Source organism: Prunus avium, chromosome 1, assembly GCF_965620075.1.
Source record: "Prunus avium chromosome 1, drPruAviu1.hap1.1, whole genome shotgun sequence".
Classification (NCBI taxonomy): domain Eukaryota; kingdom Viridiplantae; phylum Streptophyta; class Magnoliopsida; order Rosales; family Rosaceae; genus Prunus; species Prunus avium.
The window spans coordinates 18,820,316-18,892,404 of NC_142284.1; the positions used below are offsets into that span (position 1 = coordinate 18,820,316).

The 72,089-nt window shown below is 36.4% G+C and overlaps 2 protein-coding genes, 4 long non-coding RNA genes and 1 pseudogene across 7 annotated transcripts in view; 5 read left to right on the top strand and 2 right to left on the bottom strand.

Annotated features, from left to right (window-relative positions):
• The first annotated feature begins 8,250 nt into the window (after positions 1 to 8,250).
• Positions 8,251 to 15,737, top strand: LOC110749530 (two-pore potassium channel 4-like). Its single transcript, XM_021949641.2, has 2 exons — positions 8,251 to 10,364; positions 14,711 to 15,737. Exon 2 carries the CDS (start codon positions 14,716 to 14,718, stop codon positions 15,655 to 15,657), a length of 942 nt encoding a protein of 313 aa, XP_021805333.1. The 5' UTR covers positions 8,251 to 10,364; positions 14,711 to 14,715; the 3' UTR covers positions 15,658 to 15,737.
• A 3,045-nt stretch (positions 15,738 to 18,782) lies between these two features.
• LOC148297487 (uncharacterized) lies at positions 18,783 to 21,093 on the bottom strand. Its single transcript, XR_015836330.1, has 3 exons — positions 20,829 to 21,093; positions 19,973 to 20,053; positions 18,783 to 19,053 (listed from the first exon to the last, which is right to left on the bottom strand). It is a non-coding gene; the product is annotated as an uncharacterized LOC148297487 (long non-coding RNA).
• A 6,667-nt stretch (positions 21,094 to 27,760) lies between these two features.
• Positions 27,761 to 29,903, top strand: LOC110772275 (uncharacterized). Its single transcript, XR_002529045.2, has 2 exons — positions 27,761 to 28,535; positions 29,610 to 29,903. It is a non-coding gene; the product is annotated as an uncharacterized LOC110772275 (long non-coding RNA).
• Positions 29,904 to 32,886: 2,983 nt separating this feature from the next.
• Positions 32,887 to 34,754, top strand: LOC110772276 (uncharacterized). 2 transcript variants are annotated; one of them, XR_002529047.2, is made up of 5 exons: positions 32,887 to 33,165; positions 33,301 to 33,407; positions 33,527 to 33,583; positions 33,830 to 33,992; positions 34,358 to 34,754. It is a non-coding gene; the product is annotated as an uncharacterized LOC110772276 (long non-coding RNA). The 2 variants fall into 2 exon arrangements; XR_002529046.2 differs by having other exon boundaries at positions 32,894 to 33,165; positions 33,830 to 34,754.
• A 15,611-nt stretch (positions 34,755 to 50,365) lies between these two features.
• Positions 50,366 to 51,015, top strand: LOC148297488 (uncharacterized; annotated as a pseudogene).
• Positions 51,016 to 52,188: 1,173 nt separating this feature from the next.
• LOC110772279 (putative plastid-lipid-associated protein 8, chloroplastic) lies at positions 52,189 to 55,134 on the top strand. The gene is made up of 6 exons (XM_088247275.1): positions 52,189 to 52,195; positions 52,442 to 52,503; positions 53,229 to 53,243; positions 54,053 to 54,176; positions 54,566 to 54,637; positions 54,833 to 55,134. Exons 1-6 carry the CDS (start codon positions 52,189 to 52,191, stop codon positions 54,913 to 54,915), a joined length of 363 nt encoding a protein of 120 aa, XP_088103401.1. The 3' UTR covers positions 54,916 to 55,134.
• Positions 55,135 to 66,322: 11,188 nt separating this feature from the next.
• LOC148297489 (uncharacterized) overlaps positions 66,323 to 72,089 on the bottom strand; it is a 6,352-nt gene continuing 585 nt past the window's right edge. The window contains exon 2 of the long non-coding RNA XR_015833077.1: positions 66,323 to 71,857. This is a non-coding gene — a long non-coding RNA (uncharacterized LOC148297489). The remainder of the gene's footprint in view (positions 71,858 to 72,089) is intronic.

Below are 72,089 nucleotides of genomic sequence, written 5' to 3' on the forward strand. Positions count from 1 at the left end.
ATTCAGATCATCACGTGATAGCAGGGTCCCATACTTCATTTAATGAAGTAGTGCCTGTTTATTGCAGCAAACCCACTGGCCATGAATAAACATTTAATGCACCAGAGAAGGTGGGAAGTGACTGGAGTCAGGTTTTGGCGACAGAAAACAGAGTGATTAGATGTGGACATTCTCACAAGAATTCTTGCAGCTTGAGAGATTAGGTCACCAGCTATCATAACAATAAATGCGTCTCCACGGCCAGAAGCTCAGAACCCACGATCAGGGCGGCGGCCGAGATTCACCGGGATTTATGGGGTCACAACACCATACTTCACGATCCCAAATGTCGATTGGACTACCCACTTGCTCTAATCAGGCTCCACCATGCAGATTTTCAGCCTCGATTACTCCTCCAAGGACTCATGCTATAAATACAAGGCTCAAGACTACATTCAAATGGTTCAAACACCAAACCAAAGCCTCCCACAGAGCAACTTATATTTTCCTGTAATGCACTTTCAATATCTTTACTTGCTTTCCTAGGAGTAGTGTTAGACTGTAAGGAAAATCCATTCATCAATATATCATACGACCCTTGATTTTCAAGGCGCCGGAGCATCATCCTTGTTGTTCGCTCATTCATCCCATATATCATACGACCGTCGCTCCCTGAGCAGCGCGCCGAAGCACCGTCCAAAACCCACCAACACCATCACTAAACGGCCTTGTAGCTCAGGCAGTGAACCTGACAGCAGAGAACCGTTCCTCTCTCGGCTACAATCACTTGATTAGAAGTTGAGTCCAAAATAGGCGCATCACTCAAACACTCTATCCACATCAACCATCTCGACGCACGGTAGACCGTGCTGGCACGCCCGCGCACAACCGCACCGCACCCAAAAGCAGGAAGCCGCGTGTCAACGCGTATCCCCTCGGCCCGGAAACCCAGGCCTTGAGATCCGCGCGGCAGACAGGGATATTCAAATAGAACAGACTGTATTTCAACCGGAGAAGCTGGCAAAAGCAAGATTCCCAAATGAATCCTCTTTCCACCAAGGTTCATAATCGAATAATCAGTTAGAGCTCTCACAAGTATAGAATCAGGCCGGATTCCTTCCATCAGATGATCAAGAGAACTTGACTGAATAATACAGGGAAGAACAGGTGGATTACGAACCATCTGTAGATGATTAGCTGGAACCTTCACAATTGTAGGATCAAACTAGATTCCTTGAAACAGATGATCAAGAGAATTGGACTGAAGAGTACAAAGAGGAACATGTAGAATACGAAGGAGAACTAGATGAAGGGACTCATACTTTCGATGCAGAATTGGAGAACTTGCTGTAGGGTAATTTTGACATCAATATGGTGTTTGTCTTGTCAAAAAAGTTTAGAGTAGCGAAAAGACAAGAAAGCACCATGGTTGATAGAGGTGCAGCAATCAATCTACTACCTTACAGACTCTTGGTTAAGCTAGGCAAAACAGAGAAAGATCTAATCCCAATGCATCTTACAGTCACCAATTTCGCTGGAGGCATCACTAAGACCCATGGGATACAAGATGTGGATGCTATAGTGGGAACCACGAAGCTGAAGATTGCTTTCTTTGTGGTAGACACCACTTCTACCACTTACAATGCACTAATTGGGAGGGACCGGACCCACCAGAGCCTATGTGTTCCTTCCACTCTACACCAACAGTTGGCCCTCTGGCATGAAGAAGGTTTTATGAAGATAGTAGAGGCCGATCCATGGCCATTTTTACCATCTGCCTTATGTTTCGAAGCCAGGTATTATATCATGATGCTCTTGGTCCTTTTACTTTCTTTGGAGTCAATTAGAATGGCCACCCCCATGGTGTCATGACCCAGAGACTCATTGAAGAAGGTCTAGCCGGTTCTCTAGAGGACTGGAATAGATCTTTTGTCCTAAACCTCCAAACCTCTAATGTCTAGCTCAAATTAACAAGAAAATGATCGAGCTACAACAATCCGATCTATTACGAATAGATTTTTGATATATTGGGCAGAAAAGAAATTTTTAATGCAGAATCCAGCCTTTAACATGGCAGAATTCATGCATTAAATTGCGGAGGAGCAGGAAGAAAGTTTGCAGGAAGAAGAATTGGAATTTGCACCAACGACGCTGGATGACTCTTTGCCATAAGTGGAAGACCTTTTACAAGAAATAAATTTGGGAACAGAAGATGATCCCAAGCCTACTTTCATTAGTGCATTGCTAGAAGAGCCACTGAAGGCTGAAATCATTGCACTTCTGCACAATTTTAGGGATTGCTTCACATGACATTATCACGAAATGCATGGACTAGATAGAAAATTGGTGGAACACAAGTTGCCAATAAAAGAAGGTATTTACCAGTCAAGCAGGACATGAGAAGAATGTCCATGGAGAAAGAATTGAAGGTCAAAGAGGAGATTGAAAGATTGATAAAAGTAGGTTTCATTAGGCCAGCCATTATTATGATTGTGTTAGAAATATGCACTTAAAGCCAACTAATTATGTAATAGTTAGAGTTAAGGACATCTTTGATAAAAGACATATTATGTTATCAATGGGCAAAAAATGTTATTTTATACATTAAATCATCCTATATTATCTTTCAATATGTAGAACAACCATAGTCTAAGGAATACACAAGTGGATATGAGAGCTTGCATACATGGAGACTTCTCATCATCCCTAAATCCTGAATATGTTCCTAGTCATAGGAATATTGATTGGGCGTCAATATTCTGCAAAGACCAGTACACACATAATCGTCTCTATATGTAGGGAATGGCAAGGTCTCAAATCATTAAGTGTGGAGACACATTGATATGTGTGTAGGTGCCTGAGGCATCACATATGTATTGTGGCTATGTTGTTAATCTTTAAAGGCACTATACGGTGATGCTGAATTAGGCATAGCTTAAAGGTGCTCATCAGGATTCTCAATAGAGTCATGAAAGCAAATGAATGTACAACAAGGAATCTCTACTCTCAGTAAAGGAGAGAGAATACTCTAAGATATGATTGGTTAAATCTCTGCGCAGAGTAGTGGATAAGACTTGAAAGAAGAAGTCTTCAAATCTTACCAGGATAATCATATAAAAGGAATGATTCACATTAGGATATTGACAATCGAATTCCATGATCTAATAATGTGAATAAGGAGGATTGACATAAGAGAAGGATTCAATTGCATGGTCATTCCAATTTGAATAGGTTATTTCATAACGTCTCATTTAGCTCGGATAACCGTGACTTGCTGCTAGGCGACAACTATGTTTTGTGGATGTTCTTAAAAGTTTCAATTAACCTTTATTAACAGGAAGAATTTAATTGTAGAATTTAATTTGTATATTTTCTCTGAGAAGTTGAGTCAACCCACTGCCTTACTAAAGGGAACCTACGCATCTGCACACCCAAAGAATGTGATTAGAGGTACGAATGAGGAGACAAGAGTTAATGGTTAATAATCAAATGTCAAAGTCAACGATCAAAAGTCAACTATTGACCAGAGCAATTGACCAAAGCCAAATAGTTCAACCAGGTCAATTAAGTAAGACTATAATTATAATTTAATAGTGAAATTATAATTAAAAGATTCATTATGGAATTAATATTGACATATAGAAATATTGAATTGGGCTTTTAAATATGATTTAAAAGGAAATGGACAAAATAGCCCAAAAGGCTATTCGGCCCAAGGAATAAGTGGCATAAGATGACATGACCCATGGACCAAATGGAGCTCCGAATACCCACCCAATTGCCTTTTGTGTTGTCCTATATAAGCTAAGTGTTGGAGAAAACCTAGTTAGGATTTTTAGTTTCCTACTTTGGTTGATGAGTAATCATCTTTGTATCTCATCTTCCATAAACCAAAAATTGGTCCAATCAAGAAGGAGACTAGCATCCATACTTCTTGATTGCCTTCTCTTCATCTCTATGAGCATTTGGTGTGGTGAGGTAGAGGACTCTAATCTTGGAGCCTTAAGGTGAATGAGTCCAAATCAAGAGAAACAAAATGCCTTTCCAACAAAGGTGTTCATTCTTGAGAAATCAAGAAAGGTCATCAAGGGTAAAAGATCTATTCCCTTTTTCTTTTTCCTATTTATGTTCAAAGAGACTAGGCTAAGATACTTGGTTTAAAATGAAAAAGATTTAGCTCAACTAGTATAAACAAAATGAGTCCGCCATTAGATGCATGTTTCCTTCAGCACCTCCACTGATCATGTTAACCTACTGATTCGCTGGTTGTTCTGGGATGGGCCACTCTCTCAAATACTGATCCAGCTTGCTTCACTATTGAGGCGTTCTACAATTTTTCTAAAGGTGTTGCACGATTTGGTATCATGGCCATTGTACCGATGGTACTGACAAAAAAACTTGTGTCCTTGCTCTTCTGGCGAGGGAGCTTGTGATTGTTCGATTTCGGGATCATTTGGTTCTCGCTCATGAGAATGTGCTTGTAAGTAGTATTAAGCAGGTTGAAGACTTCCGCATTCCAATTTTGCCATGGGATCTTGAAGTTGTTTGGGTCGCCTTGGTCTTCGCTATGCTTGTTCCCGTCCTGCCGATACTGGAAACCTTCCGTCAGCTTAAAGCCTGCCGTGAAAGAGTCGGACTCAAGGAGTGCCAAATGGCAGGGCGTGGGATTAGGTTTTAGGGCAGGTGGGAAGCGATCGTAGGCTGTGGCTTGGGTTGATCTGAAGGTGTCGTTCGACTAAATGATGCCGAAGGTCCGCCCTTGGATTTGAGATATTCTGCCTTAGTGTGAATGACGGCTTGTTTCATTAGTTCGTCATAGGTCTCCCAGTTGTATCTGCCGCGCAAATCTCACGGCCTGGAGTTCCGGGCCGAGGGGATGTGCGTTGACACGCGGTTTCCTGCTTTTGGGTGCGGTGCGGTTGTGCGCGGGCGTGCCAGCACGGTCTACCGTGCGTCGAGATGTTTGATGAGTGTTGGATGGATAGATGGTGCGCCTGTTGAGCGTGCATTACAGGAAAAATACTGAAACCTAACACTACTCCTAGGAAAGCAAGTAAAGATATTGAAAGTGCATTACAGGAAAAAATAAGTTGCTCCGTGGGAGGCTTTGTTTTGGTGTTGAACCCTTTGAATGTAGCTCGAGCCTTGTATTTATAGGGAGAGTCCCTGGAGGGGTAATCGAGGCTGAAAAACTGCGTGGTGGAGCTTGATTAGAGCAAGTGGGCAGTCCAATCGACATTTGGGATCGTGAAGTATGGTGGTGTGACCCCCGAAATCCTGGTGAATCTCGGCCGCCGCTCTCGATCGTGGGTTCTGAACTTCTGGCCGTGGAGACGCATTTATGGCCTGGATAGCTGGTGAACCAATATCTCAAGCTGTCAGAATTCTTTGTGAGAATGTCCACGTCTAATCACTCTGATCTGCATCACCAGATCCTGACTTCAATCACTTCCCACCTTCCCTCGTGCATTAAATGCTTCTTTGTGGCCAGTGGGTTTGCTGCATTTGAACAGGCACTACTTCATTAAATGAAGCCTGGGACCCTGTTGTCACGTGATGATTTGCTTTTAATGCCTCTGGCCGTGAAATTGCCAGGCCTCGGCCTCGGCCTGCACTTAAGGCCGAGATGATCATGCCTTAGCATTTCTTCTTTTGTCTTTAGAAAGGCGAAGTACCCTGGCGAAACGCCGCGTTTTAGTTTTACAAACAAGTGTCAGGGCCGAGAGAATGGGTTCCTTCGGCCAGCTTATGGCCGTGATTTATCAAGCACAAACATTGCCCCCACATCCCTGGATGCTTCGGCCTCGGCATGGGTAGGGGCCGAATGGATTCCAAGGGATGGACCCTTTGCATTCCTTTCTGAAGTGATTGACAACTGGGGCATTAAATGCGCACGTCAGTCGGCGCATTTAATGCTTTGAAGCACGTCGTGTCGGCCATCATTGCCCAGGGCGTCGCTTCATTTTGTCAGAGGAAACGCCGGCCCCTTGGCTTTCTACACGTCATTGCGCCTGTTGAGCGTGCTGACAGAACGTTACGTCTCTCGAGAGAGACACACCCTTTCGTTTCGAATTCTAGCGCCAATATAAAAACCCAGTCTTTCTTGCTTTCTCCTTACGCTTTCAGAATTCTCAGACGCCCAAGCTTTGTCAAAAACCCTTTTCTCCAACCTTCAAAAAACCCACAAAAAATCTCCGAATCTCCAAGGTTACGAGAGAGCTCCTTCTGAACTCGCGATTTTCCAGACCCTACAGACTTTATTCCTTTTTTTCCCAAGCTTTTCCTCCAGTGTTCTTCGCGTTCAACTACCTTTTTTCGCATTTTCCCCTTAAACACTCATCTTAAGCCTGCTCTAATGGCCTCCAGTACCCCCGCGTCTGTTGAAGTTCGGTCCTAAACCTTCCAAACTGAATTCGAGGCTATTTGCCGAGATATTCAGGGCTCGATCCTCCCTAATATCATTACGCCCTGGGCTGATGACGATGGCGCCCCTACTGATTCCTGCGTTCTCGGCCCCTTCATTAATGGCGGAATGCCAGAGAAGCTTGTGGCCCATCTGAAGAACAACCTAGTGGATCTCTCGGCCTTCGACGGGGGAGACTTCCAGGACTGGAATGTCCTCAGGCCGCAACAACAGTGGCCAACCGTGACCCCAGACTGGGAAAAATGGCTGCCGAGGATGAAGCATTTCTTCGGTCAACAGTGGAAGGATCAAGGCATCTACCACTTGATCAAGCTATTCGATCGGCCGACTAAACGTCTCCTGAATCCTGCGAGAATCGGCAGCTCGGGCGACCTTGTGTTACCGGGACCTGCAAGGACGTGTCACAAACTGAGACACGAGGAATTGACGCATAATGTTAGACACACCCAAGTGGAAGAGGAATGTTTGTGTTACAATGCTTTAAACTGGTGTGAAAACTTATGCAAACGTATGAATTATATAAAAATAAATGAACATGTTTGGTTTTTGTATAAGTATAACAAGTGCAAAATATAAAGGGAAAGAACTACATGTGGCTTGATCCCTGGTTAAGGATACGTAGGCATCCTAGAATTCTAGGTGCAACCGCGAGGATAAGTGATGGAAAGGTAGTCCAATTAAGTTATTTGAAATCTAATACTATTCTTAGAATGTGCTAAGAATCAGAATTGAGTTTGTTAACATAATGATTTATTTGAACTATTAAGGCCTGAGGCCAGAATGATATGATGCTTGATTTTCTTGAACATAATTTTATGCATGCTGGCAGTTGGATTATATATATATATGCTTGTTTTACAGGTGGAAATTTTGGGAAATGAGCAATTTACAGGGGGGAACTCTGTCGAATTTTCGACAAAAGTCATACATGAATTTCTTTGGAGTTTGTTTGAAAGGGCAATTCGGTCAATTGTGTCTAGCACCCGCCAGGTGTCGGACACGCACAGGGTTCGACTCAGATTCCAAAGTAGAATTTGGGTCGGGTCCTGTCATACAAGCCTCGAAATTTCAGTCCATTAATTTCCACACGCTCCTAGCAACATCAACAACAACATATAAAAGGTTGGAAATAATCCTACGATTCAATCATCTCCAATCAAACAATCCATAATAGGTGAAACTCCGATTGTTAGACAAGCTATCGAATCTCTCAAATATGAGCATACCGTCATGCTAAGTACATATAGGACATCACATGGCGGCAAAAATAGGTCACCCCTAGGTGCCACACGAGCTGCCATGTGCCGCCACAACCGACGATGGCTTGGGTGTTTTGAGTAATTTCCAAAAACGGAAAAATTGACATGACCCCATGTAGCTCATGAAGTGAGGTTGAGGTTTGATAGAAACCGGCGCCACAATCATTGGAAAAGATGATGGAACCAACAAAAATTGCCCGACTTTTGAGCATTGTTGCGTTGCCTTGGGTGGTTGGACTTGTGGTTTTTGGATGAGGTAGGACAGGTTGGAGATGAACAATTTTTGACCTATCCGATCATCTGAGTTGACTAGACGGAGGCGCAAAAGCAACTGGAAGTTAGACCGCCATTAAACCGGGCATGCGCAAGAAAGAAAGTACGAGGAAAACAAAAAGAGAAAAAATAGGAAAAATAGGTTTGCAAATGAAGCCCATAAAAACGCAAAACAAGACTCATCAGTCCAAGCCCAAAAGTGAACTGAATTGAAGTTGAAAAAGCCCAATTAGTCATTTACTTGTGCTGCCAGCTGTTTTCACACGAACAAACGCACAAACTAAACCTAACCTGCCAGCCGCATAAAAAGCCTCTTATCTTCATCTTTCTATCACAAGAAAGGGTTTGATATGTGATATCCGCTCCTTTTCTTTATTTCTTACCTCTAATCTCTCTTTTTCTGAGAGCAGTTGAAGTTAAATTTTTTGGAGATTGAAGATGAACAGCCGCCGCGATCTGCAGGTGTGGAGAGACGCTGCTTCCGGAATTGTTGTTTTACGACCGGGATCGGGAGAGATTGTGCGGTGTGCTTGTGTGAATCTCTCTCTGTCTATCTTCTTGATGTTTTCGTGGGGAGCAGAGATGTCAAAATTTTGGAGATTGAAGATAAACAGACGCCGCGATCTGCAGGTGTGGAGAGACGCTGCTTCCTGAATTGTTATTTTACGACCGGTATCGGGAGAGATTGTGTAGTTTGTTGGTTAGAATCTCTCTCTGTCTATCTTCTTGATGTTTTCTAGGGAGCAGAGATGTCGAATTTTTGAAGGTGTGGAGAGACGCTGCTTCCGGAATTGTTATTTATCGACTGGGATCGGGAGCGATTGTGCGGTTTGTTGGTTTGAATCTCCGTGTCTATCTTATTTTTGGAGATTAAACAGCCGCCGCGATCTGCTGGTGTGGAGAGACGCAGCTTCCGGAATTGTTATTTTATGACCGGGATAAAAAAAGATTGTGAATCTCTCTGCCTATCTTGATGTTTTCGAGGGGAGCAGAGATGTCGAATTTTTGAAGGTGTGGGGAGATGCTGCTTCCGGAATTGATCTGCAGGATCGAGAGAGATTGTGCAGTTTCTTGGTTTGAATCTCTCTCTGTGATGTCGAATTTTTGGAGGTGTGGAGAGACGCTGCTTCTGGAATTCTTATCTTTCGAGAGTGATTGTGCGGTTTGTTGGTTTGAATCTCTCTCTGTCTATCTGATGTCGTTTGTTTGGAGGTGTGGAAAGACGCTGCTTCCGGAATTCTTATTTTACTGGATCGAGAGTGATTGTGCGGTTTGTTGGTTTGAATCTCTCTCTGTCTATCTTCTTATCTGTTTTCGAGGCCAGAGATGGCGAATTTTTGGAGATTGAAGATAAACAGCCGTCGCGATCTGCATGCGTGTAGAGATACTGCTTCCGGAATTGTTATTTTACCGAGAGAGAGAGATTGTGCGGTTTGTTGGTTTGAATCTCTCTCTGTCTTGTCTTCTAGAATTTTTGGATATTTGAGTTTGAAGATGAACAGCCGCCCCTGTGTCAAGAGACGCAAGGGCCGCCTAATTCATGAATAATGATTTCTGCCACCACCACAACTGCCGCATCACCACATCACCACATCTGCGCCTCAACTACCGCCACAAAAGCCACCGCCACCCACCACCACCACTTGAGGATGAAACTTTGAGCTCTTACTGCACATAGTCACCCAAATGCAGGCACCCACCTCAATCTCTCCGCTGTAAAAACTCCCAATACCCACATTGTGAAAAAAACACCAAACCCATCCAAACCAATCCCTCAACCGTAAATAAGGCCCAAAACCTACCCAAAAACCTATAGCCACATTCTACGAAAACACTAAACCTCACCCAACAACTCATACCCGCATTCTACAAAAACACTAAACCCACCCAACAACCCATACCCACATTCTACCAAAACACTAAATTCACCCAGAAAACCCAATGCCCAAAACCCGAATTTACCTAAAATGCCCAATGTCACACTATTCACCTGGTTTGTTTTGTGCTCAATAAAATCTAATGTATATTTTTTTTAATACCAACTATTTTTCGTAATTTATCATGATTTTTTTGGGGTGTCATTTGGTATTGCTGTGATTGAAAAAAAGTTTTGAACTAATTTTTTTCTATATTTTTTTGCCTACAATTGTGTTTGGTGCCAATGCCTTGATTATCAAAAGGTTTTTGAAAAATGAATTACGGTTCATTTAATGAACTTACTCACTACTTTTCCCAAATCAAAATGACACCCCTTACCCTTCATAAAAGAACATTACTCGTTGCATTACTCGTTGGGTCTGCTCACACTGTTCGGCATCTATCTCCTCATTGGCACTCTTCGGCGGCTATCTCCTCATTGCCACTCTTTGGCAGCTATCTCCTCCTTGCCACACTTTGGCAGCTATCTCTTCAACCCATTCTGTTAATCTGTAAGTTTAGGATTTAGCCCTGTAATTTTTTTTAAATGAACTATCTGCCTTTTTGCGTTCTAATACCCACATCAGTAGATTTGATGAATTATCTGCATCGTTTGTCATTGGGTTCTGTTCTTTTTCAAGTTTATGGTTGTCCTAACTTTGTCAGTTGGTTCCAAAAATGAATCTTGTTTCTGGGTTTATCAGTTTCTTGAGGATTTTGACCAATCTGCCTACATTCTTGAAAATGTTGAACTTTTGAAATCGACCCATCACAGTACTTTACCTATATTCCGACTCTGTTTTTTTCTCTTAAAGTTTATGGTTTTTCAATTGGTTTAAAAAATTATCTAATTGCTGGGTTAATCAGTTTCTTGAGGATTTGTATTTCCTTTCGTAATCTTGTTGTAAAATTGGTTTAAATTTGAGAAATTGGCTGCTTTTTTTTGCTTTATTATAGCTAGAAGAACATAAAATTTGGTGAATTATCTGCATCATTTGTTATTGGGGCTTTGTCCTTTATGAAGTTTGTGGTTGGTTTAGCTTTGTCATTCTGTTTGGGGATTTGTTCTTTTTCAAGTTTTAACTTTAAATTTGCCATTTGGTACCAAAATTGAATCTTGTTCCCTGGGTTTATCAGTTTCCTGAGGATTTTTGTTAATCTGTATTATTTGGTTTAAAAAATTAATGTTGTTGCTGTGTCTATCAGTATCTATAGGATTTTTGCAATCTGTCTGCATCATTGGTTTTGTGTTTCCTAACATTGTTTTGTTATAAAATCTGTATAAAATTAATGAATTACCTGCATTTTTGCTTTCTAATATCCTCCCGTTATCGAATTTTTCTCGTCTCTTTGTGTTTACAATTTCAATAATGCTAGGAACTATGATGAACTATCTGCCTTTTTGCGTTCTAATACCCACAACAGTAGATTTGATGAATTATCTGCATCGTCTGTCATTGGGCTCTGTTCTTTTTCAAGTTTATGTTTGTTTTAACTTTGTCATTTGGTTCCAAATATGAATCTTGTTTCTGGGTTTATGAGTTTCTTGATGATTTTTGTCAATCTGCCTGCATTCTTGACAATGTGGAAATTTGGAAATTGACCCATCACAGTACTTTACCAATATTCTGACTCTGTTTTTTTTTTCTTTTCAAATTTATGGTTTTGTCTTTGGTTTCAAAAATTAATCTTGTTGCTGGGTTAATCAGTTTCTTGAGGATTTGTATTTCCTAATCTTGTTGTAAAATGGGTTTAAATTTGAGAAAAGGGCTGCGGTTTTTGCGTTCTTATAGCTAGAACACTAAATTTGGTGAATTATCTGCAGCATTTGTTATTGGCGCTTTGTTCTTTATGACGTTTATGTTCATTTTAGCTTTGTCATTCTGTTTGGGGGGGATCTGTTCTTTTTCAAGTTTTTACTTTAAATTTTTCATTTGGTAACAAAATCGAATCTTGTTGCCTGGGTTTGTCAGTTTCTTTAAGATTTTTGTCAATCTGTCTACATTATTTGGTTTCAAAAGTTATTCTTGTTGCTGGGTCTATCAGTTTCTCTAGGATTTTTGTCAATCTGCCTGCATCATTGATTTGTGTTTCCTAATATTGTATTGTTATAAAATTGATGAAGTGCCTGCATTTTTGCGTTCTAATGTCCTCCTGTTATCTAATTTTCTCGTCTCTATGTGTTTACAATTTCAATCATGCTAGGAACTATGATGAACTATCGGCCTTTTTGCGTTCTAATACCCACAACAGTAGATTTGATGAATTTTCTGCATCGTTTGTCATTGGGCTCTGTTCTTTTTCCAAGTTTTTGTTTGTTTTAACTTTGTCATTTGGTTCCAAAAATGAATTTTGTTTCTGGATGTATGAGTTTCTCGAGGATTTTTGTCAATCTGCCTGCATTCTTGAAAATGTGGAAATGTGGAAATTTGCCAATATTCCAACTCTTTTTTTTTCCTTCAAATTTATGGTTTTGCATTTGGTTTCAAAAATTAATCTTCTTGCTGGGTTAATCAGTTTCTTGAGGGTTTGTATTTCCTAATCTTCTTGTAAATGGTTTTAAATTTGAGAAATTGGCTGCGGTTTTTGCGTTCTTATAGCTAGAACAATAAATTTGGTGAATTATCTGCAGCATTTGTTATTGATTCTTTGTTCTTTATGAAGTTTATGGTCGTTTTAGCTTTGTCATTCTGTTTGGGGATCTATTATTTTTCAAGTTTTAACTTTAAATTTGTCATTTGCTACCAAAGTTGAATCTTGTTGCCTGGTTTTATCAGTTTCCTGAGGATTTTTGTCAATCTGCCTGCATTCTTGACAATGTGGAAATTTGGAAATCGACCCATCACAGTATTTTACCAATATTCCGACTCTGTTTTTTTTTTCTTTTCGAGTTTATGGTTTTTCATTTGGTTTCAAAAATTAATCTTGTTGCTGGGTTAATCAGTTTCTTGAGGATTTGTAGAAGAACAATAAATTTGGTGAAATATCTGCATCATTTGTCATCGGGGCTTTGTCCTTTATGAAGTTTGTGGTTGGTTTAGCTTTGTCATTCTGTTTGGGGATTTGTTCTTTTTCAAGTTTTAACTTTAAATTTGTCATTTGGTACCAAAATTGAATCTTGTTGCCTGGGTTTATCAATTTCCTGAGGATTTTTGTCAATCTGTATTATTTGGTTTAAAAAATTAATGTTGTTGCTGGGTCTATCAGTATCTATAAGATTTTTGCAATCTGTCTGCATCATTGGTTTGTGTTTCCTAACATTGTTTTGTTATAATATCAGTATAAAATTAATGAATTACCTGCATTTTTGCTTTCTAATATCCTCCCGTTATCGAATTTTTCTCGTCTCTTTGTGTTTACAATTTCAATGATGCTAGGAACTATGATGAACTATCGGCCTTTTTGCGTTCTAATACCCACAACAGTGATTTGATGAATTGTCTGCTTTGTCTGTCATTGGGCTCTTTTCTTTTTCAAGTTTATGTTTGTTTTAACTTTGTCATTTGGTTCCAAATATGAATCTTGTTTCTGGGTTTATGAGTTTCTTGATGATTTTTGTCAATCTGCCTGCATTCTTGACAATGTGGAAATTTGGAAATTGACCCATCACAGTACTTTACCAATATTCTGACTCTTTTTTTATCTTTTCAAGTTTATGGTTTTGTCATTTGGTTTCAAAAATTAATCTTGTTGCTGGGTTAATCAGTTTCTTGAGGATTTGTATTTCCTAATCTTGTAAAATGGGTTTAAATTTGAGAAAAGGGCTGCGGTTTTTGCGTTCTTATAGCTAGAACACTAAATTTGGTGAATTATCTGCAGCATTTGTTATTGGGGCTTTGTTCTTTATGACGTTTATGTTCATTTTAGCTTTGTTATTCTGTTTGGGGGGTATCTGTTCTTTTTCAAGTTTTTACTTTAAATTTGTCATTTGGTAACAAAATCGAATCTTGTTGCCTGGGTTTATCAGTTTCTTTAAGATTTTTGTCAATCTGTCTGCATTATTTGGTTTCAAAAGTTAATCTTGTTGCTGGGTCTATCAGTTTCTCTAGGATTTTTGTCAATCTGCCTGCATCATTGATTTGTGTTTCCTAATATTGTATTGTTATAAAATTGATGAAGTGCCTGCATTTTTGCGTTCTAATATCCTCCTGTTATCTAATTTTCTTGTCTCTATGTGTTTACAATTTCAATCATGCTAGGAACTATGATGAACTATCTGCATCGTTTGTCATTGGGCTCTATTCTTTTTCAAGTTTATGTTTGTTTTAACTTTGTCATTTGGTTCCAAAAATGAATTTTGTTTCTGGATGTGTGAGTTTCTCGAGGATTTTTGTCAATCTGCCTGCATTCTTGAAAATGTGGAAATGTGGAAATTTGCCAATATTCCAACTCTTTTTTTTCCCTTCATGTAAATGGTTTTAAATTTGAGAAATTGGCTGTGGCTAGAACAATAAATTTGGTGAATTATCTGCAGCATTTGTTATTGGTGCTTTGTTCTTTATGAAGTTTATGGTCGTTTTAGCTTTTGACATTCTGTTTGGGGATCTGTTCTTTTTCAAGTTTTAACTTTAAATTTGTCATTTGCTTCCAAAGTTGAATCTTGTTGCCTGGTTTTATCAGTTTCTTGAGGTTTTTTGTCAATCTGTCTGCAGTATTTGGTTTCAAAAATTAATCTTTGCTAGGTCTTAACAGTTCTCTAGGATTTTTGTCAAATCTGTTTGCATCATTGGTTTGTGTTTCCTATTATTGTTTTGTTATAAAATCTGTATAAAATTGATGAATTACCTGCATATTTGCATAATATCCTCTGGTTATCTAATTTTTCTTGTCTCTGTGTTTACAATTTCTATAATGCTAGGAACTATGGAAATCAGAGAAGACATTGGTGATCAAAGCAGTGGAGGTGGAAGTGGAGTCAACCTTCACATGCCCCTGTTGGACCCCTCAACACTTGGAAGCGGAGTTGGAGGTGACCTGCCTCACTCACCACCTGCACCTGATCACATACAACCTGCACCTAATCACATACAAACTGCACTTGAGCACTTACGAGTTGCACTTGAGCACATAGAAGCTGCACATGAGCACATACAAGGTGCAGTTCTTCTTCAACAAGATGTAGCACAAGATGCAACTCTTCTTCCACAAGATATTCCAGGGCCTGCACCTCCAACTCGTCTTCAAGTGGTCATTAGGATCAGCATGTGGCCATTGATGCTTGGTATGATTTTTGGTTTATTAAGTTGTTTCCTGCATAGCTTCGTAGACAAAAATGAAAAAAGAAGTTTATCACCATTTGCCTTTTCACTTTCCCTCACGGCACAAACAATGTCAACTGTGGGATACGGGGACATTGTACCCGATAGTGTTTGGGGTAAAGTTCTGACGTTATTGTTGAGTTTTTTTCTTAGTGGAGTATGGTGCTACGTGGGGGATTTATTTTTGATGACATTATGTGATTGTTTTATTAAATTAGTGGAACTTATGCTAGTTGATCGGTGCATTAGTGAGCATAAGTTTAACAGTTTTGTTGGCTGGTTAGAATTGCTTGCGCCACTATTTGCACCTATTTTATGTGTAGTTATAGGTATGTTAGAGTTTCACAGACTCACAGAATTTAACTATTTGGATTGTTTGTATTTGTCTGTGGTTACTATAACAACACTTGGGTACGGGGATATCGTCATTAAGTCGGAGGATGCTGTAATTTTTGCTAGTTTTTGGATATGGTTGTCGACGATGATATACGCAAAGTGTACGTACTACATAAGTTATAGACTTGCAAGACGTTTGGGAATAGTTTGAGACTTGAGACCACTCATGTATATTGGTTTGAAATACCATTCTTTTCTAATTTTGTGTATTAAGTTTTATTTTGAAGTACTTATGATTCCATTTCTCCTACATATTTGTCATTGCTAATAATGTTATACTGAAGATTGGGAAAAAAAAAATGTTATATTGAAGGATGCTGAAAATTAGATTTTATTAAACCTATTTAGTGGCTAGTTATTCGACAACAGATACGGATCACGGATTGTTCCTGGTCAACCCTGGCTTATGAAACATAGAAGAGATGAAAGTCCAAACATTAACAGTGACAGATGAGGGAAGCCTTAGTAGGTTTCATCCTATTTCATGAATTTGAATTTGTTGGTCAACCCTGGCTTATGAAACATAGAAGAGATGAAAGTAAAGCCTTAGTAGGTTTCATCCTATTTCATGAATTTGAATTTGTCGTAGTTTTGCTTTGGGAGTTGGGTTAATATTGTTCTGTTGATGATTGGACAAAAACAAACTCAGCAAAGATGCTCAAACTAATTGAAATTTTCAAGGAAAGTGGATTGTTCTTGGTCAAGCCTCGCTTATCAACCATACATAATAAATTATTCAATTGAAAAAACAAAACCAAAACAAAAGAAAACAGCAAACCCAGAATATTCTCCCCTCCCCTCGCTCGTCAACCGTACACCACCTAGCCCCCAGCCGCCTCCCCACCCACCACCATCGCTGCCGCAACCACGGAACCATTGAATCAACTAAACCCATTGAACCAAACTATTAAAAACTAAAACCATTAGCACCTTGAATTGAGTTCAACGAGGTATAGTCCTTGTGAAATGCCTTGTGAACCTTCTCATCGTCTTCATCTCCATCAGTATAATAAGACTGACCAAACTCTAAATAGAACTGAGCATAACTTCTCTTTTTTAAATTGCACCTTTTGGATTCCAAAAGTACCCCTAATTATGTTGAATTTAGAAAGATTATGTACATTTCTCTTCATGAAATCTGGTTGTAACTGATGTAGGTATTAATTTGGAAAGATTTCATATTTCAAGTATCTATAGGTGGATTTAACGAAAACAATATATTTGTTATTTTCCTTTTAAGAATTATACGTGAATTAAGGAATAATCTACTTACCTTTTATGAATTATGGTGTTCTTTGATTGTTTGAGCATATCTTGTTATCTTGAAAATATAATATACTTAATATTTAAATTTTTACTAGCCTCTCCACACGCGCTTCCGCGCTTGCGAGAGGCTTTTTTAAAAAAATTTAAATTTATTTTAGAATTAAAAAAGATAATGGATGGTTGTGTTCCATAAAAATAGGATCCATTATCTGATTTTTCTTTTAATTTTAAATTTTTTTTAATATGAAAAGGTGTGAATTTACCATATTATCCTCATTTAATTAATAATTTCAATTTTTAATGTTTGCATTAACCAATAGCATTTTCTGGTATTTTGAATGTTTCACCATTTTATGCCTTTTGCTTTATATATATAGATGAATAAAAGAATTACTTATTATCTTATGTGTAAAAGAATATACCTATTATTTTTAATGTACCATATACCTATTAATTTTATCTATAAAATAATAAAATAATAGGTATACTTTTTAATTTTTTTTTAAATAATAATGTACCTATTATGTGATTGATTTAAATATAAAATTTAGTTATTTTCCTTTTCTTTTATAAATGATAATATACCTATTAATTATTTCAATGTACCTATTATGTGCGTACTTATTATTTTTTTTCCTATGAAGCGTATATTATACATATTTGATAGCGACTCCCAGTCACATTGTACCTAGCCTGCAAATCCCCCTCTCTATGCGACCTTCGGAATCGGAAACCTGTGGAATAAAAAATAGAAAGTAAAGAAACCATTATTGTTTTGGCCCCAAAAAAAAATTCTTAGATAATCTCTCCAAGATTCCTATTCCATGTACAACTAGGAGATTAGAGAAACTGATTCTCTATAAATAGGAGTTCAATGAGAAACTGATTCTCAAATCTCTCAAATATTTCTTCCTACTGATATTAATAATCAAATGGAAGAAGCTGCTAAGCGCCTCCTCTCCAAAAAGAGAGAGGAGTTCCCCGAATGTTGTAGACTTCACAACTTCTGCCCCATCCTCTTACTGGTGAGCGTTTTCTCGTGTATGTCGATACTTTTCTACTTAATGGCGTTGTAGCACTGCTTGCTAGACGTCAGGTCCCCCGAGTTTCGGCTTGACTCGGTAGTTGTGTCCCCGTGCCTACTCACCCCAAGTCTTGCTATTGCTACTACTGCTGGTGGCTCCTCCAACAACAACTGGTACTTAACCGCCACATGGGACCCCAACCACATACTGGGCGTGTCTTATGACAACTTTCGGGCGGGACTCTTGTACGGAGACGAGGAGAAGAAGGACAAACTCATTCTCGCAATGACACCATTGCCTCTTCCACCTTTAACCAAGATGAGCCAGACCACCATCAACTTCAGCCTGGCAATGGTGAGGTCATATGTGGGCGAGGACATGGCAAATGAATTACTAATGGGAAGCGGCAGCGGCGGTTGTTATGGGGCGGCGAGATTGGGGGTGAAGCTGTTTGGTGAGCTTACGTTTATGGTGCCGCTGCAAGGCAGTTTTAGTAGAGATCTTTGGAGCCAACAACCTGTCAGAACTACGCGAAAACTCTGCAGCCTTTTCCCCCCGCATTATAACGGCACATGTTAGGGAGGGGAATGCGAAAGTTTCCCTTCACAAACTCCGTGTAGATGTTGATGTTAAACACCTAATTAATTAATTGTTCAGTTGTTCATGTTTTTGGAGTTAGTTAATTTCAGGCACTCTGTTTATGGATTTTTCTAAATTAATCTGATGATTTATTTTGATCTATCTTGTAGCTACTCTGATTGACAAATTGACAAGTTGATTATTGGCTCTTAATTTTGTTGTCAAAGTTAAGTTCCCATGAAGTTGATTAACCATGAAGGTGCACTGGTTTGTGTCTTGTAAAGGAACAAATTCATGGAGTTGATGAATGTCACGCCCCGAATTTCCAACAATAATTAATCTGCGAATTTAAACAGAACAACCAACAATCCGGGACGCGAAGCTCGGAACCTTCAACAAAAGTACCTAGAAATTTAAACTTTTCTTTCTTGATACAACACCATTGTTCCGAACCACAATGTCAATAATGACTCAACTCTTCTGAGTCAAATATTACATTACAAACTCACATAATAAATGAACAATCATTATATTACAAAATCTGCTCCTCAGAGTTCATTTCACACAGCGGAAGTCTAACACTCACCAACACTCTCACACCACACTTTGCACTCTGTGGAACCACTAACGAGCCTCCTGCTCCTCACCTTAATTGTCCTGCTCATGATCTCTACCACCTGCAGGATTTTCCCATACACCATTGAATAGTGCATCAGGTTCACCACAGAACAACCCGGTAAGCTTTCTAAAGCTTGTATGAGTCAACCACGTCCACAGTATAATATGTCAATCACACATAATATACAGACACATGCACTTTCATTAGCATACCACAATCCTTGTATAGCCAAGGTAATCATAATCATCAATATCATCACAATCACAATTCTTTTATTTTATTTAAAGAACTGTTTCGATCACCACCTGTGACCACACCAAAACTCTTTATTTCAAAGTAGTTTTCACACGTCATTTATTTGACAGATAGAAGAGAGAATACTATGAACCTCTAATCTATAACACTACAAAACTCCAAAGTAGTGTTCACTCATGATTACACTCCAGTCATGAGTACTAGATGGCGCCAGACTAGAGCTCTAACTGTTATTGGGTCTTGCTCCCTAGGGTAATTTATCCCTCATTATTTGCCACGAGAATGCCCACCTGACAAACTCAGAAGGGATTCAAGGTATTCTCACCTAAATCCATCAACACCAAAACACCAACACCAAAATAATATAAAATGTCATTTCACATTAAACATTGTTTTATAGCCAAATACACCAATCACAGCAATATATATTTATTATATACATTTATGTGGTTATTCATGAATGAATTTCCACCATACATCCACAACATATGTTATATGGTTAAACACCAAAGTCTCTAATAAAAAGTATTAATTCAAAACAAAATAGGTTTCACTTACCTCATGGACAATTGATGAACAAGTTCATGTGTTTTAAACCAATTAAAACATTTTATAAAGTCACAACCAACATGTTAATTATAGCCATTAACATTATCCAAGGTCACCTTATAATAAATATAATAATTCGTGACTTTACTCACGATTAGGATGGTTTTACTCACCTCTCGTCCAAGCTGCGTCTTCAACAACTTAACGAATCCTCAATCTCAAACCTCAACGAGCAACTCAATCTCCAACCGTACCTAAGCAATGTACAAAGCTCAACTTAGCACAAACCTCCAAAATCCAAGATTTCGCATCTAATGACGAGATTGCCCTTTGGACCAACCGGGAATCCAAAGTGATCAAATCTCATCCAACCAACTACAAAACTGTGACGTACGTGTTGTCGACGTCAAATCATGACCAATGACACCCATTGTCCAAAAGGTCACTATTTGGGTCCCGTGGGTCCCACATGTCTAACCGACACTCCAAAAATCCGCCTTGGGCCCACAACCTCGGATTCCAAATCCGATCGCACCAATGGACTTTAAATAGTCCCGATATCTCCCTGCGACAATTTGGGCCCAATCCAACGGTCGGATTATTCTACATTACACGATCGAATGACGATCGCTCACCTTAACTTGAAATTTAATAACTTAAGATCGGGACGTCCGATCATCAATCCGTCTGAACCCACAGACTCCTAACAACACCAGCTACAACATAATTAAAATTGGACACGATCCAACGGTCCGATCATCTCAAATCAATGGTCCACATTTGTGAGGCTCCGATCGTCGATTAAACGACGGAATCTCAACAATTTAAACATACTATCATGTTCAGTAACTCCAGGACTACATTCTGTCTCTAAAGCCCTAACTAAGAATCGCCACCCTGCGCCACCACGCGCCGCCACCGCCGGTGGTGGTTCGGGGTACTATTCCGGCGACGGACCACCCTAAAATCGCCGGTCAAGACCTATGCCAAAATGTTCGTAATACTGAGTAGAACAACTTTAATTCTTACCTCGAGGTCCAATTCGAAGTGTAAGTGGCTCAAACCGCCGGTTGAAGTTGCTGATTTCACTATTGACGAACCAACTTCGCGGCGTCGGCCTGCCTTCACCACACCTCCGATGGCTCCGATTCTTCTTGGGTTATGTTCACAAGATAGCAGGCTTCCTATCTGGGTTGGTGGTGTCGATCACCTCCACCGTACTCCGCCGAAAAAGCCGCCGGAAATCGCCTCTCCGACGAGCTCTCAAACCTCCGGGGACCAAAATGAGAATTCTGATTTGCACAGTAACCCTCCATAATTTATAAACCAAAAATCTGTCACTGTTCAAGTTTGCAAATAAGTCCCTGAAACTTCAAACGAGCATAACTTCTTCGTTTCAACTCCGATTCATGAACCGTTTGCGCCTACGCGTTCGTGAGATCAATCTCGATTTTCCAAACCAAAAATCATAATTTTTTCGCTTCAATTTCTTGTACTTCCTTTGTAAAATCATAAACTTAATCATAAGGGTATTTTGTCCCAATTTGAGATTAAGTCACTTAATTCCAATATTTCCACACCAAACCAAAATCATACAATATCCAAAATAGTCACACGACTTAATAATATTTTCCACAAAAATAATAAAACCAAATATTATTTTTGAGGGTATTACAATGAACTCTTGTCTATTGTTGTTTTTTTTACTCCATACCACCACTAAATTGTTCATGAGTGCTAAGAATAAGAATATGATTTGAATATTTAGATTTGAGAGGATATTATTTGAGGGTTTGATTTTGGGTTTGAGTTTGAATTTGAAGATATGATTTGAGGGCCTAGAGTCACTTAGGATTAGAGAGTATTATACAAAAGACCTCAATGTTATTAAGAGTGGAGCCATTCATTATATGGTACTTTCTATTTTGTTGAATTTTAATTTAGTAAAAACTGTGTGGTTTCTTTGATACTCAGATTTTACAATCCAAAAAAAAAACCCGAGTTTTGCGGAATTGGCTCCAGCAATAGCAATATAGGATTTGTGATCATCACAGAAACAAAAAATGAACCAACAAAAACCTACTTTGAGTCCTCAAATTTATATTGTATCATTGTAATTCTTTTATATAAAAAAATCATATATGATATATACTTATCAGACAGAGAGATTGCAATTGTTTCGTTTGAGAATAAGGATAATGTGCATGTACGTTGGGGATTGCTGTACAAATATGAAGTCTATTTCTTATGGCATCCATATGTGTCAATATGACCTCTTTTGTACATGAGAAAGTGGAGGAAAAGAAAAGGCCAATGAAAATTCATAAGAAAAATTAGAATACGATTCATATTAAAACATTCAAGTTTACCAATACACTTAATTAGAGTATTCGCTCTCAAATTCTTAGTGAACTCATAATCATAGTACATGTTCCTCAGGAATACTTCATCCTATAAAAGCACTTAAAAAACACTCCACCGTCGGCAATAATTTATATTCTTTGCATTATGAGCATTCATATATTAGTTTTGCAATCTTTGGTGTGGAATATATTACTTCTGCCATTTCCATGCAAATTTAGATTGTCCTGTACGTAATGCAAAAGAATTTAGTACAAAAAATTACTTAATTTTATAATTTGATAAGAATGAATTTAAGGTTTATACCTGCTGTTTTATGACATTACCCTGTAGTCCCAAAGTTTGATCTTGAACTACACTATTTATGTTATGTAGACCTCTCCATGTTGGAAAATAATTGTGACTCTATATGAAGAGAAAAAAAGGTAAATTTATGTTTTGGGTTAATAGAAAGATAAAATTGCCTTCTTGTGTGCACGTGCATCAGTTTCAACATTATGGTACCTTAAAATGCTAAGTAGATATCAACTCATATCATCTTATTCTTAGGTGCAAATGTGCTGTGGGGAATGCTGTGTCCATGTATTATTGGAAGAAAAAGTGAAAAGAAAACTACTTTCTGAATTCTTAGGACTAAATGGCGCTCTCTCTCTCTCTCTCTCTCTCTCTCTCACATAGCTTGCTATTTGAATATCAAGCAAAGCTTTGGCACAGTCCCGCTCACCTAAGGACCTGAAAATGAGGTCCTGTGAGGACCAAATTTATTTTAACCACAAGATTATATTTAGTTAGATCCAACCGTTTAAAATATTTTTCAACTTAAAAGGTTACCTTTTTTTAGGCTTAAATGTCAAAATAGTCCCTCTGTGTGAATGTTAGCAAATGTGATTATTTCCGTCAAAATTTTGTTGACACTGGAAAAAAAAAATTAAAATAATTTAAAAACTGTAATTAATTATTAAATATCCAAATTCAATCTAAAAATGGAATTAATAAAAAAAATTGCCTCCCCAAATTTTAGGCTCATACCTCAACCATCTCCTAAACCCATAGCCACTCTCACTACACCCAATTTAATCCCAAAAAGTACACATTATGTGCTTGCGGTGGAGAAGGAAGATGATTGCAACAAGAAAATACGATTAACTCAATAACTTTCTTTGCTACAGAATGCAAGAACATGGCTTTTAATAATTAAGTTTTTTATTATTATTTGAATTTGAATATTTATAATCAATTTAAATATTTTTTTTTCTTCAGTTTCAACATAATTTTGATGAAAAGGACCACATTTGCTAAAATATACAGGGACTAAATTGGTCAAATTGATAACATGAGGACTAAATTGGCCAATGAGTTAAAACACAAGAACCATTTCAACATTTAAGCTTTTTTTTATATTGGGAACTTTGTTTTCTTTCCAACTCCTTCGTCAATTCGACTCTCCCTCTTAGCATGGCGTTCCAAAAACTAACACCAAGATGTAGTGGATTTGACTAGAATAAGAGCTATATAAAGGGATTTGTGTATTGGGTTTGCTTTTTTTTTTTTTTTCAAGTATTGCAGACATAGTTGAAGTTTGGTGGACATTGAGTTTGTTCTTAGTCAAATTCTGTGTGGGTTTAGACCTGCAAATTATTCAAATACTTCACCGAGCCACTAAACTCAGTTTTTTGTTAGGGGTTTAGTTTATGGTAGGGGTGGGTGCGGTCCAGTCCTGTCCGGTTTCCACCTCACACTGGAACTGAAATTGATACTATTTAACCAGTGCAGTTTGGTTTGGTTTTGGTGAAAAAAAATTATGAAACCGGGTAGTCTGGTTTAAATCGATTCCGGTGTGGTTTTCAATTTTTTCGGTTTCAGACCAGATAATTTTTTTTTTTTTTTCTATTTTTTTTTTTTAAATTCAAACTTAAATTTTATTTTTTGGGCTTAAAAATTCACAAATGATTCAATTTCATGAAAAGAGAGATGATTGGGCCTAAAAAAGAAAGGTACTTTGAAGTTGAGCTTGGGGAAATATTAGTTATGGGATTAAAAATTTAGCATTGAACTTAAATAATTTTCAAAAATATATATAAAAAAAATATGCAGCTAGTTCGATCCGATTCGATTTTGGTAGGGATTCCTGTTTTTGCTGATTCTGCTGGACTAAGCAGTTCATTATGAGAAATAATAATACTATGTTGTGCTCTATCTGGGTAAATACTATCCTCAAAACATTCTGGGGGTATGCTGGGGAAATCTAATTTTACGCTCTTCCAAAGAGGAAGATAAAAACTTATGACTTCTTTTAATTTTGAGGAAAATGAATCTAAATGATCACTATTTTCCATATAAAGTTGACCTAAATAACCATGCTTTGCTAAAAATGCTGGAGTAACTGTGATAGTTTTTTGTTTATGCTCTAAATGCAGTTCTCTATATTCAACCATGTTAATACTAGCTAAGTAAATAGTATAATGAGAACAGCTTTTGGTAATAATTTTTATACCAGGATGTGGATTAGTTTTTAAATTGAAAAGAAAAGCTTGAATGTATAATTGAAGAGATGTATTTTGCTCATATTCTATCTAATCATATGACTCTAAACATCTTGTGGTAAAAATCTATAACTCTCTCTAGCTAGAGTTTGAAGAAAATATGAATTTTTAGTTTTTTGCTCAAGGGAAAATTCTCTATTATGCTCAAGTAAGTTGGGCTCATTAGCCTCTTTTTCTTGTAAAACCATACTTAAATTAATGATTCTAAATTTTTTTACTATTGTATCATACTCCTTCTTTTGCTCTTCATGTTTTTCCTGCAAAAAAGAAAATTGTTGTTTTGCTCTTTTATAGTCATAATTCTATGCTAAAAACTCTTGCTCAAGGGCTCTAATAAGTTTTTTATTCCCTTTTCTCATGCTTTCAGTATTAGTTCTAATGTTCCAAAAGTTGTCTAAAAGAACTCTTTGTTTATCTGCTAATGATGCTTGAGTACGATATTTTAAAGCTGGATTTCTAACTTCTTGTATTGAAATTCCATTATAAAAATAAGTATTTACTATTGATCGTGCTTGGCTATTTATGCTTAATGGATTACCATATTGTGATGGTGTACCACTATTTTTGCTGCTAGAAGATGATGGTCCAAAATATAGCATACCTGTTAATGAATAATACTGGATAAGATGTTTGCTAAAGTATTATCCGTACCTTTAATATGCTCAAATATCGGTCTAAATCCATTTCCTGTAATAGAATCAACAAAATTGACCCATCTTCGGGCTACTTGTTTATTAGTAGTAATTTTATTATAGTGTGAAACAATATTCTGACAATCTGTTCTAATAGTAAATATCTCATTATGTAAAAATAATGAAAATTCTTCAAGGGAGTTAATGACTCCTAAAATTTCTAAGTCAGTAGCTGGAAGTTTAGCCTGTATATCATTACATTTTCCTGATGCATATCTACAAAAAATTTCTTCATAATTTGGTTCTTCCTTATGTTTCTTCTGATATAATATTCCTGCCCATCCTATTGATGATGCGTCTGTCTCAACTATTTTGTAATTATTTTCTAATGGTAATGCTAAAGATTTAAGTTGAGTTATATCTTGTTTAATGCTTTGAACTAATTTAATGTCTTCACTATTAAAATATTTCTGACATGTTTTACTAGTTTTACTATGTAATGCTGCAATTTTTCTTCCTAGATCAGGGATAAAAATTCTAGCATAATTTAATAAACCTAAAAATGCTTGTAATTGCTTTTTATCTTCTAGTTTATCTAGAAATTGTAATACTTTTTTAGCTATGTGCTCTTGTAATTGTATAGTTCCTGACTTAATATACATACCTAAGAATTCTATATCTTGTTTTTCAAGTTCTACTTTATTTCTACTGATGATTATACCATTATTTATAAATTCTTTCTAAATATTTTCTATGTTCATTTTTGTTTTTACTATGAACAAGTATATCATCTACATATACGCTACAAGTATATCATCTAGCTCATGTAAAACTGTTTTCTAATTTTTCTTTTTGCTTTTATTTGGCTACATTCTAATCGTAATATATCATATACATGTTGTATTCTTGCTCCTATAGATACATCTAGTTTCCTAGGGTGTTTTTGCCATTCATTCCAAATTCTTTCTCCTATTGGTCCTTTAATTTTTGTCATATAAGTATCTAATAAATTAAGATCATCAATTCTGCCTGTTCTACCTAAATACTTGAAAAAGTCTGAAGTATATTCACTAATATATTGTAAATCACATATTTGTAATTGTTCTAAATTTCTTATGGCTCTAATTTGTTCTTGTTCATTTCTATCACCTAATCTATTATGATATGAAAATTCATATTTAATTAATTTAACAAATGCATCTATATTAAACATTTCTTTTGCTATTTGATGTTCTCTTGGATTTTTAGTTTTCCATGCTTGAAAATAATCAAAAACCATTCCATCTAGAGTATGCTCAAAGTAATCTAACATATCTTTATTATTGCTAAAATCTAACATTAATGCTGCATGTACACATCCTTTTTCCCATCTTTCTATGGTTTTTTTCCCAATCTTGCTACATGATCTAAGTTTAATATATTTCCTGCTAAACTGATTTGTTCAATTCCTTTATAAGGGATTCTATTTTTTCTTAGTCCGTATGTTTCTTGTTGAAAAGCACTCCTACCGGTTTCTTCATTATTTTCTCTACATGGTTCATTAGTTTGCCTAAGATTTTGCTGGTCTGTTCTACTTCCAGGAGCTACAGATGGTCCAATTGAACTATATTGGTCTTCTACTGGCATGCATTCTACTTCAACTAACATATTTTGATATTCTTTTTCTCCTAAAATATATTCTAATCCTATATTTAAAATTAAATCTTTCATTTCTTTATCTGATAATCTATGTAATCCTAAATCATAAGTCTTATATTTTTCTATATAATCTTCTTCATCTAAATTATCTATGTCATTTATGAGTTTATCAACTATATTATCAAAATTATGCTCAATCATATTTATTTCTAAATTATCAAATGCCATATGTATTTCTTCTTCTACTTCACTTTCTAAGTCTTCTACATCATTTATTTGTTTATAATTAGTAAATCTTACTATTGCTTCACCTATATAATATTCAAAAATTTGTGCTTTATCAGGTTGTCTATTTTTTGCTACTTGTAAATTGGGTAAAATCCATTATGTTCCTTCTAAAAAGCTATTATCTACTAGTTTTGCCTCTATCATATTAACATGTTTACTACCAAAAGTTTGTACTAAATTTTGAAATTCTACATTAAATTTGTAATTATAGTTATCTGAAAATTTTCCTACATACATAAGACTAATACTTAAATTTTTGTATTCACCTTTCATATTATAATTTTTCATTCTTATGCTAATTTTAATATGTCACTACTACAAAATTGTAAAACAACGACACCAAATAGACGACGGTGAAGTTTAAAACCATCGTTGTATTTTAAAAAACGACGGTTTTACAAAACTGTCGTAGTATGCCATCTTATACACCACTAAAATCAATTTGTGTAGTCTCGATTTTTAAAACACGACACTTGTAAATTACAAACGTCGTCTTTTAAAACACGCTAGCTCTTTTTTCTTCTTTGTGAAAACACGCTAGCTCCTTAAGAGAGTTCGCTCTAGACCTAAAAAATTTAGATTTCCCCCAAGCTAGAAAACATTCACTCCTGAACTCTCGTGGCGCCCTCTCAACTCTCAAATCTTCCTAATCTTCCTCATCTCTCTCCCTTCCTGAACTCTTGCCCTCGACCAGACCTCCAAGAGAGACTCCTCCGTCGAAATCGATAACCCAACTTCGTCGTCACATATCTCTCTTCCCTTGGTAGCCTTTCGTTGCTGGTACAAGACCTAGCGGTTTCGATTTGAAATCCTGAAACGACGGCGTTATATAAGCGACTACAGAGAAAAGTCACAGCACAAGGTAACAGTGGTTGTTTCAAACCTGGCGGCTGCCGCTGTAGTTTGAAGCATCAAGCTTTTCAATCTACCTTGCAATTCAAATGTCGTCGGCATCGTAGTGGCAGTGGGAGACCTCCATTGTCGGCGCCGTCGTTGGGTTTGCCACCAATGCGGCGATGCATCCCCTGGTTGCTGTATGAGATTTCAATTCCACGATGGTCGAGTCTCCAATCTTCCAACTTACACGAACACGGCTCATGCCATTTATGCAATTTCATTTGTTTTTTTTTATTCCGATTTCACTTCTGGGTCTTAGATTTATTTTGATTTACGAATTTTTGAAGTTTTCGTTTATTTTCCTATTAATGACTTAGTTTTTCTGTGCAATAAAGTTTCACATTGGCTTGGATTGTTTTGAAGCGACTTGGGAACAGGTTGGTTGAAAATTAAATTCATTACTTCTATGTGTTTTTCTCTTTCTGTGGATTTTGGGGCTTTGGGGATTTTACTTTTGGGTTTTTATTTCATCCGTGTTGTTCTATTCCTTGGTTTTTATTTCTAGTTGTGATTTTTGTTCTCTAGCCCATGTGTGATCTATAATTTCCTGATGCTATGTGTAGGCCTGCTTAAAACAGATAAAAAAAAAAAATTGTAAGTATAGGTGGGTGTGGGTAGTGGAGGATTTTGAAACTTTCAATTCTTAGACCCCCTGAAGTAGAGTTTTCTTCCCCCTTCCTTAATATTTATTTTTTTAATAATGAATATAGCATTGGTGCACAACATTTGGGACTGGAAGAAGACAAATACAACAATAAAATACTATGTGATTATTCTAAGAGTTGGTTTTGTTTTCACTCTCAATGCCATTCCTGCATTTTATTTTGTTTTTTTAACTCTAGAAAACAAACACATGAAACTTGAATTTTTTTTTTATGTCTATGCCCCTGAATTTGGCTGACTTTCTTTTTCCCCTATTTGTTTTTTATGTGCAGCTCTTTTGAACTATAAGTTGAGTCAGAGTATTTCTTTTACTTGATCAAATAAGTCTCTCTAGGAATTGCCAAAAAAAAGAAATGTAATGGCTCTAAGCTTTAGGATTTTCTATTGAAAGCCTATGATATTTGTTGTATTATAAGTCTGGAATGTATTGAACTTTGTGTTCTAATATAAGTATGTCACTGAATCTCTGTTTTTCTGCACAAAGTTCATTTCAGTTAATTTGAGTCCCAGAAAATTGAGTTCTCATAGCATTCAAATTTGTTCATTACATTCAATTGATTTCTTGGTCTTTTGGGAGGAAGTAAGAGAGATTTGAATCCTGTTTGTTCATTACTCAAACAATTTCTAATTAGAAACATGTGCTATGTATTGATCCTAATCTTGTTTTCCTGTAGGATCTTGAAAAAAAAATTAACAGGTTATTTGATTAATTTTTTTTCACAAGGTAATATCATTTTATTCACTTTAAGTATTTTTGTTATTGGGTGCCTTTTTTTTTTATGGAGCAGGGAAGGCATTGCAAGAGAGGGAAAAAGCTGCCGAACAAAGAATGAGATTTTGGGAAAGATACATGAGAAGGGGCATTGGACTATAGCGATTGAAGAGAGGAAGAAAGGCTTTGTTATATGTTGGGCACAGAATAAGAAAGGAAAGAGAAAGGGTTAATATTAGGAACCATGTAATTCAGGTATCATCTATGGATGTGGTAGAATTTGTGAGCAATCACATGTAGTTCCATTGTTTCTAATTCTATGTAATAAAATTGAATCTTCAACTTTTATGAAAGAAATAATTTTTGAGTATATATATTCATTCATAAAGCGTTATAATTGATTTTCTAGTTAAAATCTTTGTATAGAATAATTGGAAACAAAAAACTAAAATGTAACAGCTTGGGAACTTATTAGACGACATATTTAAAGAAAATAAAACAATGGTTTTAGTGGAAAAATCGTAGTTTGTACATATAATCAATGACCGTTTTTAACACAATACCGTTGTCTTTATATACAATCAATGGCGCTTTTTAATAAAAACCGTCGTCTTTACCCATAAATAACGACGGTTTTTATAAACCGCAGACTTTACCCATAAACAACAACGGTTTTTAACAAAAAAATGTTGTCTTTACATTAGAACAACGACGCTTTTACTAAAAACCGTCGTCTTTACATCTAATAGACGACAGTTCTTTCAAAAAAACCGTCGTCTTTACATCTAATAAACGACAGTTTTGAGTAAAAGCGTCATCTTTAGAAATAATAAACGACGGGGATTTACCGTCGTGGTTTTATGCATCAAAAGATGTCGGTAGATTTCACGACGGTTGAAAAACCGGATACACGACGGTGGATTACCGTCGTCTATTGCGATTTTTGTAGTAGTGTGTTTACTAAATTCTCTAATATTCATGACATAATTAGGAATACATCCTATAACTGCTAGGTTTGTGCTAAGATCTACTTCTGCTGTAGTTGTGGCTGCTTGCTGATGGTTATCTCATCTGTCATCATATATGTATACTAATGCTTTAGTTCCTACTTGTGCTCTTGTGAGTCCAGCTATTCCTATCATAATTGTTCCTACATGAATTTGTTGATAGTGTGACTTTTTAAGATGTTCTATTGTTGTATTACTAAGTAAATTAAGAGTTACATCTTTATCTATTCAACTCACTTCATGTTGACTAATGCTACTTACAATACTATGTTTATTTTCAAATCTTCCTAATTGATATAAATTATATGGCTTATTATCACAAAACATCCCTGACGTTTGCAAAATTATCACATTGCATCCCTAACGTTTTTTTGTATCATTAATGGTCCCTAACGTTAATACAGGTACTCTTAAATAGTCCCTCTGTCAAAAAAACCGTTAAATCCAAGGGTATAATCGTCAAATCAATCCAAAACTATAATTTTTTTTCCTTCTCTTCTCTTTCTTTTCTTTTCTTCTTCTTTCTTCTTTCTTCTTTCTTCTTTCTCTCCGCCTGGCCCCGCTCACTCTTCTTCTTTCTTTCTTTTATAGAAAGAGGCTTATTGTGAATTTGTGATGCAGAAGACCACAACTGGCTCTGTTCTTGTTATTGCTTTCACTTTTAGTCAAAAGATCCATTTTCACCAACCAAAACCCAAAAAATAAAAACCCTTTTGTGTGAATCTGTTGGCTTTTTCTTTTTTGTTGGGGGTGTTGTCGATAAACCCAAAGCAGGCAGGCATTATGAACGAGGCCAAATAACTCACGCAGATTTCAGAACCTTTGTCTTGGGTTTCTCAGTCATTTTCAGCTTCAACCATTTGGCATATAAACCCCATTGAAGGGCAGGAGCTCTCAACAGCACCTCAAATTGTGACATTTTTATTTATTGTAAAATCCAAATCACATCTCTGGATCTCTCTCCCTCTCTCTCTCTCTCTCTCTCTCTCTCTCTCTCTCTCTGTCTCCTCTAGCCACCCAAACCAAACCACCACCCCGACCTCCATAACCACCACCGTGGGATCTTATACCCCTGCCCCTCTATGTACTTTCTCTGCAACTCTCTCCCTGCCCCATTCCACAGCCCACCAACCCAACATTCTAGCCACCCAAATCACCACCCCGAGAGAAGGAAAGAGGAAGAAAAAAGAGAAAAAAGAAAAAAAAAAAGAGAAAGAAGGGAAGAAGAAAAATGAGGAACAAAGAAGGAAAGAAGAAAAAAAAAAGGGAGAGAAAGAAGAAACAGCGAAGGAAAAGAAGAAGAAAAGAGGAGGAAAGAGAGGAGAAAAAAAAAAAGAGAAACAGAGAGAGAGAGAGAGAAGGGAAGGAAAAAAAAATTATAATTTTGGATTGATTTGACGATTATACCCCTAGATTTAACGGTTTTTTTGACAGAGGGACTATTTAAGAGTACATGTATTAACGTTAGGGACCATTAATGATACAAAAAAACGTTAGGGATGCAGTGTGATAATTTCGCAAACGTCAGGGACGTTTTGTGATAATAAGCCAAATTATATTTATTTTTCTGAGATTTTTCAAAACCTTTTCTAAGAAATTCTTCTGCTTCTTGTTCACTAGGGTATATATCTTCTGTTCTAACTATTTCTTTTCCTTTTCTTCTAAAGAGTTCCATTTACTATTATCAAAGGGATTTATTCTACTTTTTCTTTTATAAGGATTATTTCCTGAGGTTAAATTTTCTAGTTTATCGACTAAGTCTTTGGGTAGTGTTGAAGTAGTATTGTGCACTACTTGATTAATTTTTGTTATTTGTTCTTCTAATTGATCTATTTTTTCAGTTAGATTTAAAATTAGTTGGATAATTAAATTATTTTGTCTTATAGGGATATTACTACTTACTATAGATGTTGTAAATTCTGTAAGACCTACTGGTTCCTTATCTAGTTCACCAACTTTTGCTAATGCTTTGATATATTTATTATTAATTTTAGAATATGTCATTAAACTAAAAGTCTATCTATTTTATTATGTAACTTTTCTACTTGTTCAGTTAATGTTTTTTGTACTAATTGTATTTTTTTCACTTCTAGTTTTAATTGCTCAATGATTTCTAATTATTGGAGTTCTATTTGTTTTGGCTTGATATCTATAAGATCTATAAGGTCTTTGATTTCTTTCTTACTACCACTACTACAATTATGGGAAACCACAACTGGAATTAGAAGACGGTAAAACTAAAAAGCATTGTATTTTGAAAAACCACGAAACCGTCGTGCTTTAAAAGCGTAGATAAAAATTACGACCGTTCCTTTTCTAAGACTGTCGTGTTTTAAAACGTGCTGGACAAAAATTTCCCATAAGTTCTAAATTTTCACGGGGGCAGCTCTCTCTCGCGACATTTTTAGAAAACTCTCTCTCTCTCTCTCTCTCAACTCCCTTTCTCATCTCTGAAACACCATCTCCATCGCGCCATCTTGGTCTCCGAGCTTGCCATCCAGGTCACATATCTCGCCGTCCAAGTGACTGAGGTCGCCATATCCCTTGCGTCTAGGTGATTGAGGTTGCCAAAATTATCGCCATGGGTAAAGCCAGAGTAGCTGCTAGCAAACGAAGTGATACGAAGTGAGTTTCTACTTGTCTTGATGAGAATACGCTCCGATTTTGTTGATTATTTCGTAGATTTGTTATATGTTTCGATCCTTTGATTTCTGTTGTGCTTATGGATTTTGAAATTTTGCTTGTGATTGAATTTTTTAGGTTGAAGAGTAAGAGTGTTGTTCTGGAGCGAGCAAGAAGCCGGCGAAGAAAGCTGGAAAGGATCCAAACAAGCCGAAGAGACCTGCTAGTGCCTTCTTTGTTTTCATGTACGGTCAACTCTTTTTCTCTCTCTTGGTTTAAGTTTGAGATCTGACTTTATCTTCGTTTTACTTTTCTTAATCTTAATTTCCTGATTTTTTTTCACTTTGATTTGTGATAAATATAGGGAGGACTTTAGAGAAAGTACAAGAAGGAGCATCCAAACAACAAATCCGTTGTCGCTGTAAGTTCATCTTAACCTCTCAGATCTACTCACACTTTCCTATGTTTAGGGCCTTCAATTTCACTGGTAGGTATTTAAGTGTTTCGTTTGAGTAGGAAAGAGGAGAACTTGATTTAGCCCCAATGCCCCTGTTTTCAGTTTCAAATAAATTCACTCTCTTATCGGCTGCGTAATGTTTAAATCTTAGCATTGGCAATTATTCTCCCCAGAGTTATTAGTTACCAAATAGCATTTTGTTTGTATCAGGAAATTGTTGATATGGCAATTGTTGCTCTATTTCAAATTGGCTTGATAACAGTAGTGGGTTATACTCCCAAGTTGATAACAATATGTGGTCTTCAGTCTCATAGCCTCAAGCCATATGTTTGTTGTGTTCAGTAAAAGCAGGAGCATGACAATTCTCAAGGAGGTATGTCCTTATCCTTCTCTTCTACGATACATAATGAGGGATTACGTTTTGTTGGTGTTCTCTGTCCCTTATTGTGCTCGGGAATTGATGATAAATTTTTTGAGTATCTGCCTTACTTCTCAAATGGTTGGCTATGTCTTCCATAGGCTTTGAGGTTGGTTTCATTTCAAATTCTATTTATAATCCAGATTGAGATTTATACCATGTTTCGGTTACAACGTGAATAGTTTGGGGTACTTGGGATCATAATATTATAAGATTTAGTAATCTAGATTGGTACAAGTCTGATTTTTGAGTGGTCAGCAAGGAATTGCGTGGGCTTTTTTCTCTCACTATTTTGTTCTCTTTATGCTGTGATTAAGAAGAAATATGGTCAGGATGCAACTAATGCTGGTGACGAAGGTGGATTTGCACCTAATATTCAGGTTAACAATAGTTTGATGAAACCTAATCATTTAACTGAAGTTGCTATTATTCCTTGTTATTCCTTTCACATCTCTCTACTGATATCAATTGAAGATCCATTTGACCAAGATGACTAAGAACACTACTCCAAGAGGACAACTGAATGTGGAGAGCAAGTACAAATTGTGGGAGATACAACAACCATAGGTTAATACTTTGGATATGGTATTTTGTAATTATAGGTTAATGCTATGGATATGGTATTTTGTATGGATATAGTAGGAATCAAGATTGGTAAACCGTGTAATTACTATTGAATCTTCAAGTTTTATGAAAGAAACAAATTTTTAGCATATATATGTATGGTGTGGGTGTTTTGGACCTAAATTTATTGTTCAGAATGCATTATGGTTGTTTTTCTAGTTAAAATCGTTGTAGAGAACTGTTGGAAAAAAGAAAAAAAAAAAAAAAGGAAGCTAAAATGTAAAATCACTACGTCATTTTTACAAATAATAAACGACAATTTTTAATAAAACCGTCGTCTTTAGAGTTAATAGATGTCGGTTTCTTTCAAAACCGACCTCTTTGGATATAATAGATTACGGTTTTTTAAGATAACCCGTCGTGTTTACACTTAATAGACGATGGTGTTTCTAAAAGAACCGTCGTCTTTAATATTAATAGATGACAATTTTTCTAAAAGAACCCTCGTCTTTGGACATAATAGATAACGGTTTTTTCAGATAACCCATCATGTTTTCACTTAATAGACGATGGTTTTTCTAAAAGAACCCTCGTCTATAAGGTCTTTGATTTCTTTCTTACTAGGAAATCTTTGAATATTCTTATTATTATCTTCTAATTGAGATGTTATATAGTCTAAGTTTTGTCTAATTGTTTTTAAGGAATTTTTCTGAATATTCTAATAACTATTGAATTATTCTATTATGTTTATTGTGTTCAAATTTTACACTTTCTGCTTGACTAATTAAAAGATAAATAATACTATTTTCTAAGGGATTATTACTGCTATGTAAAAGGTGTTTGTGTTCTTTTTGTGTAAAGTACCAAACTAATGTATTATTATCTAAAGTTAATTTTTTCTTTTGTTGTTCACTAATTTCTAAATTAAGGTACTCTATCATATAAATTTATCTAAGTCCATCTTTTTCTTTTAAGATGCCTAAATGCTCTTGAAATGCTTCTATGGATTCTTTACAGACTTCCAAATGATATTGGTTTCTGGTAATTAAATTTTTTTTAACATATTATAAAACATTGGTTTTTATCAATTGTGTTGATTGACTTCTGTCCTCAAGGTACTTTACTATCATAATCATATTATTAAGGTGCTAAACTAAAGCTCTGATACCATTATTGAAGCGGGGGTCTCAGTCAAGGTTTTCTAAATGCCAAAATAACAACCAGACCCCATGCCTAGAACATGGAACTAGAGCATGAAACTACAAAGACGCCAACTTAAATGGCTATGCAGAACTCAGAGGTTCCCTGACAGACATCCAGTTATTGTTATGGCAAATATAAAACATGACCAAGTGCGCAAACAAAGTATTGATCGTCAGTTTAGCAAGACAATAACATAATTATAAAAGTGTTTCCCTGTTTTGGACAAGAAGTCTGCTAAGAAAACCAAGAATAAAAGAGAAAAAGACTTACTTAATTGCTTTTGTTGCTGGAACTGTTATAACCGAGTATTAATAGCGGTCGGCGGTATTAACGGTGGTCGGAGTTAGAAAGTGTATTAAGAAGATAAGAGAAAGTATATGAACAAATGAAGTTTTATTGACTGAAGGAGGAAGTACTGAGATTTTTTCTTGTCTAGTATTGTTGTGTGTACTTCTCTCTTTGGAGTTACAAACCTATATACCACTACTACAAAAAACACTTTGCGCGACGAAATAATTTTGTTGCGCAAAGTACAATTTCGTCGCGCAAAGTTTGCGCGACGAAATTTTGGTCGTGCAAGTTCTGTCGCGCAAAGATCGTAAAGAAACGTTTTGCGCGACGAAATTTTTTTTTTATCTCGCAAAGATACTTTGCGCGACGAATACTAACGTCGCTCAAAGATACTTTGCGCGACGAATTATAACTACTTTGCGCGACGAATACTATCAACTTTGCGCGATGAATATTAATTACTTTGCGCGATGAATAATATTATTTTGCGCGACGAAAGTTAATGTCGCGCAAATCTTTGCGCGACGAAATATTCAATTTTTTAAAATTTTTGTTTTTTTTTAATTTTTAATTAAAATAAACTAGTTTAATAGTTTGCTCGACGAAATATTTTGTCACCCAAGGTTTTTGACATTTTTTTTTTATTATTTCTCTTATATCAATTTCATTATATTAATTTTTCAAATTTTTACTTTTTAAATTTCATTTAATTGTATGATTTTATTTTTTTTAATTACTTTAATTTAAATTGAAATATTCAAAATAAAATTACATATGAAAAATAGTGGTCAAATTATCCAATATATATAATATTCAAAATGTACACATAAATTAACAAAGTACAATAATAAAATCTACAAGCCTATTGTGGTGATAGTGGCGGAGGATATGTTTCGATAGCGTCCAAATCCTCAACTTTAGCCGTCAAAGTCTCGACGATTCCCTACAAAAAAAAAAAACAAATATTGTCAAATAACAACAAAATAACAAAAAATTAGAATAAACACAAAACTAACTCCAAAAACACATATTAATGAAAAAAAATTTAAAGTTTGGAGAGAATATACCTTTTGGCAAGATTTTGAGTGAGTGAGAATGAGAGGGAGAAGTGAGTCTGAGAGAATAGAGAAGATAGTGAGAGAGAGATGAAAGAGTGAGTGAGAGTGAGAGATGATGAAAAGAGAGATAAGAGAGTGAGTGAGAGTGATAGATAGTGAAGAGAGAGATGAGAGATTAAGTGAGAGGAGTGAGTGTGAGAGAAAGGGTAGGATTTGGGGAGAAGGAAAGAGAGAGGAGAGGTAAGAGTAGAAGACATTGAGAAAATGGTGGAGGTGTTATTTTGGTTTTAAAAACCGTATCACTTTGCGCGACGAAACAATATATTGGTCGCGCAAAGTCTCGAAAATTTTTTTTAAAAAAAATTCCAATTTTTGGTGCGCGGCCAAATTTTTAGGGTTTTGCGCGACGAAATTTTGGTCGCTCAAAGTTTTGCGCGACCACAATATTCCCGCTTCCCATTTTTGGTACACGCCCAAATTTTTCGGGTATACTTTGTGCGACGAACTATATATTGGTCCCGCAAAGTCGTAATTTTTTTTTTTTAAAATTCCCATTTTTGGTACCCGCCAAATTTTTAGAGTATACTTTGCGCGACGAACTACTATATATTGGTTGCGCAAAGCTGGAAAAAAAAAATTTTAAAATTCGCATTTTTGGTACCCGCCCAAATTTTTCGGGTATACTTTGCGCAACGAACGACTATATATTTGTCCCACAAAACTTTGCGCGACGAACTATATATTCGTCCCGCAAAGTCGTAATTTTTTTTTTTTAAATTCCCATTTTTGGTACCCGCCGAAATTTTTAGAGTATACTTTGCGCGACGAATTATTATATTGGTTGCGCAAAGTCTTAAAAAAATTTAAAGCTACTAATAAATATATATACTATTCAATTTCTTAAGTGTTATACGTACAAAATAAACAATTTTAAAGCTACCCAACGATCCAACCATCAAACTTGTTTGTTTATGATTCGAGATCATATATGCCAAAATTCAGAAAAAATAAACATTAAGAGATCAAGTAATGGGACAAAACATTTCGACGGTTATAAAAGAAAAATCAAGATTTAACGGTTATTTCAACTCAGATTTTGATGATTTTTTACAGCTACACTCCTTGACCCTATATGAATACAATGACTGCATTCGATCATCAATTGAAAATATTTACACTAGTGGATACCACAAAATCTTATGTTATATTTAATGAAAGTATAAATAAACTCTTAATTGTTAGTGAATATATTGTTTTGATGGCATACACATTCTACGAAACTAGTTTCAACGATCCAACCATCAAACTTGTTTGTTTACACATCGAGATCATATACGCCAAAAATCAGGAAAAAAAAATTTCAGACATCAAGTAATGGGACAAAACATTTTGACGGTTATAAACGAAAAATCAAGATTTAACGGTTATTTCAACTCTGATTTTGATGATTTTTTTACAGCTACACTCCTTGACCTTATATGAATACAATGACTGCATTCGATCGTCAATTTAAAATATTTACACTAGTGGATACCACAAAATCTTATGTTATATTTAATAAAAGTATAAATAAACTCTTAATTGTTAGTGAATATATTGTTTTGATGGCATATGCATTCTACGAAACTAGTTTCAATGATCCAACCGTCAAACTTGTTTTTTTACACTTCGAGATCATATACGCCAAAAATCGGAAAAAATAAACATTCAGAGATTAAGTAATATGACAAAACTTTTCGACGGTTATAAATGAAAAATCACGATTTAACGGTTATTTCAACTCTGATTTTGATGATTTTTTACAGCTACACTCCTTGACCCTATATGAATACAATGACTCCATTTGATCGTCAATTTAAAATATTTACACTAGTGGATACCACAAAATCTTATGTTGTATTTAATGAAAGTATAAATAAACTCTTAATTGTTAGTGAATATATTGTTTTGATGGCATACGCATTCTACGAAACTAGTTTCAAAGATCCAACCATCAAACTTGTTTGTTTATACTTCGAGATCATATGCGCCAAAAATCGGAAGAAATAAACATTCAGAGATCAAGTAATAGGACAAAACTTTTCGACGGTTATAAACGAAAAATCACGATTTAACGGTTATTTCAATTTCGATTTTGATGATTTTTTACAGCTACACTCCTTGACCCTATATGAATACAATGAACAAATTTGATCGTCAATTTAAAATATAATACATTTAAAATATTATATTTTTCTAACAAAATAATTTTTTTATTTTATTTATTTTTATTTTTGTAAAGACTTTGCGAGACGAAGTTTAGAAATTCGTCGCGCAAAGTCATGCAAAGATTTTTATAAAAAAAATTATTTTATTTATTTTTGTAAAGACTTTGCGAGAAGAAACACACTTCGTCGCGCAAGATTTTGTGCACCGAATTTTATTTTGTCGTCGCGCAAAGTCATGAAAGATTTTTACAAATAATTTTTTATTTTCTTTATTTTTGTAAAGACTTTACGAGACGAACCACACTTCGTCACGCAAGACTTTGTGTACCGAATTTTATTGTTTCGTCGCGCAAAGTCATCCAAAGATTTTTAAAAATAATTTTTTATTTTGTTTATTTTTTGTAAAGACTTTACGAGACGAACCACACTTCGTCGCGCAAAGGTTTGTCGCGCAAAGTGACTTTGTGCGACGATTTGTGTTTCGTTGCGCAAAATTTAGTCGCGTAAGACTTTGAGCGACGAAGTTTAATTTTCGTCACGCAAAGTCACTTTGAGCGATGAATTGTGTTTCATCGCGCAAAATTTGGTCGCGCAAGGGGTTTTTTTTACTAGTGTACACCTATTCACCGACTTTGCTAAAGATGGCTAAGGATGAGAGGAGGAGCTCTCTTCTCTCTATCTCTCAATCTTTCTATCACTCTAAGTACTCTGAATTTACATATGAACTTCACATGTAATAACCCGATCCTGAAATAAATTTTACTTATTAATTTATTAGGGAAAAAGACAATTTTACCCATGGATTTAATTATTGGAGAAAAAGTTGACTTTTTGACCGGGAAACAACCTGAAAATTCTGCTTTCACCGTTGCGTAGAGCGCGACAAAACATGTCTGTAGACATGTAGTGGGCTCAAATCCGGGTCGTATTGAGGAAAATACGATCAAAATATGTCAGGGACAAAATCGTAATTTTTGAAAATAAGATTTTTAAATATGACTCTCTCTCTCTCTCTCTCTCTCTCTCTCTCTTTCTCTCTCTCCCCCGCGTGGCGCCCCCCCTCCCCTGTTTTGATTCTTCAGCCGCAGCCCCCCTCCCTTTTGCCAGAACCACCGCCTCCGGCTATGACAACGCACTGGACCGGTGCCATAAGGACCGGCTCGACCTCGCCGTCAAACCCCAGCCCTTTCCCGGCACCAGCCGCCGCTTGTTTCGCCAGAAAAAGCCTGAGAACTATCGGTTTTTCACAAAATTTCACCGGCCTCGATCTCTCTCATTCGGCCGCCATTTCTGGCAAGCAAAGCATGGAATCTCATATAGCATTGATAGTTCGATTTTGGATTCAAAGTTTGGCCGGATTTCGGGTTGAAATTTTGGCCACTTCCGACCATTTTCCGGGGTATGTCCAAGAACAAAAGTGGCTCCAATCGATGTCCTGAACCTAGGGTAGGAAGCTTGACCCTTGATTTTGAGATTTTCAGGCGAGTGGTTTCGCTTTGGGCACCCACGCGCTGCCGGCGCGTGGGTCAGGTTTTGGACCGGCTTAGGGTTCCAGAATGATTCCCTAGTCCTCACGAGCGCGTAGGTACTTTCGGATTTCAATTTGGACAACGTTTGAACCCCGAGCGGATCTCGCCTATTATGCAATTTTCGGGTTCAATATGTTTGAACCGTTGGATCGTAGTTAATTTTATATATGTTGATCTAGATAATTCTAGAACTGTATAGGATTCGACGGATTGTAAATCGGAGTCCTGGATACTCCGAAATCATGAACCCTCGGGTTAGTTTTACAGGAACCGTTCGATCGTGCGATCGTGAGCAATCCGACCGTCCGATCGAGACCAAACTCTCGAGACATGTGTCCTGGCATATTGGAATCTCTAGAAACTCTCTGATGGGAATTTTGAGGTTGTGGACCCCACAGGGTCCCGAGTTGACTTTTTTAGGACTTTATCGCTTTTGAGTCCCGAGGCATTTTTAGACCGTTCTAAACCTTGGAAGAGCTTTTGTGGGCATAGGAATGACTTAAATTTCGATGCACACATTTCTAGGAGTCGGTGGTCAGGATTTTCAAATTAAATAGTTATGATGAGTTCTACAGGAGTTGTTTAAGATTTTTAGGTAGGTTATGTACGTACGAGTGTTCGTTGGTCTTAACGTGGCATTGATTTCCTGAAGCTTATATGATTATGGGATGGTATGTTAATCAGAGTTCAAGGTGATTAACAAACTAGCTAAATATTTAAGTGCATATCTATAATAAATCCACAGACTCAGTAACTAAAAAACAGATTTGAGGAATAAAGAGCAAAGTTTGTGATAAATTTCAGAATATGAGTTTCAAACCCACCATATGGGTAACCCCCCCAGTTATCTTGAAATAGTTTGTCATTCATGATATGCCCCACAAGTTTCTGGGATGTTGAACCGTGCGGTGCGAGGATTGCGGTTTGGCTTGACTTGGTGTCTTCGAGACCAGTGAGGATTGCGGCTCAAATTGACCTGGTGTCTCGGAGACCAGCGAGGAATGCGGCTCGGTTAACTTGGTGTTTCCGAGACCTGCGAGGATGGAATTGACGAAATATGATGGGGGTACGTCCGGGTGGAGAATTTTTTAAGTAAAGGATTTTACACAAATTACAATAAATTTCTTATGCTATTATTTCGTTTTATAAGTTAAAGGGAAAAACCTATATTTCAGTAAATCCATGGCCTCTAGCATTAAGATTTCACTTGGCTATTGTGATTTTAGTACTTTTCTCATTTTCCTATTTTTCCATGATAAGTTAGTTACAAAATCCTTATAAATATATATGCATTTATCAGTGAGTTTTATGTAAGTTTGGAAGGAATAGTTAAAAATGTTTTCAGCAGTATTTGTCTTATTTTTCTTATCTTTATTTTGATTATATATATATGCATAGATATATAAATCTAAGTTAGCAATACATAAATTGATCTATGAAACAAGCGGTAGATCAGGGAGTAGACTTTTGTTTATTAAATGATTTTATGCCATTTAAGTTTCATTACCTGACTACCTGATTTCTAGTAATTAGTTCGATTATTACATTCGCCTTTGGATATATCCGTATGCTGACTGTTGCCCCACGAGTCTTGGGATATCCAGATCGTGTGGAGCAAGGGATGCGGATCAGGTGAACTAAATGTCTCCTGATCCAGCGAGGATTGCAGCTTAGGTGAACCTTGAGTCACCGAGGCCTACGAGGACATGTCACATATGGTGATACAAGGAATTAACATAATGATATGGGATTTGACAGAACCTAGAAATTGACGGGAATAATAACGGATATCCCTGGGTTGAAATGAAGTATTAATCTTCGATATTTTTATTGGATTTGTCGAATTGTTGGATTGATGGGATGTTTATATAAAGGTAATTATGCACGTTTGATTCCGGTTTAAGCATAGCAGGTGAATGCTATTACTCGAATCTTTAACATAAGAGCTTGGGTTAGTAGTAAATTCTAAATAAAAGAACTACGTGTGGCTTAATCCCTGGTTAAGGGTACGTAGGCAACCTAGAGTTACTAGGTGCAACCACGAAATTAGTGATAGAAAGACTGTTCAGCTGAATAATTTGGGATTCGTTATCTTACTTATGTTGTTTAAAGATTTGGGATCAGTTCAGTGGCTAGAACAACTTAATTGATTTAGCGAGGTCCGGGGTCAAGTAATTGAAAGGTAGTTCAGCTAAGTTATTTTGAAATCTAATCTTGTTCTGAGGATGTTCTAAGAAATTGAATTGAACTTGGTTGGCAAAATGTTTTGTTTAAACTGTTATATGGCAAGAAGCCGTCTTATGGTAGTTTAATTGTCTGAAAGTAAATCTAATGCCTGCTGGTTGTTGGGAAATAGTTATGTCTTTGTTTGACAAGTGAAAATATTTGGGAAATGTTCAAAAATACAAGGGAGACTCTGCCAAATTTTCGGCAGAAGTCGAGTAAAAAGTAATATGAAATTTTGAATGGAAGGGCAATTTAGTCAATTGTGCCCAGCACCAACCAGGTGTAGGACATGCACAGGGTTTGGCTCGGATTCCAAAGTGAAATTTTGTTGCGTCGATTCAGCTGCACCAAAATGGATTCGGCTGCATCCTCAACTTGTGATACTCACAAGTGCACGAGCCGTTTGATAGTATAGCATATGTAAGTGAGAGGTCGATTCCACAGAAATTGGTGATTGAATAATCCAATTCAGTTTTCCTACACAAAACAGAAAAACAAGAAAGAAAGAAAAGAAAATAACTCAAGCAGATAAGTTCCCAAGTTCAATTAGATTAACGGATTGATTCTAGCTAAAGTATGATTAAGCCATGGTGTCTGGTCCTAACCTTGTATTCCTAATTCCCTAATTTGATCATTTGTTGTCTAACCTAAAATTAAGCATTAGGAACCCATTAAGCATAGAAGAACATTTTAAACAACCAAGTATGTATCTAATCCCTGTTGTCGAATGTCCATACATACTCTTCCTATTCATAGTTCAATTCGAATTAAAGCATGGTGTCTACTCTTAATTCAAACCAAGATAGCTAACATGCAAGCCTAAATGGTGATCAATCATTCAAACTAGCATATTAACTTATAAGCATAATGAATAAGAACAAAAACCATAATTGAAACTTGGAAACTAATTAAACTTGAATACTTAAGAAAGAATGTACATTACAAATAAAATTAAAGTAGAACTTGAAAACTTGAAGGAAAATTTAGTAAAATCATTTTGTTACAACAATTGACAACTTGAAAGGAAACTAAGAGAATGTGAGGGAGAGAAGGGAAGGGAGCTCTAGAGAAGTGTTTGAGGGCTCCCCCCCTTGGGGTGTGTTTTGAAGCTTGAAGACTTCTCTATTTATAGGGCTAAGAGGGAGGAACATCATGATGAATTCCAACACCACCATTCCTCTTTTAATACAATCCATAACTCCCACATCATCTTCTCTATGTTAGTGTGGTTGGAATCAATCTCATCCCATACTTCTTTTGCTGCACCTCAAGCTTTCTTCACATGGGATTTCAAAGGTGTTCAATTGTGGCTGCCTTTTGCTGCCAACCCATGTGGGTTTTCTTTTGATTGCTGGAAAAAATGATTCTTCTGAACTAGGCTTGGTGTAGGAAGGCCTGAAGTTTCAATATGTATCCAATGGGGTTCAAATTTGGATATGTCATAATAGACACCCATTGGAACAACTTGTATGAAGAATGTATTCCCATCTGAGCAATACAAGTGTATGTTTTGGGCCTTGCAAGTTGACTGCCGAAAATAGACTGTAATTGACTTCATTGCGGTCAGCTTGTGGGCTTGTTTTGTGCTTGATCTTCCCTCCTACAAAATCTGGAAAAATCTGGATCTTCAAACCCTTTGAATTATCTTTCCAAGCATATGCAGCCCAGCTCAAGCAAAAATCGGAAAGCCCTTCAAATGTCATTTTTGGCCCAGTAACGCAGATGCTGCCGAATTTGACCTTAAGTTGCCAAAACTTGTATAACTTTCTCTAGAAGACTCGGAATCATGAACCGTAAAATTCTCCAAAAACTAGACTTCTACATCTTTCCAATGATGTATGGCTCGTTATCTGGTTCTTCTTGAGCAAGTACAGTCCAATCCGTGAAGTTGACTGATCTGCAAACACCATTTTGAGCCAACTTGTCTCCAAAATGCATTTAATGAGTCTCAAGCTTATTACACTGAAACAAACACAAAACTTATTAAAAGCACAAGTTTAACTCAAAAACATAACCAAATCATAAGTTAGAAGGATACAAAATGACATGTAATTATGCACCGATCAAATTTGGGTCGGGTCTTGTCATCAGATGCACACACTATACAATCCAACGAATTCACATGCCTATTTCAAATACATGCATAAACAAACCAAGCTTTTAAAATATAGGCTGTTGCATTGTTGCTGCTGCTGCTGACACTGCTACTGTGTTGCTGCCACTGTTACTGCGCTAGTGCTGGAAAAAGGACAATGACTTCACATGTTGCTTTGGTTTTGTGGAGGAGAGAGACCTAAGACTTGCATGTCTTTGATATTTAAGATAAGGGGCTTTCTCGCCATTTTGAAAATATTTTGGGTGTTTTTGAAAGCTGTTTCTTTTAGGGTTTTCACTAAATTCCGCATATATTTATCAGACGGAGAGATTGCAATTGTTTGAGAATAATGATAATGTACATGTTGGGGATTGATGTACAAATATGAAGTCTATTTCTTATGGCATCCATATATGTCAGTATGACCTCTCTTTTGTACATGAGAAAGTGGAGGAAAAGAAAAGGCCAATGAAATTCATAAGAAAAATTAGAATACGATTCATATTAAAACATTCAATATGTATCAAGTTTTCCAATACACTTAATTCACTCTCAAATTCTTAATCAACTCATAATCACAATACAACACTTGAAAAAACTACAAGTCGGCAATAATTTATAGAGATATTTAGTCATATACCCATTCTTAGCACAAAAAATATAAATAAACCCCACACCATTTAATTTCTATAAATAAACCCAAAAAATAATAGTTGGCTCTATTTAATTTAATTTTGATTATTAAATTACTTTGATGCCCTATTGAGTGTTTTGGGTTTTTTTATGAGGTTTTGGGGTTGGGATTGTTTTAAGAAATTGATGGCAGTTTTGTAAATTATAAGAAGTTAAAAGCCTCTTTGTTATATTGTAAATGGGCTTTGGGTGTGTTTCTAAAGTCCATTTCATATGAGATATTTTTATAATTTGGGCTCCTATATTGGGTATAATAGTGAATCTCCATAATTTATATTCTTTGCATTGTGAGCAGCCATAGGTTAGTTTTGCCATCTTTCGTGGAATGCATTACTTATGCCATTTCCATCAAAATTTAGATTGTCATGTACGTAATGCAAAAGAATTTAGTACAAAAAATTACTTAATTTTATAATTTGATAAGAATGAATTTAGGGTTTATACTTGTTGTTCTATGACATTACCCTGTAGTCCCAAATTTAGATCTTGAACTACACTATTTATGTTATGTAGACCTCTCCATGTTGGAAAATTGTGACTCCATATGAAAAGAAAAAGGTAAATTTATTTTTTGAATTCTTTGGACTACTTTCTGAATTCTTTGGACTAAAAGGAGGGTGCTGTAGGGAATGATGTATTATTGGAAGAGCAAGTAAAGAAAAAGAAAAAAGAAAACTACTTTCTGAAGTCTTGGGTTGGGACTAAAAGGGTCTCTCTCTCTCTCTTAGCTTGCTATTTGAATATCAAGCAAAACTTGGGTATAGTCCCGCTCACCTAAGGATTTGAAAATGAGGTCTAGTGAGGCCAAATTTATTTTAACCCAAAGATTATGTTTAGTTAGATCCAACCGCTTAAAATATTTTTCAACTTAAAAGGTTACCTTTTTTTAGGCTTAAATGTCAAAATGGTCCCTGTGTTTTATCTTATCGGCCAATTTAATCCCCGTGTTATCAATTTGGCCAATTTGGTTCCTATATATTTTGGCAAATGTGGTTCTTTCAGTCAGAATTTTGTTAAAACTGGAAAAAAATATTTAAAATTAATTTAAAAAACTGTAATGAATTATTAAATATCCAAATTCAATCTAAAAATGGATTATTAAATATCCAAATGTGGTTCTCCCACTCACTACATCCACTTCAACCCCAAAAAGTACACATTGTGTGCTCGTGGTGAAGGAAGATGATTGTAGCAAGAAAATACGATTGACTCAATAACTTTCTTTGCTACAGAATGCAAGAACATGAGTTTTAATAATTAAGTTTTTATTATTATTTAAATTTGAATATTTATAATCAATTTAAATATTTTTTTTCTTCAGTTTCAACAGTATTTTGACGAAAAGAACCACATTTGCTAAAATATACAGGAACTAAATTAATCAAATTGATAACACGGGGACCAAATTGGCCGATGAGGTAAAACATAGGGACCATTTCGAGATTTAAGCCTTTTTTTGTATTTGGAACTTTGTTTTCTTTCTAACTCCTTCGTTAATCCGATTCTCCCTCTTAGCATGGCGTTCCAAAAATTAACACCAGGATGTAGTGGATTTTTCTAGAATAAGAGTTATATAAAGGGATTTGTGTATTGGGTAAGCTTTTCTTTCAAGTATTGCAGACATTGTTGAAGTTTGGTGGACTTTGGTTTGTTCTTAGTCAAATTCTGTGTGGGTTTAGACCTATAAATTATTCAAATACTTTACTGAGCCACTAAACTCAATTTTTTGTTAGGGTTTTAGTTTGTGGTAGGGTTGGGTGCAGTCCAGTCCAGTCTGATTTCCACCTTACATTGGAACTAGAATCGGTACTATTTAATCTATGCAGTTTGGTCCCGTTTTGGTGAAAAAAATTTATGAAACTGGCCGGTCTGGTTTAAACTAATTTCGGTGAGGTTTTCAATTTTTCTGGTTTCGGACCAGATATTATTTTATTTTATTTCTATTTTTTTAATAACTTCCAACTAAAATTTAATTTTTTGGGCTTAAAATTTCACAAATGATCCAATTTCATGCAAAAAGAGATGATTGGGCCTAGAAAAGAAAGGTGTTTTGAAAGTTGGGCTTGGGGAAATATTAGTTGTGGGATTAGATTCAGTTTTGTAAGGTATGAAACCGGCACCGAAATCGGTTTGAATTAGTCCAGTCTGGTTTGGTGCCGATTTGTTGACTTTTTAGTCAACATGGTTATTTTCCGATTTTTTCCATCTGGTGTGGCTTGGTGTTCCGGTTTTCCGGTGTCAATTTCCACCCCTAGTTTATGGTTATGTTGCTTCCTTTAAGGAGCTTTGGTTTACAGTTAATAGGGAGTTTACTATTGTGCTAGATAACAATCAAATTTCACCTAATTTGATTAAGGTCAATGACTAATAAATCTACCTAAAATTACTAAACTACGACTAACTGTAGGGGCTTTTTCGTTCCAGTAGCTACATATGGGCCTGAGCTGCTGTAAAGAGCGAATGGATAGAGTTGCCCATGTGCCTGAGTTCAAGAATCAGGGCCCAAGAGTGCTTTGAAAGGTTTGGGGAGCCTTAAGAAGCACTTTGGTTTCTTTCACCAACAAAACCGACAACTGTTTACATATCAATATTATGGCTTAGCCTAAGAAGCTTGTGACATGGGAGTAGAGCATTCATGAGTTTAGCATTAGAGAGAGAAAATTTGGATTTATCAAGAGAAATAGAGGTTCAAAGCAAGGGGATAGGGAGAGATCAGGGTGAAAGGATGGGTGGCTTGTGTAAATTTCCAACCGCTTGATGAAAGCTTCATGGCGCTCTTGGATGATTTGCCAGAAGGGAAAAAGGAAGAATATGGGAGAACAGGGCTTGAAATTGAAGGTTCCAGCAGTGAGTGAGGATGCTTGCTAGCTCTGGATGTGTTCTTTTGCTGGGTTGGAGATGCCCTCTTTTATAGGCCCTGGAAGCTCCTTATTCCTAAACCCTAGTTGGTTCTCCCCAAATTTGCCAAGTCGTCTCCTCTATTTCCATTCTCTTCCTTTGATTCAACCCATTTTCATGAAATTTCCTTAATCCAAACACTCTAGGACAAGATTTTTTTGGAGCTCTAGAGTCATCCCACAGCTGGTCTCTGCGCCACCTTCCTATCTCTAGCAACACTCACTCCTTCTTTCCTTCCCTACTTTCTGGCAAGAGTTGGTAGGGGAAAGAAGTAGGTAAAGGCACTGGTCTGAAGGGTGTTTTACTCCCAGCAGCCTGCACACGTGAATTTCCTTTGGTTTTAACGATGGTTTGTCTTGGATTTGGCTCTAGTCATGTGATGGAGGTTTCTTGAGATATTTCTCAAGCTGCTAGGCCACTCCCTAAAGTGATGGGCCACTTTTACTAAGGTAATGGGCTATTTTTTTCTCTCATACTCTTACCCATATGTTTGGGCTCAAGAAATGAGCTATTTTTTTGCTCCCAAGCAGCCCAAAACTTCCACTTCTTCGCCCATTAACGGGCCTCGTGAATACTCGTATTCATTCATACCACAACCCGCTCAGCAAGCCACAGGCATTTGTGTGGCTTGGGCCCACTTAAGCTTGTAGCATGGCTTAGTGCCAAAACAAAGATTTTTCACTTGGTGTTGCGTCTTATTTGGCGTGCTTGTGCTCGAGCTTTGCCGTATTGCAAAGGACTATGATTGGGCCAAATGGCGCTTGACGAGATAATAAGCACGGGTTCAAAGAGTCAGTACATTTTACAGGCTTGTTGTGACCTTTCTGCGTTGTGGGTTACGTATTTGCTTGGCTTGGCACGTATGCAAGCGCATACGACGGACTCTTGCGTGCCTAAGTAGGGTTTCTTCCCAAGTTAGGTGTCGTACTGAGCCGGAAATATATTTGGGTCCAACCTTCGATTTTTTGGGCCTAAAGACTAACAAATCTTATAAATTACCAAGAATGCCATTGAAGCTTTTTTTTTTTAATAATTTCATTAATTCAATGGAGGCCAAAAACAGATCACCAAAACGACACCACAAGACCAAGAATTTTACGTGAAACAACAACGCTTACCTAACGCCTGCGACAACTTGAATGCACACGACAATTCTCATTCACTCCTAGAAACCGCCTTTAGTCGTCCTTCCCACTCCTTCCCAAAACCCATTACTCAGAGACTCAACCACCATCAACGAGGAGCATCGTCGATGATAGTTCACCACCAACCACTAGCAATGACGTCAACAACAACCACCAATGATCGAAACCCATTCTCACTTTCTCCAAAAGAATGTAAGAAACTCAACGATCTAGCACTAGGGATTTTTGCAATGTCCTTTATGTTTTGGGTTTTTGATTTTGGGTTTGTGCTATGATTTTGGCCTCGCTAGTCCTAATGTTGTTTTTAGGGTAGTGTATTGCAATTGCAGTTTATGATTATGCATTGCAGATTATACTTCTGCATTGTAGTTTATACTTACTTGTCCTAATAGTGTTTTCATTCTTGTTTCAGATCACAAATGGCATCTGAACAGTCACCAAAAAAGAAGGAAGATCAAAACCAAGCAAAGCTAAGAATTAAATCAATAGCTCAAACGACAAAACCAAAGCCAAGTTATGATAGAAAAGCAAAGCACCCGGACTATGTCCAGTTTCGGTGCAATGTGAGTGCCCTCAACAACATCATCACAGACGTCAAAGACAGGCTAAATGGCAAGCAAAAGGAACTCCTCCAGAAAACACCTTTCTGGAAATTGATTGTGTCGTTTTACAACGGAAGAGTTTACATGAAGCACATGATTAAGTCAGACCTCAACTTAGTAAAATTGCTCAAGCAGTTTGATCCTGCTACAAAATCTTTCAAATTTGTCACCAAATCATTCAAGATCATAGCAGATGCAGTGACTGAAATTCTAGGACTGTCAAAGGAAGGAAAATTTGTCAAACTTGACAATGAAAAAAACAAACCAACCTTTAGAACAAGGCACTTTGGAAAGGCAAAACCATCAAAAGGACTCGTAGAAGAAGAAATACACAACGCAATTGCCTTAACAAAGAAACCGCAAAAACAAAAGCCCAAGACAAAAATAAAGAAGACCACCAAGAAAAGGAAAGGAAAAAAACAAACCGAAGAAGAAGAAAAAGAGGTAGAGGAAGAGGAGGTTGTTGATTATGATAAGGATATGGTCAGCCTAGTCATGATTTAGCTCTACATAACATTGCTCTTCACTAACTCTTCAACCACTTTGCAGTGGACAATTGTTGAGCATTGTGAGAAGCTAGACACACTATCAAGCTACTTGTGTGCAAGAGCTGTTTCAAGCTACATAAATACCTCATTGGTCACAAAGACAAAAGCAAAGAAGGAAGGAGAAGACTTTATAAGAGCTTTTGGTCTTTATGTCTTGCTAATAAATTCACAATATGCATTGCGATTTCTAACATAGTATCTATATCTTGTTTTTGAATTGTGCATTTTCTGCTGTGTAAAAGGACCAATATAATACAACCAATCATTGGCAAAGAGAAGGAAACTCCTGCAATTGTTAAATGGAGTCTTGTTGAACTTCACACAAGATTCAACGAAATCAAGGACTTAAATGACATAAAGATATGCAATTTATCGCATGTTCTATTTTAATGTATCTTGAATGCAAATCTATTCTAAATCATTCTCATTGTATAGGTTCTTTTCAAAACCTCTAAAAAGCAAAAAACTACTAGAGAAAAGGAAGAGGATAAAATATTTCTTCATGAAGACCCTGTTGACAACAAGGTAATTAGAATATGTAAACAGTGGCTTATGCATTGCGGTTTCTATTTTTTGTAATGCAGTTTCTGTTTTCTCCAATGCAGTTTCTATTTTATCGAATGCAGTTTCTAATTAGTTTTGTTCAATTTGCAAAAAAGAAAAGAAAATGAAGATGATGAAGACGAAGAAGAAGGAGATGAAGTAGCATGACAAGGACACCATGATGATGATGATGAAAGTCCAGAACTAAAAGAGATCAGAAAAAAGAAAAGGTTTGAGATTGAAGCTGGAAAAGTTCCTGTTGGACTTTATGACTACTAGGTTAAGTCTATGACAGCCTAAATCAACCACTGCTAAAGGTAAGACCCTAGTTGGGTTTGCCCAAAAAGCATACAACTGTGGAAGGATGAAATTAATCAATATAATGAGAAGAAAATGATGGATTGTGGGATATATTTATCCAAGCAGAAAAGAGATCAACGCATCTATAAGATGGTGTGAAAAAACTTTCAATGCATACTGCTAATGTAGTTTACATCACAAAATAAAAGTGCACAAAATAACCACAAGACTGTCAAGCAATTTCCAGCAATGATATGTACTTACTTAAAAATTTACCATAATTACTTTATATGTCTAATTGCCCTCAAATTTCATGGAAACAAACTAGAGACATTAATATTCATATAGAAAAATATAGAGTCATTTAAGCTAATTAAAACGTTTGGAAATTGACCTACAAGGTTACTCAGAAAACTGCCAGCACATTCTTTTCCTTGAACATAGATCACTTATAAAATTCTCATAAACAAACTATAATTCCAATAATCATGAAATTTTGTAGTATTCAAGAAGACACTTATATCTGAAACGCACCCAAAAATCAGGTCATTTGAGAAACTTCAGGTGAGTCATTCGACAATCTTTACTTATAATGAAGAATATGTCAGCAAAAATTCTGTGCATATGTTTTAACTTTATAAATTCACCAAAAATTCAATTCTCAACATATTTTCATGAAATAATCAGCGCCTATAGAAATCTTAGAAAATCTACCATATCGTCCAATTTTATCATGAATTAATTCGAACTACAACATTATCCAAACAGACATCATTGCAGCGTAGTTCAAAACCAAAAACCTTATGCATTCTAAACATCATACAATCCTAGGTGGCGTTTGGGGTTGCTTAAATTAAAAAAAGCAGCTTTAATAAAAAGTTATGGTAGTTTGAGTATTTGGTAAACATGAGAAATTGGGCTTTTTAAAAAAGTTGCTGTCAAAGACCCTTGTTTTTTAAAATCCCTCACAACCCAGCTTTTTAAAGCTGCTTAAAAAAAAATTTAACCGGTGGTTTAATGATTGTTTTGACTCTCCCATAATATCCTCACTTATTTTCCAAAATGACAGTCCTTTGTCCTCCAATACATTGAGCAATACCAAACTCCGTTCCTTCTTCATTTGTTCGAAAACCAGAGTAGTGAGGGAGAGAGTGATGAGCTTCATCGACTCCATCGTCTTCTTCGCATCAGTCATCACCAGCCGCCATCGACGCCATCTTCCTCTCAACGGCTCTCTCTCGATGGCTCTCTCTTGTCGGCGCTCTCTTTCTTGTTGTCTCTCTCTCTAGCTCGCTCTATCTCTTGTATTGTGCTTTCCTCTCTTTCCACTCTTCTTCTCTGTCTGTCTCCGTTCTTGGTGATATTTGATGGGTTCAATCTGCTATGTCTCTCTCTTCCTCTCTTTCCACTCGCTCACTCAAGCTTATTCTTATGAAATTATGCTTTTTATTGGTTTATTTTTGTTAGATTATAATTGGGTATTTTTCTAGGGTTTTCTATTTTGAATTGTTTTTATTATGGGGTTTTTGTTTGGAATGATAATATATATAAACAAATTGATGGGTGGAATTGGAGCCCTTGTTTAGCTGGTTGTCTATTCATATAGATTTTTTTTTTTCTGGGGTGCTTTGCTTTCATACGAACTCGGGTCAATCTCCTTTCTCAGTCTGAGGCTTTAATTTCACAAACTGAGATGAGAGATGGTATGTGGTTCGTGAAATTCTTGAAGCATGAGTTGATGTAGGTGATTGTTAATGAGATTTGTTTTATTACTCAAGAATTCTAATCATGATGAATCCAATTGGAGTTTTTGGGGTTGTTAGTGGAGAATTGAGGTTGTCATCAAAAGAGAAGATGAGGTTTTTAACTGGGAAACCTCATCACTGGTTCTGGTTTCTTCAACCCAATTGGTTGATGGTTAACTTTTGCAAGCCACATGTGTTTTCCTAGATATTGGGACAATAACTTAGGTATATATCTTCATACTTGTGCTGCTGCTATTAATTTCACTGCCACCTTGCTTTTTCTTTGGAAAATTAATAGGTTTATGTTAGTGGGTTCAATATGTTTTTGGATATTTGATCCATGAAATATGAATTATGATCTGAATCAGGTGTCACATTCTGATAGAGGGGTTTTGCTGAAAAAGGAAGAAGAAGAAAAGGTAGCTGAAGTGGCTGAAAAATTGCAGAGCTATTGTGTTAGTGAACCAGTGAAATGCCCTCTTATTTTAGGAGGTAAAAAACTATTAAGGTGTGGACTTTATTTCTGGAGATGCATATTACAACCTAACTTTTGGGATGAACTGAAATATCTTATTTTCTGGCATTGTGGCCAAAACTCAAAACTCCTAGTTCAAAATTAGTCTTGACTTCAAAGTTCAAAGAAGTTAAAAGTGGAAGAACAAGCATCCATATGACATATGATTTTCATCTTGATCCAGGTGTTGAAAACAACAATGGCAGTTACCACAACTGCCTTGGCATTTGTTTTTTAACATTAGCATGAGCAATTGTATGGCCCTCTGTAACATAGATGATACTCTGCTCATTGTTGTTAAAAGCATGGTATGCATTTATCTGTTGTTGTTATTGGTCATATGATGACATGATTCAAGTTATTGAAGCTTCTGACGTTGTTAAAGACAAAGTATCCTTCTCTGCTTTTGGGTTCTTGGATGGAGAAGTCTCTTTAACAGGTAGGCTGCCAAGGTTAGGATATTGCCAATGCTTGAAGATTTTCCCGATTATTTGCTTTGCTGTGTAGTTTGAACTTTAAACACCATTTACCTCACATATTTACCTTTCACAAATTTTCTTCACATTGTCAAGTATGTTCCTTTTTCTACTTGATTGATGCACAGTTATTTTTCTTCTCATCTCTGCACTTGCAGGAAAGTTGAAGGCTTTAGACGATAAATGGATCCAAGTTCTATTTGAGCCACCAGAACTGAAGGTTGGAGCGTTGGAGTTTTGATATGGTGGTGAAAGTGAGGTTAAACTCCAGATCACATACATGGATGACAATGTGAGGTTGGGGAAGGGCTCTAGAGGTTATCTTTTTGTTTTCTAAAGACGTGGTAATCCCACTTGAAATGGTTATTGTGAGACAAGAATCATTCTCCATATAAAATGTAATGCTTCAATGCTGCAAACAAATTTGTGATATCTCAATGCTATTTTGCTATGGATCAAATTACGGCGTCAAAAATCATTTTGGATAAGCCACAAATAATGTCTCTCTTCAAGTCGCTTGATGCTGATATCAAAAAAAACCTTTGTTGAGCACTTGCTCAATGAAAATGCTTTAAAGGAGGCAACATCCCGTATATTGGAAACAAAAGTGCATCTCCCACCTTAGAAACACCACAAGTGCATCTACAAATGAAATCTTATATAGGGTGGCACGAAGAGAGAGTAGTGAAGTTGTAGATTAAAAAATAAATAAATAATTTATTTAGTGAAGTTGGTTTTCTTTTTTCTTTTGAAGTAGAAAAAGAATGAAGAAAATAACAAACAAAGAGTAGTGAAGTTGTAGATTAAAAAAAGAAAAAAATGTATGTAGTGAAGTTGGTTTTCTTTTTTCTTTTGAAGTAGAAAAACAATGAAGAAAATAACAAACAGTTTCATCATCATGTCCTTTTTGGTCATTATACACACTAAAAGCACTTCTGATAAAAATTTACCAAACACTTTGACTACTCACAGTAGTTTTTCAAAAGAGTAATGCTATTTAGACACACAACATTGACCACCCCGATAATATCCATGGAGTTATCGTCAATATATCGATATTATTGGGGACGATAATTTCAACATTTTTATGAATGATTTGGGCAATATATCGCGATAATATCGGGATATGAAACCCAAAAATACATGAATTTTTTTGAAAAGCCTCCCTTGTTGCGCATAAAGGGATTCGAAGCCCTCCCCCTCTATCAACAACCACAGCGCCTTATCCATCTCGCTGAGGATGTGTTTGTGATTATATTTTCGGCGTGTAATATTTATAACGTCTTTAAAATGTCTGTAAGCTAACATTTATTATCTAGGATAAATTTCGATATTGAAAAAAACACCAAGGGGATTCGAACCCCTCCCATTTTACTCCTTCAACACCTTAACCACTATATCACTTATGTTTTTGTGAAAATATGCTAAAATATATATATATATATATATACATGGTTTTGTTTTGAATTCTTTTTGCAAGAAACAAATTTTCACATGAGATGAGAATGACTACTCTTCATAATATACTTACTCTACACATAGAGATGATGAAGATAGTGAAAATTTTGAACCTCATAGGAACTCTATGTGGTACTAAGTCACTCATGTATCTTACCATGCAATGTATAAAGTGTAAAATATTTTAGTAATTCATTATATATAAATGATTATGGTGTGTTTAATCTTATTTCATTAATTACTATATATTTTCTACACTTACAGTGTTTGCCAGCTCGCTATATAATCAACTTAAATCAGTTAAATCCATCATGCAATGCATTTCCTTTCAATTTTTTGTGATAAACTAGTAGATAATTAACTAAATAAACATCCTGCAAAGTTTCAATAAAAATTTCCAAGTTTTTCTTCCATTTTCCGTGATTTTTATTCTATTTTTATCGATATCGATAATATCCCAATATTTCCATTGACATTTCCGTGTTTTTGGACTACCGATATTTTAGACCTTGGTCATGCCAAGTCAATTAATAAATGTCGCCATGTCAATTAAAAAACCCTAGCGTTCCTAGTAAGTGACCTCATGGCAACATTCATTAATTTACATTTAATTTACATGGCATGACACATCAGTTGCCACATAAGGTGGTCAGCTAAGAGCATCTCCCTAAACCACGTCGTTAGACAAATTTTAGGGAGGAATTGGAAAAATACAACTTCAACCATGCTCCCTATCCACCTCCTAAAATATGGAGATCTCTAGGAGCTCCTAAATCTGAGGAGAGAGAGACTCATAGTGGCTCTCTATAATTTAATGCAGTTTTATTTAAGAGTGCTGCTAAACGAACCCTAAAATTAACTGAGTATACCCTACGATCTAAGTACACCCTAATGTTTAAATTAAAATGTAAAATTAACTAAGTACACCCTATTTAACTACCAAAAATACCCATGGTACACCCTCTTTAATTTTTAATCTTTTAAAGTATTTAAAATAAACAAATAAAGTAAAATAATAATAAAATAATATTTTAACAAAACTCTCTGTCTCTCTCTCTCTCTCTCTCTCTCCTGCTTCTTCTTCTTCTTCTTCTTTTATCTCTCTCCTGTGCGACCACCACCACCTGGTTTGTGTTATTGATTGTTTAAGTTTTATGCATACAAAAATCAACTGGGATCAATACACTTCTCCTGGATTCCGAGTTGTATGTTAAAAATTAAGTCAAAAGCTCAAGCAGTAAAACAAAGATTTTAATTCTTAATTAAATATATTGTCTTCAATCTTTCGAGAGAGGTGTGGGTTTTCAATCTAATTTAGGGAGATTTGGTAGTTTGGGAATTTGGGGATATCATATCTCAACTTGTCTCAGAGTGGGGTGGGTCGGGAAGGAGAGAGAGCTTTTTTTCTCTTTTTAAAATTTTATTTGATCTTTTGCTTTTAAATACTTTAAAAGATTAAAATTAAAGAGTTGACCATAGTTATAACAATGGACATGCGTCAAGTCTTAAGAATGGTGTACATATTGGGGTACACAATTCAATATATCCTTTTTGGTCATTTTATATTAGGGTAAATTAGTAATTCAATAAATAGTTTGATAGTATGGGTATGGTGTACTCAGTTAATTTTAGGGTTTTTTTAGCAGCACTCTTTATTTAATGAATATTTCAAACCTTTAATTAATGCTAACTATTTTTTATATTATTTTTTAATAGAGTTGAACCAATTAAAAAAAAGTTATAACATTTATGACTCCCTAAACTAGAGAGCATGATTGGAGTTTAAATTTTATAGAGAGCTCCTAAAATAACTTTTATATGTTTTTAGCTAAAATTTAACAAAAAAAATAGAGAGCATGATTGTGGATGCTCTAAGGTGGTCAATGTTGTATGTCTAAATAGCATTACTCTTTTCAAAAACAGTTTACCAAACGACTAATAGCTTTTTTTCACAGCTGATTATTTTCGCAACACAGCCTAAGCAGTTTTTTTTAAAAGCACAGCAACGCCAAACTAGCCCTAAGTTCCCTGTAGGTGAAGACAAAACAATTAATATCATATCACAAAGTCAAAATATAAAATATCAATTTATCAAATTTTAAACACCTTTGAGCAAACTAGAGATTATTTGTATCTTGAGTATTTTATATATTACAATGTGCCACTTTTGATTCAGACAAACTAAGTAAGTGATCCTTAATCAAAAGTGCAATTTTATCCATACAACTCATCCATTAAGAAATAACAACACCAACACAACATCCTTATTTCTTAAAGTAAGTTCTAAACTTCATATAGCATGACATTTTCCTCATATTAAAACAAAACTTTATCCAAATAATTCTCCATGCAAAATCCCAAGCTTTTCTTGAGGCAATCATTCAAAATTATCCTTTCTTGAGTGACGAGATCATATTTCTTAATATCAAGCATGAATATTGTAGCATGACATATAATTTGATGTCAAACGACACTAACAATTGAAAACTGCAATGCAAATTTTATGACAATAAAATTGTGATATTCCTTAAGTGCAAGATTAAACATTTGTGTATACTGAAGTATGTAAAAATATAATCACAAAAACACATTTATCTTTATACTTGATATTCAAAACTGAAAGCATCAAATATAACACCAATCATGCCTTAAAACACTTGCAACAGTACACCAAACCATTTATCATTTTCTCTAACCTAACACCTAAAGATCAATCCCTTTACATGCGAAATTGTATCAATGTTATAAATATTCACTTAAGTGCACATGACTAAACAACAAAGCATCAACCATATCCACACATAAGCAAGAGATATAAGTATAACCAAGCAAGAAAATTTCATAATAGCTCAGGTTTCCCCTCATTTGATCAACCAGAATTTAGGTATTCCACAATAAAAACTCATGCATGGCTTCTTTATAATCGTCAAATACATCCTATTGGTTTTTCTCATATTTCTCACACTTCAAAGTTTATGTTGAGTCTCGCTTTCTTCAGTGAGTTTCTACTTTTCTTCCCTCAGAGCTAAGTTATGATCTAAGACTAAGAGACTTAAAGCAATATTTAAATCTTGCCTTAACTTCCCAAAATTGCTATCAGTCAAGGTTCAATGGAATTGATAGCAAAAAGATTTGCAACTTAAAACACAAAATTTTACAATGCAATTAATCTTTACCCCAAAACTTTATGCATACATGATAAACATATGCGGATAGTGTTCAGTTCATTTTTACACATGATTTTTCATGTTATTCACCCACTATTTTGAGTTAGTTCTTGTCATTTTATAGCTTTTTACTTCCTTTTTGTGTTTTCTTAGATTTTACCTTGGTTGGGATGAAAATGAGCTAAAAGTGCATTATTAGTTATAAATTCTGTTTTTGTTCATTTTCGTAGGTCAACTTCTTGGCCTGGAATCAACATGCTCTGGTGCTCGGATGAGGTCATGATCTTCATGAGACTTGTTCCAATGGATGTTAACTACAACATATCCAAATTTGAGCTCCATTGGACAAGTATTGCCTATCCAACCAATCCAGCATGTTACCACAGCTCTGGAAATCCGGATTTGGCCAGCTTTTACCTCCTTTGTGTCATCTTAATTTCTTGTTACCATAACTCTTGGTAACAAGGAATTACCTTGGTAAATGAGATATTTTCTGAAGCTATTGGCATCTTTGTGAGGACAAAGCTTCATCATTTGGAAGGAGACAAAGGATGATGGGTGAAGACTTTGGCAATAGAATACTAAAAGTAAAAGCTGGAAAGGAGGAGAGAGGGAAGCAAAGGGAATTGCAATCTGAAGTTGGGGAGCCTTTTGAACGTGGGGAAAGGAAGTCATTGAGGAGATTACATAGAGGAGAGCAGATTTTGGAGAGCTTGGAGCTTGGAGAAAGCCAAGGTGCAGCCAAGCTAAGTGGAGAAGAAAGTTTCCACCATTGATGACCTTGAAGCTTTCATCATCTTCTCAAAATCTGTAAACTCTTTCTAATTTTATTTTGAGTTTGTATTTGGAATGAGTATGAGCAACTAAACTCCATAGCTAGGGCTTAGGTTGAAGCCCTAAACATGATTACCTTATTGTTTTGATGCTTGAGTGTATGAATTTCTAGATATTGTTGATGAATTCCAATTCACCAAATTAATCTATCCTTGATGTGTGTTTTTCCTTGGTTGGCCATCTTTGAAAGCATGCTTCTTGAGATTGTTGGGATTATGTGTATCTTCATGTTATCCTAAGCAATAAATGGATGAAGTAAGAATCATCCATGTGATTTGGTTTCTTGAATACCTAATGTAAACACCATGCTATTAGGATTCTTGTGATGTTCATATTCTCTTTGAACTTAATGGGTTCTCCTTGTAATTGAATCGAAGTACGAACCATACCTAGGTTCGGTTATGGGGAGGGCACAAGTATTGTAGCACGAACCATGCACTTTACGTATATTAGAGAGAATCAATGCGTCTTGAGCCACGACCCATGGTCTTGATTGCGAACATCTTCATCAACAAGTTTAGAGTTCATCACTTGAGTATCCATGAACATTGGTAGAATTGTTTAGGGTGGATTCCGAAACCCTAGTGTTTGTTACTTGGTACTTTCACATTTTGATAATTCATCTCTGCCATTCTCATTTAAATTCAAAGTCCATTTACTTTCATGCAATAGAATTAGGTCACTTGAACCAAACCAAAACCCCCCCCCCAATGTGTGTGTGAGTTGTGTGTTTGTTACATTATGTGTCTTGTTTACTGAATTCTGTTTATTTTAGTAACTGTTTTGGACTTTTGGTCCGCGTTGTGTTCTTGTATTTTCTGTGCTGAATCCAACCGTATAAAGAACGTGAATTTTGGATGTACGGTTGGAAAGTTATAGGCAAAACACTGGACAGAGGTCGAAACTGAAAAACAGAGAAAACGACTCTGCCCAAAAACGACCGGTCGCTTCTGCCTCACGACCGGTCGCTTTAGCACTGTTCATAGGTGATAAAAGGGTGATAAAAAGTGCTGTTTGTGTTTTTCTTTAGTTTTCTTGTGTTGTTTCATTTCTTTTACATTTCTTTACTCATTTTTAGTTTCCAATTTGCATTTGTGCATTTGTGGTGTGTTAAATTAGTATTCTTTACGTACTCAAATTAGAACTTATAGGAAGCCGACAAGTTCTTCGTGGGATCGACCCCGTACTTACATAATCTATACTTCAATAGATTCGTGCACTTGCGGGTATTTTTAATTGGTTGTTTGCACATTAATTTGTGTCCTCTTAGGAATGCAACAATTTTTGGCGCCGTTGCCGGGGAACTGGCACGGTTGCTTATATGTTTTGTTTGAGTATGTTTAGGGTACTTAGTTTTATTTTTGTTTATTTATTGTTGTTTCATTTTATCTTGATTTGTTTTTGTTTCTTTTTCTTATAGGAACATCCGACGAGTCACCTCCACCATCACCAATGGCAGCCGCAACTGAAATTGTGGAACTTACTATGCAAGATTACTCCAATAAATTTGTGATGGAGGAAGCAAATGCTTTTGGCTCATTTCAGAATGAGTTGACTATGAATGAATATTTCCAACAAACATACAATCCGGAGTGGAGAAATCATTCAAACTTCTGGTGGACCGACAATCCAAATTTTCAACAAGGGTCATATCAACCATATCAAGGCCAACATAATACTTGTCCACCTTATGGTCAACCCCAATATTATAATCCACCACCACTTAGTCAATCTCACCAACCACCTCAAGGACCAACTTTGGAAGAAATTGTTGCTTCAATGGTTAGAAACACAGATAATTTCATCATGCAGAGGAATGACACCCACATGCAGAGGAATGATACCCACATGCAGAAAATGAATAAGGCCATTGCCAATCTAGAAAATCAAGTGGGGCAAATTGCTATAGCTTTGAGTCAAAGGGAAGTTGGGATGATGCCTAACCAAACAGTGATACCAACCGGGCATGAGCATGTTCAAGCAGTTACCTTGAGAACTGGTAAGGTAATTGGTGAAATTGATGGTTCTAAAAATTTGATTCACAATGTTGATGACATGCAGGTTGAACAAGTGACTGAGCCTAAAGAAAAGGATGAAAGCAACAAAGAGAAAGATAAAGAAGCAGCTTCTTCATCCGAATGGATCCCAAAGCATGAACTTGCAAGAAGGGCAAGAAAGGAGAAGGTAAGTCGTGAACCTACTGATGAAGAAATCTTACGTGCTCCTTTTCCTCACAGGCTTATGAGTTCCAAAAAAATTCAACATGCCAAGGACATATTGGAAACTTGTAGGAAGGTGCAAGTCAACATTCCTCTCTTGGAGGATCTTTGTACCAACAAGAGGAACTTCAAAGATGATGAAACAGTTGCACTAACGGAAGAGGTTTCTATTGTTTTGCAAAGGAAGCTTCCTCCCAAGTTGGAAGATCCAGGAAGTTTCACAATTCCATGTGTAATTGGTGATAAATTGTTTGAGAAATCTTTAATTGATTTAGGTGCTTCAATTAATCTAATGCCTTATTCTGTTTTTGAAGTACTAGAGGAAGACAAGCTGAACATCCATGTTCCAAGCACCAATCACATGTTCAATGCCATCATTTCTACTCAAGTGAGAAGGCCACTCAATCCTAAATATGTGCCTCATCCATCTAATCCACATATTGAAGAGCGCTTAAAATTACTTTTGAAATCTACTCACGCGCATAAAAAGAAAAGAATACGAAATGGGTTGATTAGATGGCAAAGAGATTTGAAGAAACTTCATGTTCGGCACAAGGAGGCGATTGAGCCAAAGCCCCCCAAGTGACCATAGTATGTTGGAAGTCCGGCAAAAGACTTTAAACTTAGCGCTTCTTGGGAGGCAACCCAAGGTGAACAGAGAAGTTTGTTGTCGTCCTAATCGCTTCAAAGTGGAGTTTCTCTAGACTCAAACTTTCTTTTATTTTATTTTTATTTTTATTTTTATTTTTATTTTTTTGAGTTAGGGTTACAATTTTCCAACCAAGGTAATTAGGATTTTCTTGTTGTTTCTCTTTGTTTTTCTTACTTTTGCTTTCCTTTACTTGTTTTTGTTTCTAACTTGTTTTTCTTTGTTTTTCTTCTTTATTGTAGTTTGTGGTTGTTTATTTTCTTTTTGTTCATCCCAATTTTTCTATATGGCATTGTTTAATATTAAATCTCCATCATTTATAAACATTGTTTCATATAAGTTTGGGAAGTAGATTGCTTTATGATTATGCACTCAGACTTTTGGCTCAAATGCTTATTTCATTCCAAAACATGTGATTCTACACACAAACTTGAAAAAAAAAAAAAAAAAAAAAAAAAAACCATAAATTTCTGAATCACTTGTTTCTTTTGCATTTTGAGCTAGCTGAGACTTCTGCTAATTGCCTCTGTCTGTTCTTGCTTGTAGAATCTGCAGCAGCTCTACATGATCTTCGTTCCTTTTCTGCAGCATCTCTACATGCTGGTTGGCGCTGTAGAGCCGCTTCTGCAGGTCCGCCACCAGAGCTTTCAGGGCCGCCACCTCCTCACTCAGTGCCCCGCACTCTCGTGTTCTCGCCAGTAGGCGCATACCCAAATTAGTGGCCGAGACCGCGTTGAGCACGGTCAAGTTGTGGGACTCGTCCACTGCCATCCTGTCTGACCGCTGTGCCACATGCAGATGATCTGCAGCTGTAAGTCTGCTGACAGACATGCCTTCCGGCAATACTGCCCTGCATGGCACCACCTCAGAGAAATTTGAGGCCGAACCATGATGGTATGAGGAGTTTGGGAAGATAGGGGTTGGAGGAGCCCTTATCTGGGAATTTGGTGGTGCTAGTGACAGCTCAAGGTTGAGATCATCAAGGTGAGTGCATGAGGATGCCATTGTTTTGTTTTTGGATGTTTTTGATGGTTTTCCTTGAGTTTGCAGAAAGAAATGCAGGGTACTCTTCCGCTTGCAGAGGCATGGTTTAAATAGACGTCTGCTGATGAGAGATTTGTGGTCCAGCTGTTTGCCATTTTCTCTCGATACCTACGCTTCACGAGGATTTTGCGGTCGCATGCATTTAGAAGGGAGCATTTCTACTTTCACTTTAATTTTCTTTTTACCTCCGTGTTTTCTGGTGTTTTTTGTTTTTTTTGGTGCTTTGTGTTTTGTTTTGTTTTATTTTAATTTTGGGAAGTGTGTTTTCCCTTTCGGCTGTCGTCTTTGTTTTGTTTGGGAAGTGTGCTTCTTTTTCTTTTGCAACTTCATTTCTTTTATTTCTGAAAAAAAAAAAAAAAACAACATTTACACGGAAAGGGCAACACAAACAGGCACACCAATAATACACTAGAATCACTTTTTCGCAGTGCTTGGTGTTTCGGCCATTGGACCTTTGAGTTTAGCCCTATGGCTATCCTCTTCCGGGGCTTCACGCACAGCCTCTTGGGGCTCATCACTCGAGCTCCCAAAGATCGCACTCTTAGCTTGAGCGTACCTACTTTCGCGATCTGTTTTCTTGCGTTTACCCGGTTGGTCCAGGTCCTCCAGCTGCTTTCTCATGTCATGGGCGTAAACACTTACCATCTTTGAGAGATTTTGGTTCTCTTCCCGCAACGCCTCTAGCTGGTGTCGATTCACCTCCACTATCCTTGCCCTTTCCCTTTTTAAACTTTTAATAATACTCTGGCACTCTTCCACCATACTTCGCTCCGCCGCCAACTGACCTCTTAGCACCTCCACCTCATGGGACTTCGCAAGTAGGCGATGACCCACACTTGCGACTGTTGCGGTGCTTTGCACGCTTAGTGCCAGAGCATCGCTCACGACCCGGTTGCCATCCCTTGATCCCTGCACCCGTATATCCTTGGGAGTTACTAGATTTCTAGCAACTCCAAGGGCAACATCGTTGTCCAGCAGTATCGAGTCATTCACTGTCACGTGCCCCCGTGCAGAGGCAAAGTAGGGCATCCACACTGGTGCCACTGCTTGGCCCCGAGTCTGAGTCGGTGGAGCTAGGTTGAGATCCAGTGAGAATGGGTAGGAAGAAGCCATTTGAACTTTCTTTTCTTTTGTTCTTTCTTTCCTATGTTGTGTGTTTCTACGTTTGTGTGTTTTTCCCCAACTCTTTCTCTTCTTCTTTTATAGAGTTAGTTTTTACGTAACCCTAGCCACTGCGCTTCTGCGTTTTGCGCGGCCCTTACAGCCTATCCCCTTAGGTCACCCCACCTGGTCCCCAACCCCTTTAATTACAGTTCCGCCTTTCAGCGTTTTTGAGAAACGAAAGTCGTCACGCCTTCCTATGAAGCCAATAATTCTGGCTTGGGACCGTGAGAGAGACCTCTGCTTGTCGACACGTCTCTCACTTTGTTTCCCGTGACTCACAGGTGTCGAGACTTCAGGGCCCACTTTTTCTATTTTACTGAGTCCTCGCTCTTTGTGCTTCTGACTTGGTTTCTTTGTTTTATTTACTTTCTTCGCTTTTGGGCTTTCGTTTGGGTTGGGCTTTCATTTGGTTTATGCGTTTCATTGGGTTGGATTTCTGCATGTGTAAGACTGTTGTTAGGGCTTACTGTTTTATTTGTTTCTGTTTGGTTTCGTTTTTGTTTTTGTTTTTGCAACCGTGTTGTAGTTGTTTTTCGTGTTTGTTCTTGTATTTACTTGCTTTATTCCCTTTAATTCTTGTTATAACGTTGTTGGTGCCTGAATTCTTTAACATTGAGGACAATGTTTGTTTCTAAGTTTGGGAAGGGATAGCAAGTCTTTTTCGTTTCGCTTAAATTCTTGCTTTAATTTGTTCTGTTTTCTTTTCAGTTTTGAGTCTTTGTGTTTTCAAGTCACTTTCCGGACATATATGATGAGATTGTGATGAATGTTTAAATGACTTGATTGAAAATGCTCTAAAAAATTAAAAAATTAAAAAATTTGTTATTCACTAAATGGCATCGTTCTAGCATGATATGTTTGAAACCCTCTACGCACTTGCCATTTGTTTCATGTTGTTTCTCAAAAGAGGTTTCTTTTAAAAGTTATAAACTCGCAAGCGCACGAATCGAATATAGCATAAGCGTGTAAGAGCGAGATCGTACCCAAGGGATTGCGTGTAAAGATAGAAAACCAATTATACCCAAGTTAATTTCATTGTCAACCTAGTTGATTCAAATGGTGATTTGTTTGTTGATAAAGAAAATTAAATAAAGCATAAAACAAATATGGAAATGACAATAAACTGAAATTAAGATTTAAACTTATAAGAAAAATAACTAAGGTATTGGAATCCACACCATCATTCCATAAGATCCTAATTATTTATCTTTCAATTCCCATGGAGTAGCAATCTAGAAATCAATCTACTGCTTTCTCAAGATTTATCAATTAAGCTTGTAATTTATATCATAAGTAAATTCTCCTTCCCTTCATAAGTACAAATTCTAAGCATAAAATGTAAACAAAATTATTTAACTACAAAGGATCAAAGTTTCCTAAGCATCCTATGTGAAAAAGTTTATTTGAATAACAAAATATCAAAGAAATTTGTAAACTAAAAATATAAACCAAGGATGAATTAATAGATTAATCCAAACTCTTAACTACCACAAATACATGTTATATGTCACAATACATGATAGAAGTGGTGAAAAGAAGATTAATCTATTAATCATGTGAAGTGAAAATTATAATCATTGAACACCACAATATTTGAGAATTGAAAATAAAAACTAGAATTCTATTTAATAATGGTGTTTCATCCAACCTTAGTTAAGTAATTTAAATAGACATAATTAATATTTAAAACAAAACAAAGAAACTAAAATACATAATTTACATGAGAACTAGGAAAGGAAGAACAAGTTTAAAAGAGTTATTAGCTCTTGGTTCTTTCCTTTCCATCATTGTTCTCTTTCTTCCTCACTCTTTCTCTCTTCCTTTCTTTCCTTCCTTCTGCCGTGTATCACTCTTGAAATTATCCTCTCCACCCTCTTGAGTTGCTGCCTATTTATAGAAGCATGAAGTCCCTTTCATTCCAGCTGCATGTGCAAGCTGTCTTCTAGAACCTGTCTTGGTGTGTGACAGCCTGTGGATTGAGTTTTTATCCAATTGCTCCAAGTTTTGGATATGTGTTAGTCGACATCTTAATGAACAAATTTCATGAAGGATATTTATTCATTTGAGCATGGGAGAATTCTGTTTTCAGGCCTGCAAATGGACTGTACAGCATGAGCTGTAAAAGGCAAAGTCATCAAATCCAACTTGAGTTCTTCTCTCTTTTTGCAACACATTGCCTATTTCTCCTCCTTCTCATGCCATTGGTGGAAGACAATTAATATCTACAAACAACCACTCATTAAATACAAAAACAAAGATTGGAAATCACCAATACAAATACTCTAATAGATTTACATAATACAAAAGAAAATACTAACAAATATAAATTTAAGGATAAAACTTGTATTAATTTTGTGCTCATCAAATACCCCCAAACTTATATTTTGCTAGTCCTCGAGCAAAAGAAAATAAAAACTAAGTAGAAAAGAAAACTAAGCCACTTTCGCAGGGATCTCGATTGCATTTAGCATATGCAACAAGCCTTTAAACCTCTAGGTATCCCTAGTAGGAGGAGTTGTGTCTCCTGAGGGTTTAACAGATACGATACCCACAAACGTTTTACTGACTCTGTAAAACAAAATAATTAGAAAACTTAAAAGATTGTGTTTAGTCCTTTAAGCAAAACAACAAAAATAAAAATAAAAACAAAAACAAAAACAAATTCAAAATAAAAACAAAAATAAAAACTCAAAACAATTTTTCCGCACATTTTCTGAAGAGAAATGACTCATGCACATGACTTAAACGTTTTAACAAAGAAAGCTCAGTTTTAGACATTATTTACAAGGTGGCAATGTTCAAAACACAATATGCTTAAAGTGTAGTAGTGTGATGGCCAAATTCAACTCATTCTCTAATTTCAGTTTTTACAAAACTTCAAAAATCATATCAAGCACAAATGTAACTTCAAATCTCACCAAAGTTGTCCTCTCACAAATGAATCACTCGGAAGAGGGTTACAAAATGCATCACTCAATAATAAATATGAGAATAGAGTTAAACCATAAGGGACTTAACTCATAATAGAAGGATGGAAAATATGCATGACTATGATCTCAAGAAGGATGCCAAACACTTAAAAGTTAAAAATGTGTGCAATTGAACCACATGACATTTAGGATCAATTTAGGTCTTTACCATGGGTTGTAATGGGGCTAAGGGTGTAAGGTGAGTAAGAAATGAAGGATATGGATACAACAAAGTTCAAGGAACTCACAATGTAAGAGCATATAACAGTTGATTACAAGACTTTGAATCCTTACGCTTTAGATTTTATTTTTTTACGTGATCATTTAGACCACAAAGCCTTATACCTTCACTTATTTTGATTCACACTCCTTTATTCTATTTGAACAACCATCAATTTATTTTTGAGGCCAATAAAGAAACTTGAACTCGAAATCTGAATCCAATGTCACTTAACCACAACTTTTCTCTTTTCTTTCACTCTTTGAGTGAAGTTCTTCTCTTTTTTTTCTTTTTTCTTTTTTTTAAATGTAATATCTCTTCCCAAACTTAGCATAAAAAACACATCCAAACTAAAGCTCATGAGTTCCTTAGAAAGGTAAATTCTTGTTTTTCAGGCTAAGGCTAAGACTAATAATTGGTTAAATGAAAGAAAAGGCTTACATGTAGGCTCAAAGTGGTTACAATGGAAAATCATGCTTAAGCATGCATACGGTTAGTTTGAAAGGCACAAACGGTTCAAAGAGGGCCTTAATATCATTTCTCAAATGTCACGTAATCAAATTGTACAAGAATGAATGTTTTTTTTTTAAGTGCTCAACCAAGTCAATGAATAATGAGATCAAACAACAACTTGGATGACAAGAAAATAAGAATATGTGTATAACACTCATGAAATGAAGCACAAGGCTCAAAGCTCACATTATATGGTTATACAAGTCTAATTCATGCTTGATACAATTCTTTGGATCATGCAAGTCCCTTAACTGGAGAATTATGAAACAAATGGCAAGTGCATAGAGTGGTTCAAACATATCATGCTAGAACGATGCCATTCAGTGAATAATAAATTATTATTATTATTTTTTTTAATTTTTTATATATATATATTTTATATATATAGACATTTTCAATCAAGTCATGTAAACATTCATCACAATCTCATCTTATGTGTCCGGAAAGTGACTTGAAAACAAAATGACTCAAAACTGAAAAGAAAACAAACTAAAAGAAAGCAAGAAATTAAGTGAAACGAAAATAAGACTTGCTATCCCTTCCCAAACTTAGAAATAAACATTGTCCTCAATGTTGAAAAATTTAGGCATCAGCAAAGTTATAACAAGAAATGAAAGGGATTTAAAGTAATTAAATAAAAGAACAAACAAGAATTAAAACTACAACTCAGTTGCAAAAACAAAACAAAATCAAACGGAACAAAACTAAACTAAATACAACAGTAAGCCCTAACAACAGTTCTACGCACGCAGAAATCCAGCCCATGAGGACGTTCAAATCAATTGAAAACCCAACCCAAACGAAAGCCCAAACACTTCTTTTATTATTATTATTATTATTAAAAATTAAAGAAAACAAAGAAGCGTTGTCAGAAGCGCAAGGAACGAGATTTCTGAAAAGAGAGAAGAGGGGCCGGATGTCTCGTTTACTGATAGGTCACGGGCCAAAAGAGGTGAGGGACATGTCAGCGTGCAGAGGCCGCTTTTACATCCCCCAAGCCAGAATTATTGGCTTTGTAGGAAGGCGCGGCGACTTTTTATTTCTTGAAAGCGCTGAAAGGCATAAATGCAGTTAAGAGGGTTGGGGGACGGGTGCGGCAGATGGAGATAAGCCGTAGGGGTGCGCGAAACTCAGAAGCGCAGCGGCTAGGGTTTAAAAAAAAAAGTCTATAAAAGGCAGAGAAAAAATGAAAAACACAAACTCCTAAACAAACAAAAGAGAAAAGAAAAAAGAAAAGAGAGTGAAAAATCAAAATGGCCTCTTCCTATCCATTTTCGTTGGATCTTAACTTAGCTCCACCGACTCAAACATGGGGCCAAGCAGTGGCACCAGTATGGGTGCCCTATTTTGCCTCCGCACGAGGGCCTGTAACAGTAAATGACTCAATACTCCTGGACAACGATGTTGCCATTGGAGTTGCGAGAAATCTAGTGACTCCTAAAGATATACGTGTGCTGGGCACAAGGGACGACAATCGGGTCGTGAGCGACGCCCTGGCACTAAGCGTGCAGAGTACAACATGTGTCGCAAGTTTGGGTCATCGCCTACTTGCGAAGTCCCATGAGGTAGAGGTGCTGAAAGGTCAGTTGGCGGCGGAGCGAAGTATAGTTGAAGATTGTCAGAGTGTTATAAAAAGCTTGAAAAGGGAGAGGTCAAGGATAGTGGAGGTGAATCGACACCAGCTAGAAGTATTGCGGGACGAGAATAAAAACCTATCAAAGATGGTAGAGTTGTACTCTCGAGACATGCGAAAGCAGCTGGAGGACCTAGACCGACCAGGGAAACGCAAGCAATCAGATCGTGAGAGAAGTTTTGCTGAAGCGAAGATTGCGATCTTTGGGAGCTCAAGTGATGAGCCCCAAGAGGCTGTGCGTGAAGACCCTGGAGAGGACATCCAGAGGGCCAAACTCAAAGCTCCTATGGTCGAGACACCGAGCACTGTGAAAAAATAATTTCTAATGTATTATTGGTGTGCCTGTTTGTTTCGCCCTTCCCCTGTATTTTTCATTTTCATTTTGTTTCACTCTTTTTTTTTTTTCCAGAAATAAAAGAAATTAAGTTGCAAAAGAAAGAGTAGCACACTTCCCAAACAAAACAAAGATGACAGCCGAAAGGGAAAACACACTTCCCAAACTTAAAATAAAACAAAGCAAAACACAAAGCACCAAAAAAAATGAAAGTAACGGGCAAAAACATAAAACACCAGAAAACACGGAGGTAAAAAGAAAAGTAAAGTGAAAGTAGAAATGCTCCCTTCTAAATGCATGTGACCGCAAAATCCTCGTGAAGCGTAGGGATCCGAGAAAAAAGGGCAACGGCTGGATAGCAATTTGGAGATCCGAAGTGGATGTCGGCTCCCTCATCAGTAGATGTCTATTTAAACCGTGCATTGGTTAAGTGTTGGAGTACCCTTCATTTCTTCCTGCAAATTCAAGAAAAACCATCAAATAATTCAGAAACAAAACAATGGCATCCTCATGCGCTCACCTTGATGATCTCAACCTTGAATTGTCCCTTGCACCTCCGAATGCCCAGATAAGGGCTCCTCCAAACCCTGTCTTCCCAAACTCTACATATCATCACGGCACGGCCTCAAACTTTGCTGAGGCAATACCGAACTTTGCTAAGGCAAGGCCGAACAGAGCAGTGCTGCTGGGAGGCATGATTGGCAGCAAGCTCACACCGGCAGATCATTGGCATATAGCACACAGGTCTGACAATGTGGCAGTGGATGAGTCCCACACTTTTACCGCGCTCCAAGCGGTCTCGGCCACAAATCTGGGCTTGCGCCTACTGGCGAGGACGCGAGAGTGTGGAGCTTTGAGCGATGAGGTGGCTTCTTTGAAAGCTCTGGTGGCGGATTTGCAGAAACGGCTCTACTTGGCCAACCAGAATGTAGAAGCATTGCAGAAGAGAAATAATGATCATGTCGAACTTTTGCAGGTTCTACAAGTAAGAGCAAGTAGAGGCAATTAGCATGATGCCTCAGGTGGCTCATAATCTGGAAACAAACATGTGATTGAGAAATTTATGTATGCATTTTCACTTTTGTGTATGTAATCACATGTTTATGAAATGAATAAGTTTTTGAGCCAAATTTCTGTGTGTGCAATCATGAAGCAATCTACTTCCCAAACTTAACAACAAATTAAATACATAAACAAGTAAAAGAAAGCAA

What these genes read in the sequence shown, in the direction of transcription:
- LOC110749530 (XM_021949641.2), top strand. Translation starts at nt 14,716, where the DNA reads ATGGAAATCAGAGAAGACATTGGTGATCAAAGCAGTGGAGGTGGAAGT.
- LOC110772279 (XM_088247275.1), top strand. An exon ending in ATGCCCTCTTATTTTAGGAG is followed by an intron (nt 54,177 to 54,565) that starts GTAAAAAACTAT and finishes AAGTTATTGAAG; the next exon opens with CTTCTGACGTTGTTAAAGAC. An exon ending in TGGAGAAGTCTCTTTAACAG is followed by an intron (nt 54,638 to 54,832) that starts GTAGGCTGCCAA and finishes CTGCACTTGCAG; the next exon opens with GAAAGTTGAAGGCTTTAGAC.